At 27.6% G+C, this 72,089-nt stretch overlaps 1 long non-coding RNA gene across 1 annotated transcript; it reads right to left on the reverse strand.

Annotated features, from left to right (window-relative positions):
* Positions 1 to 10,142: 10,142 nt before the first annotated feature.
* LOC122269094 (uncharacterized) lies at positions 10,143 to 42,922 on the reverse strand. Its single transcript, XR_011638199.1, has 2 exons — positions 42,801 to 42,922; positions 10,143 to 11,316 (listed from the first exon to the last, which is right to left on the reverse strand). It is a non-coding gene; the product is annotated as an uncharacterized lncRNA (long non-coding RNA).
* Between the last annotated feature and the right edge of the window lie 29,167 nt (positions 42,923 to 72,089).

Genomic DNA, 72,089 nt, shown 5'->3' on the forward strand with positions numbered 1-72,089 from the left:
AGCATTTTTTTTTTTTTTATTAAATTAAAGAGTTAATGTTCATGGCTATAAAAATTAGGTTTCACTTCACATTGCAGTATATTTTGCTGAACTCAACTCAACACAAAACGTGTAATAGTTTTTGGTTTTTAAGAAATATAAATTAGAGTGTAGAAATTAATATCTATAGTGGTAATTTAAAGAGTTTTTTACTATTAATAGACATGTATTCACATTGAATTTAGTTACTATAAATAAATTGTTTTGTTTTCCACGAAAAAAGTGCCATATGAAGGCAGAAACTTTATGCTCACTAAGTTGCACCACTAAGCTATTTTGGTAATTTTTAAATGCATTCCTTAGCATTCTCCTCGTAAAAAAATAAAATTACAAAGAAATTTTGTTTTCAGCTTCAAAATTACTACGTATGTCTCTAATCAAACTAGTACATTATTTCTTAGCTATTTCATTATAAAATATAGAGCATTAGATACTTACAAGAGCTAACTCAGGAGTAAAAAAATATCCCTATCATACAAAACGTAGCTAAGCCTAACCATATAACTACTTTACCCACCTCAAAAAACAATTAATAATAAATAGAATTTTGAAATTTATTCTTAATTTTTTACGTATATTTGATCTTTAAATGTCTCTCTTCCATTTTGAACAAAAATTAAAAGTTTTTAATGCTACTAGAAAAAATTTCAACAAAAGCTTGAACTAAACATACTTTATAAGTTGATCATAGACAGATAGTTTGTACTGACTAAATTTTTTTATTAACTTCTAAAACTGAAATAAAAATAGTTGCCCCAATCCCAGTAAATGTCTCCAAAAATGTTAAATAAATTATCTCAACTTAAAAGGAGAAAATATATGTTTTTTAGCAGAAACCCACTTTCCCCATGAACCCACTTTCTCCCACATGATCCTTTAATAAAAATATTATGAAATTAAACTGTATCTTAATACGATTATTATAAATAAAATTTGTCTAGACTGAATCTTTAGTTAAGCGTTAATAGAAAGCAAATTTTGGTGTTGGTTCAGTAATGACGTTAAAGTAATATTTCATTCCAAGTGATAATTAGTGTAAGAAATATTCGAGATTTTTATGGTTTCATATAATAAAGCTAATAAAATACAAAATCGATCCAAAGAAACTTTATAAATTAAAAGTAAGATCTTGGTAAGGAATACTTCATACTTTTTCATTTAAATTCAGTTTACACACCTAAGTAATTACTTTAAAAAATATTTGATATAATGCTGAAAATTACTAAGCGCAAAATATTTAACATTAAAGTAATACTTTTCTTTTCTCTATCTTATTTTATTTTGTCAAATAAGACAACAGTTAGGAAATATTACTACTTTCTGAATTTTTGCATTGTTTCTAAGAATTTCTTATTTAAAAAGTGAATAAAAAAAACTATCGATAACAGTAAAGGAAAAGTTTCAATTTTCTTTTCATGGAACGTTTTCTTTGGAAGAAAACTGAATTTTAGGTTATACATTGTAATCTCCTTTGATGTGTATACACTAGTATGCAAGTACACAGTAAAAATAAATTTGTAAAAAGGCGGAAATTGGCCGGCAGCTAAGATTCCAGAATTTCTCAGTATCTTCTCGAAATATCTATATCGATTTTTTTCTTTTTCGCATCAAAAATGTTTTATAACCTTATAAAAATGTTTTTATCTGCAGTTTCAAAATTAAATATTCTATATTAAAATATTTGAAATAATAATTTTTTCCAATGAAATATCTACAGTTTAATATGAAAATAAAAATTTAACGCGGCGAAACAATTTATGCTATAAAATAATAGTTTATCTGATTTTAAAGCTAATAAAACTGTTAAAATATTCCTTTTATTTTTTTATCTTTAAAAAAGTGATTAATATAATTGTTAATTGTCCTATTACCAGTATATTACAGGGATATTATAATATTTATAGCAAATTATTGATGATAGGAGTCACTAACTTATCGCTATCACTTCTTATCGCTATCATTAGAAAACCGAAGTTCAAGAAAAAAATTGTTATAACAGTTAATTGAACATACTTGTATTCTTCAGAAAAATGCTTAAGCACACAAATTTAAATTTCTAGTTTTTCTATACCACCATTTGAATTAATAGCAGTAATTATTTTTATTTTTATTTATAATATTTTATTTTACTGAGAAGAAATGCTTTGTCAAAGCTACCAGAATGTGGTAAAACTTTTTTATCTTTAAAAAAGTGATTAATATAATTGTTAATTGTCCTATTACCAGTATATTACAGCAATATTATAATATTTATAGCAAATTATTGATGATAGGAATCACTAACTTATCGCTATCACTTCTTATTGCTCTCATTAAGAAACCGAAGTTTAAGAAAAAAAATTTATAACAGTTAATTGAACATATTTATATTCTTCAGAAAAATACTTAAACACACAAATTTAAATTCCTAGTTTTTTTATACCACCATTTGAATTAATAGCAGTAATTATTTTTATTTTTATTTGTAATATTTCATTTTACTGAGAGGAAATGCTTTGTCAAAGCTACCAGAATGTGGAGAAATTTACTGTGCTTCTGGTTCGATGGAAACAGTATAAATCTCCATAATTTTTACAAAGCGGTATGGTTATGATTTTAGAGAAATTAACAATAAAATAAAATTTCACAACATGTGATAAAATTTGGTAATTGTGGTAAAATTTGATAATTTTATCATCATACCTAAAAGCATAGCATAAAAACTGTTCATTTGGTAAAACTTACTTTTCAGTTTTGCATTTTCTTTTAAATGTTGGTAATAAGAACCAAATATTTGAAAACTTAAATATCCAGTAAACACTTGCCATAGGAGCAGAAAAATTACCTTTTGAATGGAAAAATTACCGAATGAATGGTTTTCTTACCGTAAATTTTAAATTACCGTAGAATTACCGTAAATACCGTAGAATTACCGTAAATATTTGAAAAATTACCGTAAATTTTTTTTATTAGTCAGAATTATGCTTTTTTTTATCGGAATACTTGTTGTTGAAAGTACGTTACATGAAGTCAGTAGGGTAATTTTACCATAATTTATTTTTTCTTTCCTCACCCGTCTTTATTGTTGCATTTTCTAATATAATCTTGTAATTATAATGAAATGGAAAAACCTCACACTAAAAATTGTTTCGTCTGCATTACTTTCTATATCCAAAGTATTATGCCTTTATATCTTTGCCATGATTACTAAAAATCCAAGTAACATTTAAAACATTTTGAATCCCTCCATAACTTTTTTTGTGAACAAAGAAGAATAAGTACTATACTCCAAGTTGAAAAAAATAGTTCTAATTGAGAAACTAGGAAAAAGGCATTACATTGAAACATTTTGTGAGCAAAATGTAAAAAATTTTATTGTAATTGCTTTTAAAAATTTTAAAATGCTTAGTATAAATGTAATTTTAGTAACTTTGAAAATTTGAAATTATAAATGTAACAGCGTTGGACTGGATTTGATATTGTCTGTATATGAATTTTTGCTAAGCAATCACTCTCAATATGCTAAAATATTATAATAACATAAAAATAGGGAAACTCTTTCTTTCGAATTGAAAAAGAAATAGATTAAAAGAAATGCCTTATGCTAATAATAAAGAAAAACTTCAAGCATTAAAGTCTATTAAAACCTGTCTACATTGTTTTTAGAGGTTTACACGTGATATATTTTGAAGTAAATTCTAAATTTTTCGTCCAAATTTTATGAATCTGCGTTTTTTATAGATTTTGCAGGTAGATAAAGATTAAATATATTAGCAGCTTAAAAGCCTGAGCTACACGGTGGAAAAAAATCAGTCAAAATGTTCATGCTTGAGTGGTCAAAACATTTCTGGTACAAAAAAATCTGCTAAATAAACCGAAATATACCATATTTAAACCATTCTTTATGGTAAAGGTTCAGCAGAAATTTTGGTTTTTAAAATTGTAGTTCTCATTACCACACATCTAATAAAAGTAAAAACCTAAAAAAAAATTAGGCCAAATGAATGGTTATTCTGACTTGCTCTATAGTAACACGATAAAATTACAAAAATGTTCTTCAGAACTGTCACTTATCTTAGCATTTATTTGTTAATTTTGCCTTGGTATCTATGGCTTTTACCAAATATAATGGTAATGTAGTGCTTACAATTCTATATTTTATTTTAAATGGCGGTCTATAAAAACTGTTGAAAGGAGTTAGATGACTGTTAAATATTTCTTTCCCTAACATGTTTCTTAATTATAACAAGGGGAAAAGAAACTTGAGTTATGGCTTCAAATGTTTAGTTAAAAGGTTTTAATATACTAAACTCAGATATATTAAACTATGGTGTCTATTTTATCCACCTTTAATGGGGATAGAAAGCCTTTATTTACCTACATATGTGGGTTTCTTCGTAAATACAAGGAGGGGCGTTAAATCCCTTTTCATAGTATAATAAGTGTATTACGTAGTATAATAATAAACAATTTGCACAATTCAGCAAAATACAGCAAGAATACCCCCTATCCTCTAAGAGTCCGAAGTCAAATTCCGTCAGAAAGAAGGTATGTTTATTCAAAGAAACTACGTTCTTATGTCTGATTTTGTAATTTAAAATACTATTTGTAATATTTAATTAGTGTATTTGAGGTCATCCCTTTGAACCATTAATATTAAGTCCTAGTACGCAAAAATCGTTTCATTAAATTAAAGGATATATAGTTGTTTTTCTATTGCTCAGTGTAAATTGTGTGTAATTTTATCAGCTTTTATGAACTATCTGTGGATAAAGAAAAATATTGAAAATATATAAATTCAAAAGAAACAACTATCTCAACTAATATGTGTGCCAGTATAAATAATAAAATATATACATGTATAATATTAGTCTTTTATTTCATAATATAAATTTAATTTATTGTGCTTTCTGATTAAATATCATAATCAGTGGTATTTTTATCTATTAAATCTGTATTTGCTTGGATTCAAGATTATAAACAATATTAATGCGAGCTATATTATGGTGTTAAAACATTATATATAATATTCTAAATATTTTTTAAAGGTTAGGTTATCCGTGTGTATGAAATATGCAAATAAAAAACTTTTCATCTTCAAATATCAATTATTTTTCATCCATGTTAAATAAAAAAAAATCGAAATATTCGCAAACATCATATCATTGTAATCACATATAAAATGACTGGGAAAAGTAGGAAATTAACACTCTTTCTAAAATTTAATATAACGGGATTATTAATGAAAGAAAGTTATAACATTCGTTTCAAGCCTTTACAATTTAGCACAGTTTTAATTTTTGTCAGAAAAATAACTTATGCTAGGAAGATAATTTTTAGCTTCATTTTGCAATCATCAAAAAATCCGATATCGACATCATGAGATAACTATATGGTAACTTATTCATTGGTGTTTGATGCAAAAGTAACATCGTGGTACAAAAGTAATAATCTAGAAATTAGAATTGGTCTGATGAATATGGTTTAATCTTTATAAAATATTTCTTGTTTTTAAGTTATATAAATGTATTTAGTTTTTGTCAAATTACTTAATACATTAAAGGAGTCAAGGGTAATCTATAGCAAAAAAATTTACAGAAAACATTTTAGCTAAAAAACCTGCTAAGAAAAAATAAAATAGCATTTTCTTTTTTCCTTTTTCCTATTTTTCATTCGCAGACAGTTATCGTGTTTTATCATAAAATTGCATGCGCTTTATAGAGTGGTATTAATATTGGAAAACATATAAAATGACTGGGAAAATTGTTTCATGAGAGAACTCTTATCAGTCTAGACATCAATATATCTCAATAAAAATAAACAAAGTTCAATAATTTGAGATTTTTCTCCAAGAGTATTGCACTCAATACTCCATGTATATTGATTTCTTCCAAGTATACGACAGTTTTTATGCAAATCTTCACGAGACAGTTTCTTTCGAAACTAAGTTTCAAATCATTATACTTACTAAAACATTGATAATTTTAAATTTTGCATTTAAATTCCTTTCGTTTCAGGTTTAAATAAATCACTGAATTTGATTTTTTAAAGGGATAATTTTGGGCACGAATTCTTAAAGCTTAGGTCAGTATTTTCATAACGTATGTAACTTTCAGCAAATTTTGAGCAGGTTATCTTATATCACGTATTTAGTAATTATGATATATAATTTATGTATTTATCCATATTTAAACGTGCACTGTCAAAACAATGCAGTAAAATCAATTAAACAGGCAACTGAGTTGGTTACGAAAAACCGCAAAACTTACAAAGTAAATTCTTAGCCACGAAGCCACGTAGTCTACGATATTTTTCCGTACATTTTCCCGTTAATCCGTAGACCTTATTTATAACGGCTCATTACAATACACTAACAATTTTCTTCGTAAAATTACGAACTTAAACTGATGATTTAAATCCATTTAGGATTAGATTGAAAAAACCTTTTGTCAGCGAAACAGCTTTGAAAGATCAAATTTAAGGAGAAAGTCCGGAGGGGAAATTCTAAAGATCAAAGAAAAACTGAGAATTACAAAACCAATTTAGAAATCCATTTTTCCATGGTTTGTTGAAATCCAGCATTTTTTTATAATTAAAATCATTTTTTCTGGTCTTCTTTTAACAAAAGAACAAGTCGTATACCACGTATATATCCAATATACCTTAAAAAAGATTCTCCTGATAAGATTAAAGTGTTTTTTACAAAGACAACTATTATAGGTAAAACATGTGCTAGTTTTTTTTGAAAGAATCCGTTGTATGTATACAGGCTAAAAATAAATTAACTTTATTTAGTTAAGATATTTTATTGTTCTCCATAATGCATAGCGTTAAAAACAATGGAGAAAAAATTCGTTTTAATATATTACAAAATTAAAAAAAAAATTTAGCTCAAAAACCATATTAAAAACGGTTATTATGCTCTAACGGATTCGGTGCGTTTATAGTGGTCGAATGCTTAAAAACTTCAAATGGCAACACCTCTTTCTTATTCCATCAAAGCTTAACGCTCATGGTAAAAAAACTGGATCATCATAAGTATTTTCAGGAAAAAAAAAGAACATTATACATAAGAAAATTTTATACACTGTAAAAAACTCCAGATCAAAGAACGATTTTAACTTCTGGTACTTCTGGGTACAATATCCATAAAATTAATTTTACCATAAAATCCAAGTTTACCACTAAATATTATAAAATAGCTTTTTCGGTAATATTTGTTCATATAAATTGATTTATTGATTTAGCTGCAATTAGTGCTGTAAAAAATAATTACGGTATATAATGTTTCTTGTTCCTTAATATGTTCCAGTAAAAACGGATTTTACGCAAGAAAGTAGCGACTCCCTGAGTGGCAGCACTTTTTTACCGTAATTTGATCCGAATTTCTTTACGGTGTATGTTTTTACTGAATCAACAAATCAGCTCAATTTAACGTGCTTCAATAACCACGAGAAGGAAAAAATAACTATGTTGCTATGTAAGTCTCTTCCAAGAGTCTGCCCTATTCATGCTAAACTATACTCAATTTCAAATTTTTTACTGTGTAGATCAAGTTTCATTGATAGATGATGCAACCGAATTATGATCTTTTTTATTAAATGTATGATGCAACCCTTAAAACCCAGTATGATACAATTTCAGAATTAGTCACTGTAACCGTAAGAAATGGTAAATCATTTTTAACACTTTTTCATGCCTTATAATACATTTATACAAAATTCTATTTTCTTGCATTCACTCTTTATTTCTTAAGAAAACTGAATTCGAAAATTTCTTAAGAATTAACTTTTAGAACTGAAAAAAATAAAACGAAATTTTATTTTTTAAGCTATTTTTTTAAAGCTGTGGATTCATTTCGAGAAAAACACAAAATCATGCATTATTAACATCCTTTTTTTATTTCCATTGCAAAATTTGTTTCTTTAAGTTAGCAAAGCAGGTGTATTTAACGATTTAAATTCAATGAAAGGAAAAACCTTTCTCACATTCAAAACATATTATTTCCCTTTTTTTTAAATATAAATTTAAGAATTTTTGTTAATTCTCTCTAAATATTTTCAAAATAAACTTCCCATTTAATATTTTAATGTACCATAGTTTCTCTTAAAATAACTTCACCGTCCTTTAAAGCGAAAAGCATTTCTAGATGGGAGACTAATTATCGGGACTAGCTTCGATTAAAGCTATTCACAGCCTCAAAAGGCCACAATGAATAAAGAGTTTTTGCCGTCCAAGTAAAGCCAAATCATTTGTTCAGATTTATTTGATCACGCCGGAAATTAAGCCATCACTCTAAACGAAAAAGTAAAGCATCTGAATTGAGAAGCGTTAATTTTATTACTCAGCAGGATATGAAAGACCGTGAAAGTTTTAATCTTCAAGAGGTGCCTTGGTTGCTTTGATTACTTTTCGGAGATGAGGTGGTTTTACTTAGAAGTTATCGATTAGTGAATGCGACGGAATATATTTTTTTTCTTCTGATACTCAATCCTGTCTTTCTTTGCAAAAAAAGCGTTGTTACGGAGTTGCAAAGGAAATACTTAAGAGAAAAGTCGGTTAAATTCTCTTGTTAAACCGACTAAAAGGAAATGCTTTTAATGATGACAAGAAAGTACATACAGCTAAAAGAACTGTTTCGCACTTGATTTAATCATTGTATTTTTGTTTTAAAAGCACTCTTTCCACTTCAGGGCTTAACCTTAAGTTCATACTCTGAAATAAACTTCTTCTTTTAAAGATAAATAATGTTTGGATGCTTACGTAATGATCTTTCAAACTATTTATTCATTGCCGTATTACAATATATTTTTTTGCTGATCAATAATGTTTGAAACATTGCGCAATTATTATTTAGACTGCTTATTCATACTCGCATTGCAATAATATTTCTGACATATTTAAATTTCAAATTTAAATTTTTGAAGATAAATAGTAGACCAAAGAAGGTTACGCAATACAAAATATTTATTTATTGCCTTTTTACAAAGCTTTTTCAGAAATATATCATTACAGAGATTAACATTAAGTTTATATACTAAAATAATGTATATTTTTAAAGAGAAAAAAGGCATATAAGCTTAAAAACAAATCCTTCAAAACTTTTAATACATTGTTGAATTATAATAATTATCTAATAGAGGTTAAATTCTCTTGTTAAGCCGACTAAAAGGAAATGCTTTTAATGATGACAAGAAAGTATATACAGCTAAAAGAACTGTTTCGCACTTGATTTAATCATTGTATTTTAGTTTCAAAAGCACTCTTTCCACTTCAGGGCTTAACCTTAAGTTCATACACTGAAATAAACTTCTTCTTCTGAAGATAAATAATGTTTGGATGCCTACGTAATGATCTTTCAAACTATTTATTCATTACCGTATTACAATATATTTTTTTGCTGATCAATAATGTTTGAAAGATTGCGCAATTATTATTTAAACTGCTTATTCATACTCGCATTGCAATAATATTTCTGACGTATTTAAATTTAAAATTTAAATTTTTGAAGATAAATAGTAAAGCAAAGAAGGTTAAGCAATACAAAATATTTATTTATTGTCTTTTTACAAATCTATTTCAGAAATATATCATTTCAGAGATTAACATTAAGTTTATATACTAAAATAATGTATATTTTTAAAGAGAAAAAAGGCATATAAGCTTAAAAACTAATCCTTCAAAACTTTTAATACATTGTTGAATTATAATAATTATCTAATAGAGGTTAAATTCTCTTGTTAAGCCGACTAAAAGGAAATGCTTTTAATGATGACAAGAAAGTACATACAGCTGAAAGAACTGTTTCGCACTTGATTTAATCATTGTATTTTAGTTTCAAAAGTACTCTTTCCACTTCAGGGCGTAACCTTAAGTTCATACACTGAAATAAACTTCTTCTTTTAAAGATAAATAATGTTTGGATGCTTACGTAATGATCTTTCAAGCTATTTATTCTTTACCGTTTTACAATATATTCTTTGATGATCAATAATGTTTGAAAGATTGCGCAATTATTATTTAGACTGCTTATTCATACTCGCATTACAATAATATTTCTGACATATTTAATTTTCAAATTTAAATTTTTGAAGATAAATAGTAAACGAAAGAAGGTTAAGCAATAACCATCCACAATATTTATTTATTGTCTTTTTACAAAACTATTTCAGAAATATATCATTTCAGACATTAACATTAAGTTTATATACTAAAATAATGTATATTTTCAAAGAAATAAAAGGCATATAAGCTTAAAAACTAATCCTTCAAAACTTTTAATACATTGTTGAATTATAATAATATATGATTAACATTAGTTGCTGACTTAATTTAATTTTACTTTGATCTTTACCTTAAGACAACTTCAGTTTCGAGATTTATTCATAGTGTTTGCAACACGTATATTTTTCTTAATATTTAAATAAAATCACATTCTCTTGAAAAAGAGAATATAAGTTTCTAATGCTCCTCCAACGATATGTTTCTCTATTACCATACGATATTCAATACAATATTGTATCAATTGTATACTGCAGAAAATATACGTAGAAACCTATTTTAGCAAAGTTTTCTTTATTTTTTTTTCATAATATAAATATATTCATGTTTGTTTATATCGTACTAATTCCGACTTTACTTAAGTTATAAAGGTAACTAAAATCATTTTACTAAGAAAATTTCAGAAGCTGATTTCAGCAATAATATTATAAGCAAACATATCTTTCATGCCATTTGTTCCATGTTTAAGTAAAGTTCGGCCTAACACTTTACTAGTGTGCGTTTTAAAGGTGACATAATAAATTTTCTACAATATAATTATAATGACATTATAAATTTAAATATAAATTTATATATTTCATAAATTCTTCATTACATGTTTCATAACCAAAATCGTATTTTTAAATTAAACTTCATATAAAAATTTTTACTCACACTTTCAAAAAATAAATTGACAGTTACTCTATTATATTTATATTTAAATTTTTTTCTGTGTTTCTAAATGGGCTAAACGATGTCTGTGTTTCTAAATGGTTGAAACGGACTGACTTGGTTTACTCTGATTTTCTTGCAATTGATGAAAGGAATTGGAGATCAAAGATAAATCGAAAGTCATTATGGAGAAATCTTCAGAGGAAGGCATTGGTTCACATTGGGCTATCTAGTCAACTATGATGACAATAATGATGATGTTTCTAAATCTATTGCTATGTCCTACATGAAGTAGCAAACGCTACCATATTTTTAAGCAAAATCAGTTTCTGCTACGACTTGCATTTTTTCTTGTTACAGCACAGCCTGCAATAAAGAATGAAAAACAGAAATTAATAATCTAACTTGTTAATTGAAATTGCTAACTGAACTTCATAACTGAACTGTTAATTGCAATTTTAACTGAACTTCAATCATTAAACTAATCGAAAACTTTAAGTATTATATAAATTTCCAAAAACTATAAAACGAAACCGCTTTCCAAATTTCAAAATTTGCTATCCTTCATAGAATTATATTTTATTGAAGCTCTATCCCTGATTAAACATGAGATTAATATTTGTTATAAATATATTTTATCTTTTAAGACATAACTAACTTTTTAAAGTGATGAAATAGTAATCAAAAATCATTAGCCTTTATTATACTGTTTTCCTTATATAAATATTAGGAAAATTTTCGTTCTTGAATTATTTAAAACTGATTTGGACACATATTTGAAATTCTGTGCATTATTATTGTTTAATAAGCTCCAAAATTTCCAACAAAGTAAATTTCACTAAAAGATAGCAAAATATGTTTCTAAAATATAATATGCTCATCTATAAACATGCTGCATTATTATAAAACATCATTATAATAGTTTCGTATACCAAAATAAATTCATAAATATTTTATGCTTGTATCAGAAATAAACTAAGCGTACCATCTAATATTTGTAATATTAATAAAGCTTTTCCTTTATTGGATATTAAGGTTCTCAGCATTCCTTTTTTTCGTAACACAGAAGAAATGAACTTTCTGCTTTACTCGTAGTATGCCGTTATTGATATGGCAGTGTCTTTGCATAATAAATAAACATTGTCAGCTTTCCCTATGCGTAATTCTATTCCACATTTACTTCTGTATCGTTATTAAATCCCAAAAGGAATAAAGAATTTCATTCAGTCTCACATAACAGAGAGTGTCGTAGCTGTTGTCATCATACGAGTAATATGTCTGGATAAATGTCAGATTTATTATATTCTTTCAATCCTTCACTGACTTAAAAGGAAAAAGAATATTGTGTTTCAGCTTTTTAGCTGTCGGTTATGAGTTTATTTTTCTACATTCTTTGAAAGTAACAATGTCATGTAATTTATTTCTTACACCAAATATATCGTAAAATTGATCTTGTTCCTGTGATAAAAAAAATTAAAAGAGCAGAAACGTACACATACGCAAACAAACGTGTAAAGTATATATATATGTGTCGTAGTATTATATAATACAAATTTGAAATTTGATGGAAACTTAAAAATGTAACGTTATTGTGCTAAATTGATACATACTTTGATGTGAAATAATACTTGCTACTCTCAAAAACATAATGCAGCATCATGACAGAAACATGGTTTCATTTAACACCTGACTAAGTTTGAGGCGATTTTACATTTCAAAGTCATGGTTCAAAATTTGCTCTGCACCTTTTGCACTGGTATTCCAAACAGTGTCAAAGACCAAAAATTTCATTATTTTCTATTATAATACTCTAAGTACATAAAATCTATTAAAATTTGTAGAATCTATTATTTTTTTGATGTTCAAAATAATAGATTTTGTTCAAAATGAAGATAAAACAAAGGAAAATTACTTACACAGTTTACTTGCAGAAGCTTATGCGCAATAAATGGAACTTATTGTTTTTTCTTAACTTTTTTCGTGTTTTCTTGTATTTATTTATTTTGCTATATATATATATATATATATATATATATNATATATATATATATATAAGATCATAGTTTCTGAAAACCCATGTTGGAACGGGAATTCTTTAATTCTTTAAATACATAACTGGCACTGTCATAAATATTTTCATTTTTGTGTAGTTCAAACATAATTTGTAACATCCGATTAGTGATGTATATTTTCAAATGATTTTTAGAATGACGCTTCTTCCTCCTAGTAATCAGCGTGATTTTTTGTAATTTTGCATGTAGTGAATCTCGCTCAGATCTGAAAGGACATAATATGGTTGCAGCTGCTTTGAATTAAATTATAGTTTAACTTGTTCCAAAATTTCTAACAAGATAGTATTGAGTCTAGATATAGGCTTCGAAATATTTACACATTCAGAGTATAGACTTAAATATATTTTAGACATATATAGACGTACCTTATGGTAAATATTTTTAAAATTAAATTTTAATTTCTTCATTTCTTTAAAAAAGTGTTTAATTGTAGAAAGAAAAATGTAGTATCAAAATGGCCAAATGCATTTATGTTTCAGATATTTAAAGTCCAGAAACTATTATGTAATGAAATAAAAAGAGTGATTTGCTGAGACGTCATGTTTGTAAAATGTGCAAGATCGAAAGTGGAACAAATTTTTTGGGGAGCAAAAAAAGAAATAAACAAGATATCTATCCAAGATATCAAGGAATTTGGATGAACAGTTACTATTAATAATGTATTTCATTACAAACAATCAATATTACAGTTTTTGACTCTACTTTACTTTTGTGTTAAAGCAATTTTTAAAGGGATAATTTTAGTGCTCATTCTATTAGAGAGAGTAAATTAAATTTATACCTTTTTAATTTATTTAAGCAAATTAGGATATTTTTTCAGAATTTTTAAATTATTCATGAAGGAAAAAAACATTATTTGAAAGATTTGTAAAAACAGGTGGATAGTATGTTGAATAAACCGAATCAAATGAGAAGGTTTAATGTAACATACAGCATTGATTTATGGCAGAGCAAAAATGTGACTGTACTCTTCTTCGTAACTTATTGGGTTTTGTTAGGATATCTTTTCGATATCGGATTACCTGGTAAGCTTTGATTCCATATTAGATAAAATGTCCTTAAGCAATTTTTTTTCCAAATGTTATACACTATTTTTAGTTTTATAACAAAAAACTCTAGTTCAAATAAATTTCAAATGCGAAAGAAATTTTATTTTCAAAAGGGATTTTAAAATACATATTGATCTAAGGGGAATAAACTTTTGATATTTTATATATATATATATATATATATATATATTATATAACTTTTTCTGATAAGAAATCTATTGTATATTTTTCCCTGAAAACGCTTGTTGCAACGATATTTCTTAAAATAGATTATCCTTAACTTGATGACGCATTAACTTGATAACAAAAGTATTCATCTGTTCAGTTAAATCCTAATTTGTAGCATCCATTCAATGTTATATCTTACGAAATAATTTTTAGCATGACGTACCTTTTTCCTAATAATTGGCATGATTTTTCGATAATTCTGCAGGTAATAAATCGCTCTCCGTTCTGAAAGATATTTCCGATATTCCTTAATAAAAATTTCATCTAACGAGGAATCGTGAGAATTTTTAGGCAACCGTGATCGGTTTTCTTTTAATACTCTTCTTATAAAGAATTATGAAGTTAAAAAATAGTTTTTATCAATTATTTATGATACAAAATCCATACATCTATCGAAATGTTATTAAGGATCTATCAGTTTCTTCTTATTACAATAATTACTAAACTAAAAATTGGATTTACCCCGACAGCCAATCTACGATCAATAATCATTATAAACACCGTAATTACAATTTATTTATCCACGATTTCGTATGTAAATAGACATTATATTCAAAACGAAGTGTTAAAAAAGTAAATAACAATATACATATTTATTCTCAAATAGATAAAAGATTATTATGAAAATCTTCTGTTACATAGCTTAATATCAAGAAGGTAATCTAAATGGTGTTATCATTGTTTGTTGTGGTAGGAGTAAGATATTACACATCTCATTTCTCACCGTTTGAAGTTGTTTTAGAAAAAAGAATCATGAGTATACTCTTTATAATCAAAATAAGCACCTCAAGTTATCACTATTTCCACACTCTATTCCTTTTCCCATATCCATTACCAAGGTTTCATCTTTTTTTTCTGCGAGGCAGTACGTTTTGGTAAGAAGTTTGAATATACCGACGTGATGAAAAGCAGGTTTTGCTGAAACCATAGTAACAGAGAATGGAAAAATGGAGAGACCGCGTCCCCTTCCGAAGTCTATTGTCACAAAATTTAGTTAGGAATTCAAAAAAAAAAATTCTTTCTAACACAGTGTATATCAATTTAACTTGAAGGTCATCAGTTGTAGATAACAGTGCCATGAGAGTTTCTGAAGTTTTCTAATAAGATTCCTTTAAGAATTTCTTGTAAGAAAAGCATGTGATTAAATATTCTTTTTCAAATAAAAATATTTGAGAAACCATACGAATTACAAATTTCAATTAGATTTAAGAATATAACATGTATAGAGAAAAGCTAAATTTTACTGGTAATGAGCTTAATGATCTAATATCTAATACTAACATTAGAAAATTAGACTACATTAGCTATATGTTAGATAATAATACTTTTTCATATTTAATGCATACTTGCCATTTAAATATTAAGTACGTGAAATGCTTCGTATATATTGAAATAGTAGTATGTTAGGTGTGGGATAGTCTTTAAAATTATAGCATGTCGCACTTACTTTAGATAATTCAATTTTTTCATATTACACATACACTGTAAAAAAACAGAGTTTCCATAAATTGAGCAAAAATGTGTCAACATATCTTCATAACAAATACAGTTGAATTTAAAAAACCTATGTACTCATTATTGAGTATGGTGACATGCTCAAATCAGTATTATTTATTTTTCGTTTAACTATATCTCGTCTCAGACTCATTTTCCCTTAAACTCTCGTTTAAACAGCGAATTACTCAAAATGAGAGAGCATAATGTGCCATTTTTGAGACTATACATATTGCTCAAAAATGCACGTAGAAAAAGTTCCTGATTATGAAAAAAATTTTTGAAAACATATTTTGGTTTAAGAAAAAAACAAATATACGGCTAGGCAATTTTTCCGTTCATATGGTAACGGTTTGCCATAAATACTGGTTTTCAAAATTATGTTTCTCAATACCACAAATTTGGTAAAAAAAAGAATAACCAAGCAGTAAACTTAGCTGAATATATTTTTTTTATGTTATCCTCTAAGGTTTCGTGACAAAATTACAAATATTTATCATATTTACTAAATTTTATCACATATTATAAAAACCATATATTATTGTTAATTTTACCAAAATCATTACCAAAGCACTTCAGTATAATTTAACGAGCTCTCTGGTGTTTCTAATGAGCCAAAAACACGATAAATTTTACCATATTCCGGTAGTTTTCACCATAATTTTTCTCTCAATGTGAGTATGTGCTTTAAGCATGTCACTCAATTATGAGTACATACGGTTTTTCTACTCAACTATGTTTGTTCCGGGACTGTTTTGACACATTTTTGCTTAATTTTGAAAATCTCTTTTTTACAGTGTATATTGAACATCAGAGCGATAGTATGTTATATGTATATTAGTCCTTAAACGGATGGTATGTTAGATATATTTGTATAAAACATTTAAACTAGAGTTTGTTGCATTTTGCTACCTATAAGATGTTTGAGACTTAAACTATAAGATGTTAAATGAAAATTTGACATTAAAATAATTATTCTGTAATATGTTTGAATAAATGTAGATCATATCCCAAGTTATATGTTTCAATTAAATTCTGAGCAAATCCGAAATGCAGCTTTTTTCTCTATTTTATTTTAAAATTTTAAGCATTAAAATTAATTTTAAAAAGTGTTGAATTTTCTACCTTCAAATTTTTCGACATAAATTAAACTAGGATAACATGCAAGTATTTTCCGAAAATATTGATGAACTTTTTTGCGTTGAATTTGTGATAAAATAAGTAATTTAATGCTAGACACTGTAATGATAAAAAAAACACTTTTATTTTTTCAAATGCTTATTTCTTTTTTTAAAAAAAATATTTAAAGACAAAACTGACCTTTGCCTATTTAAATGTTAATAACATTTTCATGTACGCACAGTAATTTTTTGATGCATGCATCACAAAAAGCTGTTGACTTATGGAAATTGAGAAGATAAATGTTTCTCTACTTTAAATTTTCATTTTTCGGATGTATGCAATTTGGTTTTTGGAATTGAAACTACTTATTTTTGCTACTTTGGAAAATACCCAAAGCAAAATTTTGAAGATTTAATATGAAAAAAAAAGTAAAAATTTATATTTTTTGCTAAAATTTTTAATTTTCTTCAGATATGTATTATTAAAAATATGCCTTTAACCTGTAAGATTTCAACAGTTTAAAATTAAAAGTGCAAATTTCAAAAAGTATTTTACTTATACAAGTTTAAAGAAAAGTAAATTAAAGAATTTTTAGAATTTTTGAATTGAATTATTTTAAATTCAATTACTCAAAATTATTTTAAAATATTTCAAGTTCTTAGAATATATTTTTTTTTAATTTGCTAAGCATAAGACTGAGAGTTAAAAGATATGTTATGATATAATTGTTAAAAGATAAGAAAACTTTTTTTTCCATTCCCTAAAAAAAGTATTAAAACCATTAAAACAAAAGTATATTTTTAAAAATTAGTAATTCTGAGAGTTGAGCAAGTAAAAATCATGTTTGGAAACTTTTTAAATGAAAAGTTTTGATTTTTACACAAATTATTTCATTTGTAAATAGAAAAATTCATAATTTTCAGTATCCTGTAAAAGTGCAACAAGATTGCATACATAAATATTGTAATCAGAATACATAAAGAATAAGGAAATAAAATAAAATGATTCATTATAGCAATAATACTTCATAATTTAATACTTTTAATAAAAATATTATTAATCATGAAAAATTACTAAATTTAAATTGCATATCGAACAAGAATTAAGTTTCAAACTTATAAATCAAATTTATAAATTTATAAAAATATCAGAAATCAAATTCATAAAAATTTATAAAAAAAATATGTTTCACGTCCACTGTAATTATCCATGTCAATAATTTTAATTGTGATTATCCATTCAAATAAAAAGGAACATAATACAGAATTTTATTTTAGAAAAAAATATTTGATAATATTACACTTTTTATTCAGATAGTATTACAAAATTATACAATTAGACAAATATTTTTTAAAGTAATTTGTCCACCTAACAGCTTCTGCATTAACCAACCTATAACAATGAAGAATAAAACAATATAATAAAGTATAATATTACAGAAATATCCTTGATAATATAATACTCTTTATTGAAATAACATTTATGCTTAAAAATGTTAATATAATACAAATATTGAATTAGAACACTATCTGAAATTACTTTATGAAGACTAATATTTTTCAATGAAAGTGACCACTTAACACGTTATATATTTACCAACGTAGGTACAACGATGAAGATTAAAGGAATATAAATTAATTTATGACAGAGAAATCCTTGATAATATTATGCTTTACTTTGAAATAACGTTTATGCTCAAAAATTATTAATATAAGATTAATATTGAATTCGAAAGTAATTTGAAACAATTTAAAAATAATTATTTTTAAAAAAATGTCAACTCAACAGCTTCTACATTTACCGTTATATTACAATAAAGAATAAAAGAAAATAATAAAGTGAATTATTTTAGAAAAATTCTTCATAATATAATACTTTTCATTGAAATAGCATTTATGATTAAAAAATATTAATACAAATGATATATAATGTTCGAACACAGTTTGAAATCAGTTAATAAAACAAGACTGATTTTTCTTAAGTTTCCCACTTAACTTCCACTATATTTACTAACATACTGTGTATGAGGTTATGACTATTATTTAAGTAATAGACCTATATTTTTTCGTCTAATGTCTACAAATAAAGGGATGTGCAATCCTTTTTAATACTTGGCATCCAACAGTGGTAACTGTCATTCTAAGACAATTTATTATTTGTCTCCAATTGGACATGTGTTTTTGGCAATAATAAATGCGAACTGTGTCATATCCTGTTATATGTATCCGTGAAATAAATACGTAATGCATTTATCATAACATTGTGATGACTTGGAGGAATGTTGACATCCACTTTGACATTTACCACATTTCTGTGTCAGTGTAGTTTAAAAATAGTTCTGGGAATCTAATCAATTGTAGCTATTATAAGCACAACTGCGCTTAAAACATTTAGAATGAGTAAAAATCTTAATTATTATAATATACAAGTTGTAGGTTAATAGAAAAATCCCACTTTTTACGAGTGTCTCCGTCAAAGTCCAGCCTTTTCCATTATATTTGATATTTCTCGAGCTAATTAAAATCAGCCTATATGTTTTTGGAAGAATTAAAGAATCTACTGAAATGTAATCAATCAACTTAAATTCGCTTAGATTTATTACAATAGTATAATTGCCGGCGATTTTAATAGATGAATGCAGTGAATCAGGCTAATTGAGCTATTTATAATGCGTTATCCAAAGATCTTGAAAGTGTTTCAGCTATTTGAAAACAACATGGAATAAATCAGGCGAATGATATTTTTCCTTATTAGCCTAAAAATGCTTGAAGTCATCAAAACTTGCCTAACAATATTAACCTAAAAAGACTCAAAAGCACTCACTGCAAACAATTCAAGATCATATTACGATATAAAGTGTCAGCACCTTGGGTGCATCATTCATAAAATCCATTTCTACAGTTAAATATTAGTTCACAACTTTTACAGTAAATATTCATTTAGTTCGAGTGATTCAGTGATTTTGTGTTAATTATTACTCGAAAAGTTACGTCATATGTTCCGGTAAAAATTAATTTAACGGTACAATGTATTAGCAACCTGTGTGCCAGTTCTTTTAACTTAAATTTGATCCGGAATTTTTACAGTGCAGACAATTTTTTTGCTAAGCATATTGTAACAAAAAGGCATTGTAGGCTTGCAAAGCACCGGGATTTTTAATTAGCCTACGAAACCTGCATCCTTATAAATTTACGCAGATATTCCGACTAAGGAAGTTCAATAGTTTGAAGCTCCTTTAAATTATGAATAAGCCTTCGTATCACCTTCAACTCGAGAAAAAATCTTTCTAAAAAATTTCTAATAGCCTTTTTAAAAAATTCTGAAGAATTTAAATGGGTAAGTTTCGCTAGCTTTTGTAGCAAAGCCATCATTCGAAATTTTGACAAACACAATAATACTTCACTTAAAAAAAACGAAATTAGTAGATTTTCTTTATGTTTTATTCGCTTTGTTTTATTTTATAGCCGGTCTTGAACAGCCGAGTCAATTCTTTGCTTACGACACTCAATGCTCGACTCCATAGCCTTATTATATTAAACCCGAACCAGAAGACAAGGGAACTGCTGCATCAAGCATTGGGAGAAATTTCCTTTAGTTAACAGTTTTTTTGACAGAAACGGATTGAACTTACTGAACTAACTGAATTTTGATTTAACTAACCAGCATGGATTGGAAAACCATGAAAATATCTCATGGTTAGCCAGATGACTTGGGGACTCTAACACGTGATCCCGTATACCACTGAGGATATTTTTACACCAGCCTTGCGGTAGATGTGATCTTGGTGCGTATTTCGACCAGCCATCGGTAGGATTTGAGCCCAGGTCACCTCATTGGGAGACAAGTGCTTTATTCCTTGAGCCTTCAAGGCTTCGCAGAGCATATTAAAAAAAATCAGAATTAGGAAAGTTGGATTTTAAGCATTCTTGAGATTCTTATCTTTTTGAAACATAAAATTTTTGCCTTTTTTGCGCTTATTTTTCTTTTTTTATAAAATAAACACAATTCAAGAACAAATATTCTTAAACTTTGCTCATGTGTTTTAAATTTAAGATCAGGAACAATATCACTTTTTAGATATTTGGTACGTTTACATAAATTATCAAGCTAAAACTGTTTTCTGAGTTTCATAATGCAAACATTTTAGTTTTCCGAAATTATTAGTTTGTTGTTTTGGTCTCAATTGTTAGACATCAGTGAATAAAAGGACCAAGAAACTTAAATATCTCATCATTAGATTAAACATTTAAACCTTCACAATCAAAAATATTCACCTTTGCAGATAAGATTTTAAAGATATGCCTAAAATTAAATTGTTATAGATCTAAGCATGCTTAAGATTAAGATAGATATGTGTTTTCTGTTAAATATGGCCCTGATGCTATTATCTAGACAAGTTCACTCCCCATAGCACATTTGGGCTGAAACATTTTGTTAGTTTGTAAAACAATAAGCCAATCAGTTTTCAAAACTATAAAATTTTGCTTAAGTAAAATTTCAAGCAATCAAAACATCACATATTTCCTTTTTACATATTTAAATGCGAATATAAACAATTTTGTAGTATAATGTAGCAAAAAAGTGAGCACACTGAATAACCTTTGATTTGATCGAATTTTCACGTTCTAACACACAATCTTATCTGTTCCAGAGCCTAACCTTACATACGCTAATGCAGTTGTGCAGATAACGAAACAGTTACGACTATTTACAGTTACTAAATAAGGCACCAAAAGCACTTTTTATAAATAAACGTTTTTTTTACTGATTCGCATTTTTGACCATTAGAATATGGTAGATAGTCGAATTTAAGAAATATAGCTTAAATAGTTTGGAAAGGGGAGCAATTGGAGGTTGAAAATTTGGATCCCTAATGCTAATTTCACTTTATGTATAATATCTCCAAATCTGAACTCCATTTAAATTCATGTTGCACTTTTTGATTTTATCTACATTTTGATCTACGTAGACAATGACAAAAACGAAAATTTGCATGGAATCAGTCATTTAGCTTTTGAGAAATAAAAATTTTAAAATACCACGAAATTTGAAAATAGTGAAATATGCATGTAGTGAAATTAACACAAAGGAGTCCAAATTTTCAACCGCTCTTTTGAACAAACAATTGAAACCTTATTTTCTAGATTGTGCTACCCCCCTCCCCACATGTTTCAAGTCATGAAATAAAATCTATAGGAAAAAAGTATGTTTATTCAGAGAATGTGCGTTTAGTGTCTAATTTCATACATAAAATATCTTTTACACTAAATGAATTAACACACTTAAGGTGAAACTCTCAATCCATTTAAATTTTAAATAGTATAATATTGGGTCCAAGTACGGAAACACTTAAAACTCGAAAATTAGATCAAAAGTTATTCAGGGTCGTCCTCTTAAGGGGAAGTGATAGCACCAATAATGCTTAAACTGACCTTTGATGTACCTCTTCTAAGAAACTACTTATAATTTAACTTTGACATATTTTGTGGATAATTGAGATTATATCAGTTGTATATTGTGATAATGTTGTAGCATTAAAAGGAAAATTTTTTGAGTTATGAACGATTTCAGATGAAACTTTTCGAGAAATTAAAAGTTCTCCGCTCATAATTTCTTAAAAAAATTTCTGCTAAAGATATGTATTAACAGTTATCGCAGTGTGAATGTGTAAATGAAAATATTTTTTTAAAAAAAACTGAAGCAATATCTTGTTTAGATGCTGAGCATTATTGATATATGCCCTACTGAATCTTCTTAATTCGCGCAGCGAACTGCTATATTATTCAAAAAGTAATTAAGCAATTTTAAGTTTTGTTTAGATGCATAATTGACAAATTATATTATCCATTTTTTGATAGAAAATAAAAATTGAAAATACAATAAATTGAATATAATCTGAAAAATAACAATAAGCATTCAAACCTCAGTAATTCATTCACTAAAATCTTCTTAAACTAGTTTTAAATAATTTCATATTCTAGTTAAATTATTACATCCTAAATTAAACATAATTAATTAATCTTAACTATGCTTTATTCAATTACATCCAATTGCAGCAGTACAATTTATAAATAATAAAAATATAAGAATTCGTTATTCTATGCTTATTTAAATTATTAATGCAGTCACAAATTTAATAAAGGCTTAAAGATCTTTATACTATAGAAACATTTAGAAATATTTCTTAGTGAATAATTAATTAATTTCTGAAAAAATATATCAAACGTAAGCAAACAATTTCCTAATAATCTGGAGATTAAAAAAAATCTTTCTTAGAACCGTTAAGTTAAATCTTCAAAACTTACTTTCTTCGAAAATTAGAGACAATGTGAAAAATCACTTTCTCTCCTTGAGACAGCTGTGCAATTTATTTAGAGAAACACGAAACATTATTCTACCAAAGGAAATTTATCAAATTTGCGTTGTTATACGTTTCACTAAGCTATGATGTGAAGTAAAACGACTTAATTACTTTAAGTGTAAAAAGTTACGAACCAGGAAATTCCCTTTTGTCTGCGTAATATAGAATATCATTAATAACGCTTCTTAGAACATGCTGGAAAAAATTAAATTATCTTTCAAAATTGATTTAAGCATGATTATTTATTGTGGTGTAAAAGAATCTGGTTTAGCTATAATAAGATCTAAAAAATGCATTATTTTTTAAATCTACGTATAAATTAGCAGTTGTTTAACGATTTTATGTAATTTGGAAGATATATCGTATAATATATCATAGATTCTTTTAGTTTCCTTTCTTTTAATTCTATACTATATTTTTTAAGACTAAGAAGTGGTTTTTATAAAAAATTGTTTTATCAACAAAAATTGCTAATAAACTTATTTTGAGCTAAGCTTGAGAACTGAGATAACTCGCGAGATATTCATTACTGGTCGTACCATATTACCCTGAGAAAAAAGTATAGTCAAATCTATAGTTACATTTACCAGAATATAGTAGCATTTACCGTCTTTCTGGCTCTAAGGGAAAACCAATTACCTTGGTTATTTGTACTGTCGCGCTTTGGTAAAAATTTTAGTAAAGAAAACCGTAAAATATAATGTTGTAATATGTGAAAAATTTAATACAAAATGGCAACTTTTGGCAACTTTATTATCATGATTTCTCAGAGCATGGCATGAAAACCATTTATTTGGTAAATTTTCTTTTCAGTTTTGTATTTTTTGCTAAATGTTTAGTAATAAAAGCAGCAATTTTTAAAACCAAAATTTCTGATAAACCCCTGTCATATGGACGGAAAAATTACTAAATGAATCGTTTATATATCTTAGATTTTTTACTAGAATTATGTTTTTTTTACTGGAAATATCATAACCATTCAATACGGTAATTTTACCAGAATTTTTTTCTCCGAGTATTGGCTCCTTGAATAGTATAGTAAGCTATACCCTATTTATTTGGTTTGAAAGGAAAAGTTCACCACAATTTTAACTATTGAATTACCAAGTTGAACTATGGTTTCGTGTAATCAAGTACAAGGAAGCCAAAGCTAGCACTGCAAGAGGGTTTCATTAAGCACATTACACTGTTAGAAATTTCTCGAAAAATGATTTAATAACAACTTATTTAATCGTTATTTGCCGCATTCAAATTAATAGTCAACTTACCAAAAATAAGATAGGTTAACTGTGAAAAAACCCGTTTATTTACCCCTTTCTCCTCATACGGATAAACAAAAAGGATTTTATTGCACCAACTAAGACCGCCTAATGAGGAAACTTAGTTCCTTTCTTTTACGTACATATTATAAACGAGAGGGTTAATCTGTCAGTTTCATGATCGACAGAACGCGGTTCGAGTCCCAACGCTGACACCACAATATTTAATTCATTCTCCTCAACACACGTTGAGTTTCCAGTGTGCAGCACTTCTTATTTTGTCCATTACCTAACGAAATGCCTATTTCCAATGTCTTTAATTTCTTTCTTATGCTTTTGAAACTATGATAGATGTTAATGGTTAAAAAACTATATTGTTTTTTATTCATGGTTTTTTTACCCTTATAAGTTGTAAACGGTTTCCGAACTATAAAGGTAAAGAAAATCTTAATTAAAATTTCAGATGCAAGTAGCGAAATCAAAAAAATAATTTAAAATTGCAGTTTAATTTTTAAAATACCAAATTAAATAAAAATGTGTTTATCAATTAAATATAAAACAGTACTTTTCCATTGCAAGTAAATTCAGATATTTTATTCATTTATTTTTCTGTTTATTTCTTATGTTTTTTTAAATTGCTGTCACCTAAAATATTAAGAGAAAAAATAAATAAATAAATAAAATATATAATTAAATAATTAACAGTTGAATTTATTTGTACTTGGTGACTTTGCATTTCGAATTTATCGGCTGCCCCGGCGAAATGGAAAAGTACCTATAAAGCATATTACAAATATTAAACCAATAAACTCATTTGAACAGCATTAATAATATCAGAAAAATTTCACATTTTTTTTTCAAATTACAGTAATCTGGTCTTTAAATGTATTATCTTATCAATATTACAAAAATAAGGGATAAAGTTGTTTAATTTATATAGATTCACTATGATTGAGATATAAAATTTGAGTACTCATAATATTGCATGTTAAATATTTTATTTTTAAAAAATATTCTTGATATTTCAAAATGGAACATGTTAATTTTATCAATTGGGAAAAGTTGAACAATCAAGTAGCGAGGTATATAAAATGAAAAAATAAGTATACATTTTACTGAATTAGTATGAAGATGTTCAAATTGTACTCAATTAGATTCTTTAATAATTTTATTAATGAGTAATAATGTTAATAACGAATCTTAAAAGAGGAAAATACTTGCCATAATTGTTAGTTTATTGAAATAGATACATTATTCCTTTATAAAATTAAATAAAGCATTTCAAAGTTTCAATACAGACTTTTCTAAGAACATTGCTTAAAAACTAAAAAGGCAAAATTCCATATAAGCAAACAAAATAAGGAGCAATTTAAAATATAACGGAACAATTATTTTTTCAACTTTCCTTAATTGAAAATTTTATCGTACTTCGTTTCGTTCGGAGTCAATTTATCTCTCCCAATTTTATGCTTTCATTGGGTTATGCTTTCCATTGTTTTTTATTGTGATCTCCAACAGTCTATTGACGTAATGTGAAGCCTAATTTTGACTTATTTGAACACCAAAATGCGCGACAACCTGTCATTATTAATTTAAAATACGAAACAAACAAAGTGAAAAGAAAAGCGAAAGCAGAAATGACAGATCGAGTGCAATGATACTTCACCGTTCAAACCAGTCAACAAAATGGCGACTGTTTAACTGTGTGATCTGTGACAACCAATCAAAATCGAAAGCGGCACAAAGGTTGCAAGGAAAAGAGTGACGCCGCTTTACAATGTAAGCTACTGCTTTAGGTTCACAGTGAGCAGTTGACTTGGTATTTGTGTCAGCGACATTGTCCTCCTCAAGCTGTTGATATCCAGTATCGATCACACACAAAGGGAGACTGTTCACACTCGACTGATAATTGCAACAAGGAACGACCACGCCAACTATAGTGATCCTAATGCAGCTCACACTACCAGCACTCAAAGTTCGGTGATCTTAATACAGCTCTAACGATATCTCCCAAAACAGCAATGAATCAACTAGTGGTATCTATTCATTTAATTTTGTCATTGATAAAATTTTCGTGGGGTAGTAAAGTAACTTAGATACCACTATATCTGAACTATATTATAACTGAACTACTTAAGTGGACGCTATATCGCGTTAGAATTTGGCACATTATTTTTTTTCTACATAAGTAATTTAAACTTTAAAGTTTAAAAAAATTCCGTTCAGTTAAATCTAGAGTTACCCATGAAGTTTCAAATGCTAAAAATGCTTTGCTTTTACAAACTCTCAAAATGCAGTCACATTACGGTACACTGTAAGAAAACTATCATTATTGTATAAAGTACCAGTACAAAAGTGGGTGTATCATCCGTAAAATCCATTTTTATCGAAAAATATTAGACCGTACTTTTTACAGTAGTATTTGTTTAATTAAACTGATTCGGTGATTTTACGATAACTACAAAAATTACATTTAATAAGATTACTTGCACCGTAACATGTTTCAGTAAAATTGAATTTTATGACAAATAATATCAGAAACCGGAGAGCCAGTATTTTTTACTGGAATTAGATCCGGATTTTCTTATAGTGTAGGATTACGTAATAGTTATCCTGCTTTAATTTGTTTAAATTTTGATATTTCACCCTTTCGGAATTCACCATTGTCATTTACTGTCATATATTCTATTATATAAAAACGACATAGAAAAAAATAATCGATAACTTTATTGGATGCAGCATAAAAATTTTAAATATACTAACTTATAACAATTATAATTAAACAATTATTAAATTAAATAATAAAATTATTACAATTATAATTAAACAATTGTTTAATTAAATAATAAAAATATGACAATTATATTAAACAATTATTTAATTGAAAAATAAAATTTTGACAATTATTAAATTAAACAATAAACTTTTACGCAATCATAATTAAACTATAAACTTATGCACAATTATCCATAAACAATAACTAAATGAAACAACAAACTTATAACAATTATAATTATGAAAATAATAAATTAAACAATAACTTATAACAATTATAATTATCATCCTACTAGATATTTTGTAACGGAAATATTCCAGCAACTAAACTGTCTATGTTTTTATAATCATGAAACTGCATTTTACAGTCTAAAAATAAGGCAGTATTTACTCTGCAGGAAATTTACATATAAAGTAACAGAAACTTATCATCTAGTCAAGAATTATATTAATTTTGCTGAGGATTTACTTTATAAAATTTTGATCCACAGAAATTTCATAAACTTCTTAAAAAATATTTTAACTTTTGAAATTCTCTTCTCCCCGAGGAAGAAAAAAATTCGTTCGGAAGCATGTTTTGCGAAAAGTTTTATTCTTTTTTAAATTTTTATTTTTATTATTCTTTTTAAAGCAGTGGTAGAAATGAGAAAAAAGTTTTTGAAGGAGAAAAGGTGAATGTGTGTGTGTTTCAATCTAACATTTTGAAAGAAGTTCTTTTCCTTTTTAGAATGCACTGCCACGGCAGGTTTTCCTCCCTGAAAATGTTGATATCTATGATTTGCTTCAAAATTAAGGAAAAAACTTTTTTTTTACATTAGAACGTATTTTTTTTCTTTTAGATAAGAAAATGATATTAACCAATTAGTGATCTTAATGGTCGCGGTCCATTTTTAGAAAGCTCAACTCTGTAAAATCCGATTTTTACCGTAAAATTTTGCGAAACAAAGCATCTGCTATATCGTTATTTTAAAAGTAATATTTACAATAAGATCACTGAATTATTGTAATTAAATAAATATTACTGCAAAAATAATGGTTTAAAAATTTAGGTTAAAAAAAATCTTTTTTCCGAAAAAATGGATTTTACTGTAAAATTGATTATACCGATGATGCACCTAGTGTGCTAATAATTTTTAACGGAATTTGATACGGAATCTCTAACAGTCAACTATCCGAAATAAAGCTCCCATTTTTATTGAATCAGCAATCCTTAAGCTATATTTAATTTTTTTTTGACAATCATTATTTTATGAAATCAGGAAATTTTTGACGAAAGAAAAGATTCTTAATATTTAACGACTGACTAACAGAGTATTCTGGGAGTTCTTCGGCATTTGTTTTGCCTGAATTTAGAGTCATTTACAACAGCGTGAGGAGATGGCGCAGGGACTAGTGAACTTACTTTTCTATCAGATTTTTAGTTCTCTAATCCCCGAAATGAGAATCCTTTAACTTAAATTCCTTTTATTTTATGTTATACTTCCAAATCAATTCTCTTAATTAAAACGTTGTATTACGCCAAAGACTGTGGACGTATCCAAACAGTCCAAACAAATATAGTAAGATTAAATCAGAGGAAACTGAGGCGGAACAATATATTTTATGATATAAAACTTTATTACCATCAAAATATGTGAAAATGGTACTAAAAATTGACATGAATGTAATGGATCATTACATTAACTGGCTATGCGATAATCTTATATAAATAAAAGAATACCCACGAATAAAAACGCCGCATTTTAAATCAATTTTAAAAAGAATTATATATCGGGAAAAAACACGTACTCATTAGTCGAAAAACTCAAAATTTAAAAGCAAATGCTATAAAAGTGTTTATACATTCACCATAAGTAATCTGCATTATCGAGAGAAATGTGTTAGGCCATTAGGCAAAAACATTTGCTGTTAGTCTTCCACTAAGCTTTTCTTCATTCTCTTATTCAAGTTTTTAAAGTTGCAATTTAAAAAATCTTTTCGTATTTTAGTAGACCTGAAAAAAAAAGATTGATCAGATAGTTTAGTTTATTCTTTAAGTTGAATCTTTTATCTTAAAGTATATATAAATGAAAGAAATAAATATTTCATGGATCACTAAACTAATACACAACTCATGATCGTGAAAATGTATTTTTGTAAATGGTTACCATTGCATAAATGGAGAAAAAGAGATCTAAGCGACAAAGAACGGAAATATGATCTAAGAAGCACTCTTTATTTTCTTTCAAAAGGAGCATTTTCTTTTGTATTTCTTGCGGCATTTGAAACTTTAACCTTCTATTGAAGATTTTGCTCTTTGAAATCGAATCTAAGTATTTTTACATTCGCTTTAATTTTAGGAATGTAAACAACTTTAAAATACAGTATTTTAGCACCATTAATGTCCTTTACGATCATGATTTTCATTTTTAATCAATTTATATATATATATATATATANAAGAAGATTTGTATGACCAATTAAAACATATAGACAAATCAAATGTTTCTCATCTTTTTGCAGAGTACAGCATCAAAAAAAATGGACTAGAATTACTTTCGATCTAATGATCTGATCTTCACTTTCAGGACTCAATCTTAATGGTTCTAGAGGGTTGCCTCAAAAATGCTAATTACTTAGTGCAGACGATATTTAAAGTTACGAAATCAGACACACAAACGTATTTCGTCTGAATGATGGGTTCGTATTTCTGGCTCTCGAAATATACAGGGTAGCCTCAATCTGGAAAGTATGGTCTCCATAGAGGACAGCGATCCACAGTTTGGACGCCTTATTGTTAATTTCACTTTTTGCGGATTTCCCTGATTCTCGGAAACTTTTATGTGAATTAATAGCTCTTGCGCACAATTCAGTGAAAACAATAAGTTTATGTGTCTGATTTTATAATTTAAATTATTATTCGCATTAATTGACTAACATAATTGAGGTCACCCCCTCGAACAATCAAGTTTGAGTCTTAGAACGTGAAGAACCACAAATTAGATAAAAAGTTATTTAGAATTTTTCATTTATTTATGTATTTATTTTAGCGCTCTGCATATAAAATGACATTTTTTTCTTATTCTTTTATAGATTTAAAACCCATGTAAATTACTCGCAATGCTTGTATTGTTTTTGCTTCTTTAAGAATTATAATTTCTGAAAAATATATCAAAATCCTGTCATTGTTATATACATCTCACCTCATTTATGCTTCAAATCATTGATTGAGTTTGAGTAGAATTTAAACACATGAAGCAGAATACTTAATGATAAGAAACAATAAAGCAACCCCCTATTGTTTTTTAAAATTTTTTTAATAATTTCCAATGCTTTTCAATTGAGCTTGCTTGATTTTATGACCGACTATTCACAATATAACCTGAATATCATCATTAACTTCAATCACTATTATAAAGACTATTGTCCAAAAGTAAGAGTAATAACGAGTAAATATTTTGTGCATTATTTGGTACGAATTGCTATATTTGTTTGAAATTACTTTAACTTAATTAAATTTTTAAAAACCGAAAAATCCAAAACCTTTATGTTCTTGAAGCGAAAGAACACTGCAGCAAATTTAGCTTGAAATAGACAATTAAAAGTAGTTTGAATCAATATTTTTTTTTCAAAGTATTATGTCCGAAAAGTATTAAATTGTGTTTTTTATTATTAAGAGATACGACTGTTTATATTAAATATAAGCATTGCAAAACTTTTTCAACGCTTCTGAACACACCGTTAGAAATTTTAGTTTACAAAAAAGATAATAATTCTGTAACTTTCATGCAGAAAATTTCTGTTTTCAAAAGCTACAGAAATTTACTGTTAAGCTACATCGTAATCTGTCAAAAGAGACATTTTGTCCGTTAACGATTAAAATCTGTGACTGATCCAGATTGTGCCTGTTGATTATAGATTTTTTCAGTTTTCAATATGAAAAACTCGAATCAAGGCGACAGCAAATAATTTGATGCATTGAAAACATTAGATTTTGATACATTTTCAAAATCACACTATGGCTCTTAATAATTTATATTACATAATACTAAGAATATACATAAATTATAATTAATGTTTATAAGTTGTTAGAGTTTATGAATACAAGTAATTTAGATGAGTTTAATCTTGGTAACGAGGAATCATGATTACGTGATCACAGATAATCTGAATTGCACGTAATCATTAACTGTATTGTCTCAAATCAAAATAAATGGTTTCCAGCAGAAATCATAGGATTTTAAAATTCGAAAGAAATTATACAGCACTGAGTGTCTGAAAAGCGTAGATATGGTACCATAATTGAAGAAATAAATATTAATCGTGGAACAATAATTGATTGAATAACCTCCAGAAATAATAAATTGGTGCCGCCAATTGAAAAAAAAAATATCTTGCAAAATACTGCTGCTAACTCTTTCACTTTTTATTACAATTTCTATAAATTTAGTAGTAAAATTGGAATGGAAGAACATTAATTTTTAAATTGAAAAAATACTAATAAAATCACCGTTTTGTCTAGTGTATATAAGATTGTGATCAAGTAATCATTATTAAAATTAATCACGATTTCTTGTCATCAGAAATTGGGATTCCTTTTAGTCAAAAATGCATGTAATCAGAATTGCCTATAATCATTATTTTTTGTACATTGAGAAAAAAAAGTCTAAGCAAAACTATCAGAATATGGTAAATTTTACCGTATGTCTGGTTCTATGAGATCACCAAATAGCTCGGTAATTTTTATCGACGTGCTTTGGGAATAATGTTGGTAAAATTATCAATAAAATATAGTATTATAATTTGTGTTTAGCAAATGAGATAAAATTTGATAACTTCATCATGATACCATAGAGAAGGGAAAAAATCATTTATTAGGTTAAATTTACTCTTCAGTTTCGTATTTTTCACTAAATGTGTGGTAAAATGAAATCTAATTTTGAGAACCAGAATTTCCGGTAAGTCGTTACCACATGAATAGAGAAATTACCTAATGAATAGTTTAAGTACTTCATATGTTAGATTGGTTAACCACAACTACGTTTTTTTAACCTAAAATTTCATGCTGTACGGTAATTTTACCAGAATTTTCCGAGTAGATATAAGCATAAAAGGAAATAATTACAAACAAACTATTTCTTACTGTCGTGGTTTATACAAAAGTGTAATTCGTGACAACAAAGATTATCTAAAATAAAGACACTTATTTTTATGGTCACAAAAGTAAATTGAAATAAGTACTAATGTTTTAATATTACTTGCAAGAATAAATTACTTGTAAATAAATTGATTAAAAATATAAATGCTTAGATTAAAAATATAATTACTGGCATGAAAAATTTCTTTTTTGACCGTCGAAATCAGTGTTTTCAGTTAAGATTATTTTTTTTACCATGAATTACAATTGTGCATAACCACAATGACAAGCAATGGATGGTTTGCAATCATTTCCTATTATTCAACTCTATCTACTTTCACAGATTAATGTATATATTGTCTGTGTTAAATAATGGAAGGTTCCATTACTTATTTCAAACATAAAAAAAGAAGATTTGTATGATTGATGAGGTATCTCTGTATGCGAATGTTGGGCAAATAACCATAGACCAAAAAGAGCTGTAGGTGAATTGATAGCCCTTCAAATCAGTAATTGAATTCCGTTCCTCTGCATATTAGAATTCACGAACATGTTATGAATGCTATCCAAAAGCAATTCGTGGAATAGACTCCTTGATACTTTTTATTCGAGGTGACAGAATGCCAGCAAAGATGTTATTGATTACCTACTGAAGCGGATAGCCTTTTAATAGTCACTAGTTTTCATCTAGGGATTCGAATACCGATAGTTGTTATATCATTTGGCGTTGAAATACTTTTTGTGTTTCGCCAATTACATTTAGTAGTTAGGCTTATTTTTTATTAATTATGTTATTTACAGGAATTAGAGAACATGATTTCAGTAACATTTAATCCTACGCTGATTGTTTTTTTTAAAATTATATTTCTCTATAACGCCACATTAATATAAAAAAACAAAATAAAACACAAGAGAAAGACTAAAATAAAATTTGTTTTTTTTTATTAATAAGAAAAAGTTATTGTTTAGTATTTTTTCTTTATGTCAAAAAATTGAATTCTCAGGCCTACAGAATTTATGCCCATTTTCCAATTTAATTCTCAGTACTTTATCTACAGCAATAATCTAAGATCACGGCAGTAATCTTAGAAATTTTCTTTCCTTAGTATTTTTTAAAGTAATTCATGTACAAATAATTAAAATTATTGAATTTTAAATTATAAGTTAATAAGTTGGTACATAATTTTAAGATTTATTTAAAGATGCATAGCTTCTTTTGAAGGAATTTCGAGTATTATATATATATANTATCAATATATATATATAAATATATATTCTATAATATATATATTATATTCTAAGATTGGAACAAATCCTTTAGAGCATTTGGGGCTGCATTGTTTTCATTTTTAAAAAATTGAATTATTTTGGTCTTAATACCCCCTAAATGGTGTGCGTTGATTTCACTAGAAAAAAATATCCTTTATTTTGGGATTTATAATTCTGCAGTCAAATTTTTCCTTCATGGAAATACTTTTTTAAGAAATTAAAGCTGATAACTATATGTTTTGAGTTCTAAGTAGTGCTAAAATTTAAAAAAATAAATATTGAAATTAACGGAACATAACTTTTTTGTTCAAAAAGTTCAAAATGATTATAATTTTCTCACATTTTTTTAACTAAATTTAAAATATTAAAGTGCAACTATTTATTTTTTTAATAAAAATATCTCATCTACTGAGTATAATTTAAAAAGTTATATTGTTTTTATCCAAGAAAAGTTTCATATATTTCTCTGATTGTTAATATGGATTTCTATTACATAGGGAAAATGGTCTTAAAAATTACTTGCTCTGTACGTAACAAAACTATATCCTTAAACTCTAAATACAGGGAAACAAAAAAAACTTGGGCGCGATTTAAAATCATATAATTTTCTCACAAAATGTTGCAATATTTTTTTTTGAAGATTTCATATTTCTCAGGTCAGAAAAGCTCATTAAAAAAAAGAAAGAACCAACCAACAGGATTCAGGAACAGGATAAAAGATTCTATAAAAATGGTGAAATGCACATTTTCCTGACCTTTAACTGCTTAAAAAAAGACCACTTTATTAAATGACCACCGTCTTAAATCTAATAGATTAGGGTCAATCTTGGAGACAAGAGTTTGTGGACTTGTTTTAGAGGACGAAAATTTTGTGTCACGGACAAAATATCTATAAATGAGATGCGACTCATAGCAATAAATCGTAATTTATTTTTACAACTCTGCATTCAAGCTAAAGGTGATCAATTTGAAGTTTTTCAAGTATGCTACACGTAAAAATATATGTCGGCAAAATTACCGTATTGTATGGTGATGTAATTTCTGGTAGAAGAAAATTCTTTAAGTTGGGTTAATAAACCCAAAACATATGCTATTTAAATCATTCTTTTGATAATATTTAAGTTCAAATGGTAACGGGAGCCGGAAATTCTAATTTTCAAATTATAGCTCTTATATCCTCTCAAATAGTAAAAAATACAAAACTAAAAAGTAAATTTAGAAGAATCGATAGATTTTATGCCATGAATTAAGGTATCATGCTAAAAATTATACAATTTACCGCAATTATCACTTTTTGTCTCATATTATAAAGATATATTTGATTATTAATGTTATCATAGCCAGAAACATGATGAATTGTACCATATTCTGGTAGTTTTGACCATTCCTTTTTTCTCAGTGGCATTACCGGCTTTCGTGTTTATTTAGAAATTTGGTTGTAATATTTTAAAAACCATTAAAATGATGTACATTATGTACCCAAGCTACTTTTTGTCTTGTAAATACATATAAATGATAAAATACAAATGACATATTTAAAATTAATATTTTTTTACAACTAAACGCCTTCAATTTCTCAAAAAAAGTTTTTCCGAAGAACATTTTTCATCAAATTAAAATGAATTATTCACCCATCTCAAATTCCCTAAATTACTTCGACAGCTTTTCTCGATATAATAAATTGTTTTATCTCCAGGCATCTCTTAATCGGTTATCATTACAGTAATTGGCAAACACTTGAAACACGTTTTATTGGCTTAATTTTGAAAAGAGCGTAGGACAATCAATATGGGTTTCCTTCGAGTTTTCATGCAATAGAAAAATCATTATTTGTTTCTCTTTTTAATCTTTCTCTAACAATCGGTTATTTTTCTACTACCGTAGAAATGATGTTTTAAGATAACTTAATGACAGTTTATCTTTTTATTTTTAATCAGTAGAGAAAAAACATTTTGCTTCATTAAATTTTCAATCTATACTTTCTCGAGCTCAGACTATAAACTACTTTTTGCAAGTATCACTAAATTATTTTTTTCTGTAAAATAAAGAATGCATAATTTATAATTTTAATGAGTGCAAATAATTTTGAAAATCGTTACATTATATACTAGAAGCACATTCTGACGATAGAGTTTAAATATGTCAATTAAACTGTTTAAATTACAAAAAAAAATCTGCATAACACACTTGGTTCCCGATTCAAGGAATACATCAGGACCGAACATCCAGATCCAAAATCTAATACAATTTAGGCTCTTATTTTATGAAACAGCTCAAATATACAGCTATACTTATATATAAATTGCACGCTTATTATTTAAAAAAATACTTTAATTTTAAAGCACTAATTCGTTGCACTTTTCAGCCAGGAAACTGTTTGAAAGCATATATGTGTTTTTAGAATGTCAAAGCTCGTAACAAAATATGCAATTATATTCAGAATATTTGTAGCATCTAAAAATTTGCTTCATTATGTTGCAATGCTATATTTTTTATGAGTAATTTTATGTTATTACTTTCAACAAAACAACAAGACGAAACAAAATCCTGATAAATTTACAGTACTATAGGGTAATAACATCATGTTAATAACCCAACCCCCTATTCTGATAATGAAATCAAAATATATGGTATTTGAACCATTCATTTGGAAATTTTCCCCTTCATATGGTAACGGTTTACCTGAAATTCTGATTTTCAAAATTATAGTTCTTATTATCACACATTTAGAAAAATATACAAGACTAAAAAGTAATTTTAAACAAATATAAGGTTTTCATGCCATGCTCTAAGGTATCATGATAAAATTATCAATTTTTACCAAATTTCATCGTATATTATGAAACCATATTCTATTGCTAATTTTACCGAAGCCACTACTAAAGCGCTACGGTAAAAATTATAGAGAATTTTTATTGTCCCCATAGAGCCAAAAAACACGATTAATTTTACTATATTCTGTTAGTTTTGACATTACTTTTTTCTCAGTGAAATAATACCAAAATCAAGAGACTGAAGCACACCGTTGTGCAATTCTTTAAATGACAAATTAGAGAATATGTGATGAATATATTAATAAAAAGCTGAAAAAAGCAAATTGCGGTGGAAAAAAATCGCGTTAAAGTATCAAATATTTGAAATACAAAACGTGATCAACACTCTTTCTGAAACACAAAATATCCGAAATCTTGAAAATAAAGCTATTTTTCTTCCGTGGCTATCACAGATAAACAATATATGGATTTCAAAACAGCTGTGACTAAATGTATTTTTTGTTGAAAATTGGAGATATTTGTTATACAGTATCGTTTTTATTCTTTCTCCGAAGCTTATCGGGGATGGTAAAAAAGTACGATATTAACTGTTTAGGCATAGTATTAGAAGTAATATCAAAATGAAGTATTTGTTTTAATGGTTACCTCACCTTTAATAGTATCAAACGTAAAATTATAGTAACCTAAATAGTAATATTCAATCTATAATTGAAATATTTCATTTGTAACCAATTCATAATTTTTTTTTAGAAAAAAAAATATTTTATGCGTCAATATTAATGTCTTGGAAGTAATTAAAAATTTCCTACTTAACACTAAACATACCAACACTTAATAAATAGCTATTTCTACCATAGCAGGTCAAATTACCTGATTGTATGAAATATGGATGTTAGGAATGAAATAAACTAAAAAAACTTTATTATAATTAAGCAAAATTGCATATTGCCAATTTTTATGTATTACAAGCACAAAGAATAAGAATTTTTCATTCATTGCGCAACGCATTTTTTTACATATGCAGCGTGCTTCCCTTGTACATTTACCACAAGCATATTTCTTCTAATTACTATTATTTCTATAATTCTTATAATTATAATAATACACAAGAATTATGATTATAACAAGATATAAGAATTATAATTCTCATACTTATTCTTAGAAAAAATAATATTAGTTATAAGAACTTGTGCTGTCTTGATTGCTTCGACATTTTTATGTGTAAAAACTAACAGTTAGTTAGAAGTGAAGTAAATCAATAACATATAAGCTACTTACCGAAACGTTTCGTTTTTATGACTTTTTCTTACACGAAAATTCCATTCTAAAATTTTAGGAAATTTGAGTTCACAGTTATTCTGATTGAACTAACTACGCAACAATCTTTGCAGAAATGTGTAACTAATCGAGTGCAATACGTTGAACACGCATTACATCGTAATTTCTGATCCGAAAACTTTATATAGTAATAAATTGCTCGGCCCGATCAAATGACCAGTTGTGGCAGAAATAGGTATACGACAAGTATTATTCGAAACAAGCAAAATACTGAAAAAGTAATTATAGAATATGAACAGTATATAATTGTTAGAAAAAGTCATGAAGTCAAATGTGTAAAAACGATAAGATGATAAGCGTATTTTCCATGCAAAAGTTCTTAAACGGTCACTTCACCGATTATGGTATGTTTAGTGTTAAGAATCCATAATGTTCAAACGTTGTAAAAATCATCTATTGAAAAAGTACCATGGGTACCACAAAATTAACCAAATAGGTTAAAAACTCTAACCATCCAACATAAATAAGTGTGACCAAATTTGAATTTTATCCATAAAACGAACTTGTTTAATTTTTACTTTTCAAATGATGATCCTTTACACATAATTATCGATTGGAAATAATTAAATACCCGAAATAAACTGTGAATGTCTGTTTGAGAATATTTCCTTCGATTTTTGAGGACGTTCGTGGTAACTTATTTTTGTAACCAGCACAAGTTACCCTTCTGTAAGTTATTCAGTTTTACAGATATAAATATATCGTTTGTATTAAATACGGGGATTATTCCTTTGAATCTCGAATATTATAAAACTTGACTTGTGAAATAGGGTTGAGTTCGCAGACACTTACTAATAAAATGATAAAAATAAAATGGGATATTTGATGATAATGCGATACGAAATAAAATAGGATATAGGATATTGATTTGATTCTATTTTTTAAAAACTAGAAAATAAAATCGTATCAAATATGTAATAAATATGTTTTAAATTGAAAGATATAGTTTCTGACAACTTACATCATTTTATAAACATTTATCAGATTTTTTTTTTAAATTTATCAAATTGTGGCGCATTTTTTATTGAATGGCATGGAAAGGAAAACTCGAAAATTCTTATGGTTTACCCGATATCAGTGGAATTCGGTCTCACTATCCGTTTAACACTTAAATATTTTGCATCAGCACTGTTGGCGTAGTATATTACGAATCCTTCAGGGCCGCCTAGTCAGGGGCAAACGTTTAACTGACTGAAGAATCTGAAATTCTGAGTAGCAGTTGATCTGTCACATTAAAAACTAACATTTTATTGCAACTTTCTTTAACTAAAAAGAAGTTCCTTAAATATGTAACTAAAAATTTCCATAAGAGGGGGGAGAGGACACTTTATAAAGATTAAAAATAGCAAAGCAACCTATGACAAGAGGTGTTATCGTACGCCACTGGCGCAGTTCCCTATCATGAGCTTTCTATTCCTTTAAACAGAAACTTTTATTTATCTAAGTTACCTTAATTTTATGTTTGTTTATTAATTATTGTCAAAACTTGAATTCAAATGCATCTAGAAATAGTTGTCTTTTCATAATTGAATGATATTTCAATCAACACATATCAGCCAAATGATTATAATATTATAAAACAGCTATTGCTGAGCTTATTTAGATATAATTTTTGACAATAATTATTGGAAAACATAAAACTAACAATCAGTTAAAATAATTTACGTAAATAAAAGTACCAGTTCAAAGTCGGATCTATCAGAAAGTTTCTAATCGGACTAATTCTAATACTAGTAATAAATAACTAATTCGCCCGTAGTGGCGTATGATGACAAAGTTTATAACCGTTATACTAAATCATATTAAATGCAATTCTGGTAAATCCTTCTAAAAATTCTTGATTATTTCATTTTAGATTCAAAAGAAAAATATATTTACACCATTTAATTAAAAACTAACTCCATAGACCGGTCTTTAAAATAAATATATTCAAACGAAAACTTTGAAATTGAATGTTATTTGTCATGTTATAAAGCATTCGATTCATTGTTAAAGGAGAAAAGGAAAACTATTATATTTAGAAGTGAAGCAGGTTTCTTAAAAAGTGGCTCAATTTACTTCCTTCTTGAACTACCAATTATATTTGTTTGCAATCCTTCTTCATTCTTTTAGCTTTCTTTGGAAATGTTAAGGAATCCTGATTTTCGATACTTTATTTGTATTACTCGAAAATGTTTCTGCATATAAATAAAGATCAATTCTATTGCATACAAAATAATGAAAAGCGGATTGAGCGAGAGAAAATGTTTCTAGATTAAATATATTCTGAGTTTGTATTTAAAGTAAAATAAATTACTCAAATAGATTTGCAGCTGTTAGTTTTACTCCTAAATGACTTTCGAAATCATGCTTGCTGGAAAATTTATAATATTTTTTCCTACTAAGAAAAAAATAGCGAATTTTGAACAAATTTGATTTCCATATAAAAATAATCACATAACTTGGTTTAAAACTTGTACACACTTCAATAATGTGCTATAATTTTTGAAAATACGCTATTGAAAACATTTTACTGTGTGCTATAATATGCTGTAAAAAATTCCTGAAAAATTACGGTAAAAAGTGTCAACTCTCTGGATGCCAGTACGTTTTACCGTAGAATTCATTTTTACCGTAAAACTTTATACTGTAATTTTTACAGTAGTATTTATTAAAATACCGGAATTCAGTAAATAGCTTTGCAGAAATCATTGTGTAATAGACATTTTATTCTGCAAATTTCATTGTGAAAATGAATTTGATGTTAACGATACGTACCCTAAATGCCGTTACTTTTCACCGTAATTTTCTCGGGAATTTTTTAGACGTGTAATTATTGTCTAAATACTTCAACTTTCGATAATGTTCAAATATTATACTCATGAATTTTATAATATCATACACTACTGTTCATTGATCATCATTTTTTAACTTTTCATCAAAAGCAAGCAAAATACATTACTTCAATGTGATAGTCACCTATCTGCTGCTTGCAAAACTACTTAATTCATTTTTGTATCAAATATTAACCGCATTAATGATGAAACTATATTTTAGCGCGTTTTAGAAAAATTTAAAAGTGCGCACTGTAAAAAATTCTGGTACGTAAGAGCTATTTTAAGAGATTTTGTACGCACCGTCTAACAAGAATAACATGCAAATGACACTATAAAAAATTTCGTTTATAGTTGCTATAATTTTTCATGTTGGGGTAAACTAAAATTTTTTGCACATGTATTAACTTTTTTTATATACTTTTATACTGTTATAGTTTAACTTATTTATTTATCCATTTTTATTGTTTGTTTACAGACAGCACAGAATTTGATGTGAATAAGAATCAATTTATGACATCATTGCAAGAAACATTTTGCATAAAAGAACAAACTTATTTTTAGTAATGTATGAGCACTAATTCTTTCAAATAATTGTTATTTGGAAAATTTGATATAACTAATTTCAATACAATAACAGTTCCATACTTAAAAGTATTTAGTTTTCCTCAACGCCAAAAGTGGAGGGAATTATTCACTATTTTTCACAGTGTGAAAAAGATTTGATCACTGCATTAAGTAAAATATACATGAAGTTGCATGAATCATTTAAGCGATTACATCAAATATATAAGTTTTATGAGCTAAAAATATCTGTTACAATTTATTGAGCGCAATTTGAAAGGTCAAGAGGGTTTCGCCCATAAAATGTTTTGATTTTTGAAAAAAAAATCTGTATGTTATAACGTGTTTTATTTCTAGTTATTTAACACCAAGAATAAGACAATACTTAAAAGAAATTTCCAAAATGACAGCAAAATTTCTGAAACCCACTCACTAAGACCGGAAAATAACACACATATTTTCTAAACCAGAATCGTCTATGAATTCTAGTATTTTGATGAAAAAAATATTTATTCAAAGTCGTGTCTTTAAATATATCTTTCTTAATTAAATTTTTTTCAAAATGAGTGCAAGAATTCCCGACATCTAATAAACCTAATAAGCTAGAACTTGGTAATTGGTTTGAGGATAGCATGCCCTGTAAATTCATACTAATATTCGAATATTTGTGAATATTACACATTATTTTTTGGTGAAAATTTATTTTTGTTTAAAAAATTTTAAATTTTGCTTTAAAAAAGTTTTTTTTAATTTTTATTTTTCAATTTCTGTGAGCCAGATTGCTTTTGCAAAAAACATATTTGACTGCCCACTAAAAGTTGTTTCTAGCTCATAACATGATTTTTATGTTCTTAATCACGCTTACAAGATGACCTAGCATCTTCTTTTCTTCAAACTTTAACACTGAAGAAAATTAAATTATAATTATTCTTTATATTGTTTAAAAAACGTGTTTGCATTTTTTGTTTTATTTTTGCTGAATTTTGTTTTTTTATCTATCTGACGGACTACACGGATAATCTATATAATTCATTACATTGTGTGATGATAGTTTATATTAAGTAAAGAAAAAACAAAAGAAAAAATTTCATTTAGTATTAACTTAATGGCAATCTTGATGTAGTATTTTTGGATCATCACTTGTTTAAGAAGAACAAAAAAGTGAAAATTAATTAGTGGTGAATTGCTAATAAAGATTAAAAAGAAATAATAGTTAAAATCTCTCTAATTACTATTTATTCTTACTTAAAAGTGTGTCGCGGAAAATACTTATTTCAAAGATACTTTTGATAAAAATATTATTTGAATTTTAACTAGACAAAATGCAATTAAAATACAATCTAAACTATAGAAACTTACGGATTAAATATGCTTCTAATTACCTTTAAAAAAGAATTATTTTGATTCATAAATTAAAAAAAACATTACTAGTAAAAGCAACCTCCTAACTAACACAAAAATCAAGATTAAACCTGTTTTAAATAGCTTAAAATATATTTAATTCTGCTGAAGTAGTAATTTCAAGCCAGTTCTTGATCACTTAAAATTTGTAGCAGAAACAACTGAAAATTAATCTAAGTTGCTAGACTAAGCGTATGATTAAAACACTGGCTTACGAAAAGGCTCTTCTAGGTTTACTTGATCTTCATTATAAATTCGCCTAGCGGGGAAGTGCTTCAAATTTAAATAATAACAAGTTGTTTGCTTAGCAAAATTTTGATGCCAGAGGCACCTGGTGAAAAGGATAAAGGTAATCTTCTTAAATATAGATAGCACGTATTATTATTCTGTCAACATATCAATTTTGGAAGCAACTTTTGTAGAAAAAAGAATTAAAAATGTTAAAGACGCAAGAAATGAAGAATGTATTCTCATTTAATATATTATTCGTAATGTGCGCATCTAAAATTTATGTTTTGATTAAATAACATATGTTCCTTTGATATATAATTTAATTTACTTTAAAATATTTTTACGGAATCTATACTTTTTTTGTACCGATTAATCTGTTTTTTAAGATTGCTATCGATTAAAAAAGCCTTTGTTAAAATTTTATAAAAATGAATATTCGTATTAAATTTACAAGAGGCGAAATATGCCACTTGCAACACTATATATCGATCGTAAGATGACGTTGTTTACATATCACTTCATTAAAAGTGCAGTCTTTGACTAAATTATTAGACGCACTATAAGATTGTATCTAAAATCGTAAAATTTTAATTATCAATATACTATACAGCTTTATTGTTTTTACTCAGCTGAAGCCGGCTTGCACTTGTTTACGTTCATGCATCAATTGGTTAATATTATAATGAAATACGTTAAAATAGATACAAATGGGAAGTATATAAAAATCTCCTGAATAAAAACCTATTACACGTATGTTTAAATGTAAAAGCATAGCATATAAACTCGTGCAACACTTGTAATTATTAAAAAAAACTGCAGTGGGTCTAATAATTTGGTCCAATTATTATAATCTAGTAATATAATATAATAAATATTATATATATTTATAGTCGATATAATAAATAGTCTAATTTATGTAATATATCGTTTAATTTATCCAATCGTCGAATTTGTATTATATACTGTCGAATTTAACCAATTGATACACGAAAGTAAACAAGTGCAAACCGGTTTCAATCTCGTGAAAACAATAAAGCTGTATAGTATCACCTGATAGTTAGATTTTAAACAGAATCTCGTAGTGCGTCTAACAGTTCGGCCAGAGACTGTATTTAGAGCTGTGGTCGAAAGTGGCTCTCTACAAGTAGTGAAACTACTGTAGTCGCTACATTTTTTTCTTTTTGTATTTTGTACTGTAGTGTGCTACTTTTTTTTAAAAAAAATAGTGCAGTGAGTAGAGAATAGTATAGTAGAATCTCTACAAACTATAAGCGAATTGCAGTTTACAGTGATTCCAGGCTACTACTTATAACGTTAGTTTAGATGGGAAACATGGCTTTAACACAACTAAATTTTTGAATTTTAGAGATGCAAATCTTTGCGAATCCGCCAATGGAGGAAATAAAAATGACCCTGTAGCTGTTGCTGAGCATTAAGAGAAATTACACATTTAAAATTACGTATAGATAATATTTAGATTAGCCGATATGAAAAATAAATAATTAATCATTTGGGTCACTCTATCACATTCGAATCCACATTCGTGAAACATTGATGTTATTTATAAGGAAGGGAACGTATTTTCGATGAACNTAGTAGAATCTTTACCAACTACAAAAGAATTGTAGTTTGTAGCGATTCCAGGCAACTACTTTTAACGTTAGTTTAGATGGGAAACATGGCTTTAACACAACTAAATTTTTGAATTTTAGAGATACAAATCTTTGCGAATCCGCCAATGGATGAAATAATAAATGACCCTGTAGCTGTTGCTGAGCATTAAAAGAAATTACACATTTAAAATTACGTATAGATAATATTTAAATAAGCCAATATGAAAAATAAATAATTAATCACTTTAGTCAGTCTTTCACATGCGAATCCACATTGATGTTATTTAAAAGGAAGGGATCGTATTTTCGATGAACTTAATTTTATAGAGGCAATAAAAGAATATTAAACAATTAAAAAATTGCAAGCATTTACTATTTTCGCATTTCTTAAATTAAATAAAGGTATAAGGAAAATGTATAAGAAGTTGAAGGTTAAATGAACAAATTCGAAAAAAGTGTAAACATGAATAAATATCTTTTAATTATTCCCTTATGTAAGCCAATATCTTATTCAAATCCATTTTGAGCATAGGTGTAAATTACGTTCCTCAGTTCGCTCTTCTCCTTAGAATAGTGAAGTAGATAATACAATTCCAAAGCTGTTTGTAACTACTACATTTAAAAAAAAATTAGTTGCAGTTAACTGCATTTGTAACAATGTAGTAGTAGTTGGAGTATACTACAAAAATGATGTAGTTTTTCCGACCACTAATTTAGAGCGTATCAAAAGTCAAGGATACGCTGTGAAAATATTAGTTTATTGTCCAACATTTTTTTAATTATTTTTTTCATCATTAGAGTAATATTGATTTATTTTAAATACGCGAACGTAAGTCATCAGATAATGTCTTTTACTGTTCTGTTCTTTTAACTGTTAAATCCCATTTTACCAGAGCATGTTACGGAGTTATTGTTGTAAGAATATCAGATGTTCATCTGATATTCTTACAACAATAATTACGCATATTAACACATCATCGTAAAATCACTAAATCACTCCAATTAAATAAGTATGACTGTAAAACTATGACGTAAAATTTTACGGTAAAAATGGATTTAACAGTTAAATGGATTTTACGATAAAATGGATTTTATGGATGATGCACAAAAAAGGCCGGTACTTCATATTGTAATTTTATCCGGAATTTTTTATACTGTTATGTTGCGAAACGTTAAATGTTCTTGAAGAACCAAAATCGAGTCTTTTTATTTGTCTGTCAATTATTAATAATAATAATAATAATAATAATAACAGAGCCTTTATTTCTTTACTACAAGCCCTTTATTACAAGCCCTTTTGGCTTTTGGTTTTACAATTTACTTGATTTTATTGTTTTCTTACATTTATCTATCTCACCACCTTTTAACTCTTTTTTTCTCGTTTTTAAAATCATATTTCATACTTGGTTCCCTTATACTGGTGTATTATCCCCTTGCATGATTTTACTTTTCAACGGTTTGTTTACTACCGATTTATTTTGGAGTATCTGGTTTTTCGAGTAACTTGTAATTTGGAATATCTTGTGAACTTATTATTGTGTAACTTGTTTGCTTGTACCATTGCTTATTTGATGTAATTTGTTTGTATCATTGCCCATTATGTTGCGAAATTTAATCCTTCGTAAATTGTGAATTTAAAAAATTACTCCGTATGCACTATTTAAGACAGATCGGTTATTTTTCTTATTTATTAATAATAATAATAAAAGGGCCTTTATTTCCTGCCAACTATTCGCATTCACACCCGGGGCATTTTAAGTGACTTGCAAAGGAAGAGTTTTTCTAAGATTATCCGCTCATTCATTATCTCGAAATGAACTTGAACTTTTCTTCCACTCCAAAAACACTCAATGATTATCTCTTAATATCTTCATCTAATGTGTTTTCCGAAGTTAAATGACTTGGCAAAATAGGATATTGATGTATAGTTAACTAAGACTGAAATAGGATCAATTCTTAAGAAATCTTATTTTTTCTTTTCAAAAATGCCATGCGCAATTTTCTTCCATTTAGTTTTCAAATGTAAGGGCAGGAAATAAATTTCTTAAAATATACTGAATTTCCGTTTATTGGAAATACAAAAGATCCATACCATTTTAGCGATTTTTTCTAGCAATTTATCATGGAACATTTCTGAAAATAGAATTCTTTTACAATCTAACCGAAAAAGTAATAATCAAATAAAACAATTTCATATACTTGCATAGTGGTAAAAAATTCAAATTCAGTATTGAATTATTTGCCAAGAATAGAATATTCTATAGAAAGAAAATTATTTTAACCCGAACATTACTTATTTCTGTCTCACACAGTCCTCGAAAATCATTCATTTCAATTCGAACGTTTTATTTTTTATTTTTCATTTTTTTTTATCTTTTTATCGATTTCTTTCATACGAAAAGATAAGTAAATACTCCTAAGCAAGGATTTTAGAAAGTTTCCTATTTTACTCTTCACAAGCTTTCGACAGTTTTGAAAAGAAAAGAAAAATCTTTGTATTTAGATATGCCTTCAAAACATTCAAACTATATTAGCTTTTTAAAACCGGAAATGAGACTGCATTCACATGAGGGAGCTTGGCAAAGAGAAATGGAAAACAACTTAAACAACTTAAGGAAATCGAGAGTATCATCTTGCAGCGATGTTCAATATTTACGTAAAACATCTTTGTTAGTTCTGTGGTAGTAAACATTTCTCCATTACTGCATTTAAAAAATAACCGCTGCAAAAAAAAATATTCTTTATCTCCTTAAAAGCATAATTTTAACAAATTATTCTAATTATTCCATTTATTTCTCTAATTTGCAAACATATACTTCAATATTAATATAATCATAATATATGCCATCATTGCAAAAAGGAAATTTTTCTTTTCTTTTTTTTTCAATTAAATATTTACTTAAAAATTAGCTAGACTTAATTATTTAAATAATGAACTAAACCTATAATAAAAATTACGGGGAAAAAATCTGGTAAAATTAACGTACTGCATGGTAATGACATTTCTGATAAAAGAAATAACATAATTCTGATAAATAAAACCAAAGTATACAGGGTTTCAACCATTCATTATATAGTTTTTCCGATAATTCGGTAACGGTTTACAGGAAATTCTAGTTTTCAAATCACAGTTTTTATTTCTACACAGTATTCTACACATTTAGCAGAAAATACAAAATGAAAAGTAAATTCAGCCGAATGTATGTTTTTCATGCCTTGCTCAAAGGTATCGTGATAAAATTACCAAACTTTGCCACCTTTGTCAAATTTTATCACATACTATAAAACCATATTTTCTTGTTATTTTTATCAAAATAATTAGTAAAGCGTTTCGGTGAAATTTATCAAGTTTTTGGTGTGCCCATAGAACCAGAAACATATTAAATCTTACCTTATTCTTGTAGTTTTGACCATACTTTTTTCTCACAGCGATTATTTTGAAAATATATTCAACATAAGCGAAAAATGATAGAAATCTTCTGTTTTTCTTATCGTTTCTTATCGTTCTGTTTTTCCTATCTGTTTTTCTTATCTTCTGTTTTTCAATCGACTTCATCATAAGAAAAGATAAATAAATACTTTCAAGTAAGGATTTAAGAAAGTTTTCTACTTTACTCTTTACAAACTTTCGACAGTTTTGAAAAGAAAAGAAAAATCTTTGCATTTAAATATGCCTTCAAAAAATTCAAAGTATATAAGCTTCTTAAAACCAGAAATGAGACTTACAATCTCACGAGGGAGCATGGCGAAGAAAAATTTTTGAATGAAAAGCAACTTGAACAACTTAAGATATCGTGAGTGTCATCTTGCAGTGATGATCAGTGTTTACGTAAAGCATCTTTGTTAATTCAGTGGTAGTAAACATTTCGCCATTACTGCATTTAAAAAAGAAAAACACTGTAAAAAATAACTCGTTAACTCCCTTAAAGCGTAAATTTAAGAAATTATTCTAATTATTCCATTGAATTTTCTAATTTACAAACACAAAATTTAAAATTAATATTATCTAAAAAATCATTAAAGTAAAAGGAAAATTAACTAATTTAATTAATTAATTAATTTTTATTAATTATTAATTAATTATTTTTTTAATTAAATATTTATTTATAAATTGGTCAGACTTAGTGATTTAAGCAATGAACAAAGATTTCCAAAAATATCCACTCGGTAAAAAAATTCCGGTAAAATTACCGTATTAGCATTTCTAATAACATTTTCTAATAACAAACAAAAACATAATTTTGCTTAATGGTAAATGCTAACATAATGCAGTATTTGAACCATTCAATTGGCAATTTTTTGATTCATATGATAACGTTTAAGTAGCTAGAATTTTTTTCCGCGTCAACAAAACACTACTTATGAAGAAAACACTACTTGCATCTGGGTACCTGTTATTGCCGAGAGGGTTAATCTGTCAATTTCATGGCCATCAGAACAGGGTTTCGAATCGCAGCAATTTATCACAATATTTCTTTAACACACGAAGCGTTTCTTGCATTTCTCGATTCCTACTCTCCAATGTCCAGTCAAATTTCCTTTTTCTGTTTTGAAACCATGCCTGTTGTAAATGGTTGCATACCTGTATAGTTTTATATTCACTATTTTTTAATCTAGCCGATTGCAAATGTTTTCAAAACCATTAAGAAACGCTCCTAGCCGTAAACTTTATTGTTAATAGAATCGGCAGACTGCTATCAGTTATTTTTCTGCAAATTTAGAATGAACATTTTAACTGAGTTTGAGAATGCTCTTTTTCATTATTTGGTGTAAAGTAGTTGGGTTTTTTTTCATATTCAAAATCACTATAATTTATAATTACAGTAAGATATGTGGCACATAAAAGCAAGTAAACTTATTTTTACGATATAATAGAAAATAAGAATCATTAGTTTAGAAAGCATGTTTGAAATATTTCTTAAAATTAAATTAATTTGTTAATCAAACATACACAAAGAAAAGCGAGAATTCGAGCAAGCCTTAAAAAACCGAATCGAATGAAAATTAAATATAATAAAATTATTTTATGTAAATCTTCTTACGAGTAAATAATTATTTCAAATAAACACCTAAAACTATACTAGCCTTATTTTAGCAGGATATCCATTTCTGAGATTAGTTCAGCATCGTACTTGACAAGATGAAACTTACACCTTTTTCTGCTCGCTTGCAAACACAGAGTATCATTTATCTGACAGTTTTTAAATGTAAGCAAAATTTGGAAAAATGCATCATGAATGGAGTTACGGCATCATTTGAATTTCGTTATTGGTGTTAAGATTTATCTGCACTCTTTAAATTGTGTAGAACTAAAATTGTGATTCTTAAAAACTGAGCATTAATAAAACGTTATGTTTAACAAATACGATTGGTTTAAAGACCACCAATTCATTTTTCATCCGTCAAAAGTTCCAAAAGGATTTCTTTAAATAAATCATTTTTATATATCTTGTGTTTTAGAAAGAATTAGAATTTACGATTTAATCTTTGCGTTTCCCCCTGCAATTTTTCAATTGAAGAGCCGCAAGGAAATTTAAAGAATCACTTTTTAAGTTTACCGTGCAAACAAATTATTTTAATTAAGCAATCCGCTTCAGTATTTTCAAATAAAGAATCGATTTGTATCTAATAATCTCCAATCAATTAGTTCCTTAAAAAAGCACTTAGTAAGACAAACATTCTATAAATAGACATTTAAATTAAGTGAAATGTTAATAGAATGCTTTATTATAAACTGAAAAATTTGTTCGGTATGCTAAGTTTATTAATGGAACCCATTTAAGCAAATCTCCGAATACTGCTTTTTTTCCTTGATTTAACAAATCATTTCTTTGCATGCGAAATAAACCTTTTCTCCATTCATTAAAGTTTACGTGCGAATTATTCCAAAGTAATGTTCTCTTCAATATAATCTTTTCATGCTCTGTCATGCAATGAAGAGAATGGATTCACATTATAACTATCTTCTCTAATACATGCTATCCCAACAAAACCAATTCCTTTTGTGCACGCTTTTAGAGATTTTGCTGAAATTGTGACTTGGAAGTGGATTTATTCGTTGCGTAGCAACCACATCCTCTTTTGAATCCAGGTATATCACCGTTTGTTGTTTACAGTGAATATTTAATCAATTGGGACAGCGAAAGCAAAATTATTTCGCATACAATACGACCAGCTTTAATTGCCTTTTTTTATACCTAAGTTTATCTCTCTGTGAATCTTTTATTAAGCATTCATTACATAACTTAGCTAGTTTCATCTGAAATACTTAAAAGATTTATTGATTTTCTTTTATATTCTACTTATATACATGCAATAAAACTAATTTATAAGATTAACAGTCAGAATGTATTTTGTAAATTATTTTATGCAAGTAGAAATAAAATAAATTCCTTAATAATTAAACATGACGTTGTATAAATATTTTTTTTTAAAAATACTCAAACTAAATGTATTTTGTACTTGTACTTTTAAAATTAATGCATATAGATTTATAAAATGCAAGGAGATTTGAAATCAATACAGTTTTAAAGGAAATATAACCATATTTATAAAATGCATATATATATTTAAATTAAGGCATGCAGATTTATGAATAACAAATAGATTTGAAAGAACAGCATGCAGATTTATACATCACAAGTAGATTTAAAAGAAATGCATGTAAATTTACAAATGCTAGTAGATTTAAAATAAGTGCTTGTAGATTAGAAAAAAAAATACATTTAGATTTATGAACAAAAGAAGTAGATTTTAAAGAAATATTAAAACGATACTGGAATAAATGTAATAAAAATAAAAGAAAATAAAATTATAAAAAATTGGGTGGAAAAGATTTATAACACCTTCATTCTTCATAAAAACTCCAAGGGTACGATAGCGGTTAGTTTTAGGCTATGCTTAAATATAACCAAGCAACGTGAAATGACAGTATGTAGAAATTTGATGTCTATGTTTCGATATCTTCAAGGTTCTTCCTTGAAGAACAAAAATTATATATATTTATTTGTCTTTATATGTGCATTTTTCATATTGACTAGCTTTATAGTGACAAAGAAGATTTTTGTGTTTATTTTTAATATTATCTTCCTTTTAAATCCTTGCTGTGTTTTTCTTATAACGCTAAATAATATTTTATGAGTGTTTGCACTCTTTCGTATTTTAATTTTATACAAAACTGTACACGAGAAACAAACTTTGAGCTTTAAAAAAATAATTGCGGCAACAGAATAGTATTTAACCCTTAAATGCATAGCGATAAAGATCTACATAGTATATTTAAAACCTCTTATTTTTTAATGCAGCAAATTTTGCATAGTATTTTTCTTTTATTTTAATGTTATCAAAACTATTTTATCATTCCGAACGACAAAACATTTCTTTTCTATATCTGTTTAAATTTTTATAGTTAGCGAGCTATCTGAGTACAATTTTATTTCGGTAGATGTTACGGATTGCATTATTTATACGAAAAATAATTATATTTGAAAAAGATTGTATGTATATCAAAATTTATGTTTCGAATAATTTATTTTTGTTAAAATTGTAAAACTCAAGGATTCAATTGCTAAAGATATTGAAAGAATACATCAGTATGCTTCTCTTTTTCTTTTTTTTTTCTTGAAATAACAAAACTTTTCGTACCCATTCTTATACCCATTAACTACGCCCATTACCTGGCTGATTTCAAACATTATTTATTAAAAATAAAAATTGATACTTTTAAGAAAAATCAGACTATGGCAAAATTACTATTTGGGTCGTATGGCTTAAACTGCAGAAGCATATGTAATCAAACAATTTCTCATATAATTATTTTATTTCGCCCGTTGTATTGAAGAACTGCTTATTTTGCAATTAAATTAGTAAAGCCGATGTATTCATATTAATTAATCTATTCTTAAATTAATTTTTATAAGCCTGGGTATTGGTTACCAAACAATTCTCTTGAGAAGAGCCGAAAACGATATTTAAAGCATAAAAAATTTCCAGAAAATAGAAAAATTCGCAAATCTAAACAAGATTTTCTGAAATGCTGTTTCTTTCCTAAATTTCCTGTCCAAATTTGCGTTAAATTGTTAATTAAAAACGACGTGCAATTTTCCGTTAAAATGGAAATTAATAGTAAATGGGGAAGAATTACGTATAAAAAAGAAACATTACAGAAGATAATACACTAAACAAAAAAAGAAAGGATGGTCAAAACTTGTAGAGTAAGGCTACATTTACCATATTTCTGGCTCTATGGAAATACCAAAAAGCATGGTAATTTTGACTAAAGCGTTTTGGTAATAATTTCGGTAAAACTAAAAATAAAATATGGTTTTTAATATGTGTTAATTTGGTAAATGTGGTAGAATTTAGTAATTTTCCATGATACTTTAGAATATGGCATGAAAAGCATTTATTTTGATAAATTTAATTTTCAGTCTTTTATTTTCAGTAAATGTGTGGTAATAAGAAATATAATTTTGAGCACCAAAATTTCGGATTAACCGTAAACATATAAATGGAAATCATTACCATATGAATGTTTTAAATATTGGTTTTATTACAAAAGTTATGTTTCTTTCACCACAAATATCTTTACGATATAGTACTGTAATTTTACCATATTTTTTCTCAGTGCAAGAGTTATAATGTAAAAAGCAAAAATAATCGAAAAATTGACACAATATTAAAAGTTCAGAGATGTAAAAATGTCCTGAAATGTTAAATGTAATATGCTACGAAAATTATTCTAAAATGTAAAAAAAATGCAGTGGAGGGGAAAAATCCCGAAATCTCAAAAATTGATCTTAAAAATATCACACAACGCCATAAAAGAGAAAAATAACTCAATATGGAAAAAAGAGCGAAGATCATTTTAATCCAGGCCTTACTTACGTCTATAAGAAAAACCCTTTTTTGATGTAAATTGGATGATTTTATGGTATGTGCAAATTAAAATATTAGTTCAATGCATTTTGCGATGAAACCAGGACTAAATACTTAAAATATGAGACAGTAGAAAAAATTATTTGTTCCGCAAAAATATATCTTTAAGATAAATAACATTAAAACAGTGAAAGGGGAAAGAAAAAAATCCTGTAATTTGCTTATTTGGCAGGATTACAAATGGTAAATTGCAATTACCTTCACAATCCTTTAATAACAATTGGCTTTATCTTAAATAAATTATCAGACTTATATTGACTTACTTTTATCTTACTATTTCGTAAAAAAAAACAAGGACTTTTCGAAGGTAAAGATAGAGTTGAGATTCTTATTTTCTTCAAGGATTTCAAACTCTAAAATTCTTGTTTTTAAGTTCAGCGCGCAGTAGCATGATTATAAGCATTATAAAAATGTTATTATTTTTATCACTCCATGAAGATTAAGAAATAATCATAAAATAAAAAAAATTAATAAGATTCACAATTTATCATCCTATTTTTAGTTTTTAAGGATATTTATTGATAAATTTTTGGTTCTCACATAAAGTACCAATATAACCGTAAAACTCAATCCTCTTAAACTTCATTTATTGAGGAAATGTGCCAAATATACAATAGATTCCTAACATGGGATCAGTTAAAAGACTCAGCCAAAAGTTATAAAAATTAAAATTTGTAGATTATGGGAAGACGGTAGGGAGAAAACAGAAATCTCCTATTGGCTGTAGTGCTAACATAATGAAACTTTTACCCTCACTGAGTTAATTCAACAAGTTCATTATTTAAGTGTTTTAATTTTTTAGCTAAAATATAGTGAATACTTTGTTATAATTTCTACATTCGGTTTTGTCATAAAATTGTCCACCAATAACCATGTCTCAGGATTATTAACAATTACAACATACCAATTTAACATATTTAGTTAATATCCCGTAAAAAACAACTTTTCGAACCTTTGGGAAATTTGTAAAAATTTTTAATATTTAAGATATCGTGACGATGTTTTTCAGCTTTCTGAATTTCACTGATCTCTAATAATTTTCAGTGGCATATGTACAGTTCTCAAAATGAAAAAAAAAAAAAAAACTTGATATAAGGATTGGATTTTTCAAGTACTTATGGTTAAGATGTACTAAAAAAAAATAACCCAGCGTTAAGGGATTCAAATTTTCGACTGCTCCACTAGCTTAAGTATTAGGACCATACTTTCTAGATTGTGGCTAATCCCCCTCTGATTTTGAGGGTCAAAGATTCTAAGTCGTTGAAGAAAGTTATCTTTATTCAAAAAAGGTACGCTTTTGTGTCTGATTTCATGACTTGAAATATCATTTGCACTTATTAATTAGAACATTTAAAGTTGAAGCCCTTGAACCATTACGATTGAGTGTTAGTGCGTGCAAATTTAATCATTAGATCAAAAGTTATTCAGTGCTTCGCGCACTCCACATTAGATGTAACATTGATAATCATCGTTATTATTATGCTTCCTAATTTTAAATTGATCGTTTCATATTTGGTGCCTTTCCCATTCTAGATTTGCGCGATATAATGTATAATTCAGTGAGAAATTTCGATCCTCTTAAACTTCGCGATATCTATATAGATATACAATGGCGTGCAAAAGTCTCCGGCTACTACATCGTTATTTTAATTTGATTATAATAAAAAAAATATAGTGGAATTTGTCTTTTAATACAGCGCATTTTCTATATGCATCTTTTAAAAGATTTGTGTATCTTTTTAAAGTTACATGTGTAAACAGCCAAAAGCCGAAAGACATGAGTACTTACTAGTCGGTGAATTTTGCACGCCACTGTACATGTGTTTGTAAGTTAATTTTATGTTTTACATAAAATATCAAATCGACGATAATTATCTGAAACAATAAATGACATATAATGATAATACGACAATATTACTTGTACTATTGTTTATCCCAACCATTATCATATTTTATCATAAACTACGATATCGTTTATCATAAAATAAGATATTATAGTGAGTATTGATATATGTCATTATCAATTAGGATAACCAGAATTTAGTTCGAAGTAAAAAGAAAAAGAAAAATAGCTAATTTTTTCTCTTAAAATATCGATATATTTTGGCAATATCTTGCCTTTTAGAAATATCGAAATATTCCAGCACTTTCGGTTACACTGTAAAAAATTCCAGATCAAATTAGAGTAAAAAATACCTGAACTCATGGTGCCGGTATTTTCTACAGTAAAATCCATTTTTACCGGAGCATGTTACGGAACAAAAAAAATCTAATGTATCGTAATTTTTAAAGTAATAATTACCGTAAAATCACTAAATCACTCTAATTAAATAAAATATTACTGAAAAAAATACGGTTTAGTATTTTACTGTAGAAATGGATTTTAAAGTAAAAGGGATTTTACGGGTGATACATAAAAAGGGCTGATACCTTATACCGTAATTTGAATATTTTACAGTTTATCTGAATAAAATACCACATTGGACCTAATAGTTTATTAAAATTGAAGAAAATTTGCTTGGATTGTTCGAAAACCCCTTATAAGTGCTCGACATTGAAGCATTTCTCAAAAAAGGTGTGTGTGTATACATTATAATAACGTTGCTGATTTCATATTCATCACCAGTCTTAAGAGCAGCTAATTTATCTACTAAACTCAGCGGCGAGACAGCCCATAGAGGGCCAATGCCTACTGTGCCCATCTCAATTTTCTTGATCTTGGGCTCTGGTGTGCAGGAGCAGATGTTCCGGTCAGGTGGTCAGCCGAACGCGGAACCCCCAGTGTTTAGTTCCCAAGCATGCTTGGTACTCATTTATCGACCCATTGAAGGGATGAAAGGCTGAGTCCACCTTGCCCGGTCCGAGGATCGAACCAGGGACCTGTGACACGACAGCTCTACCGCTCAGCCACCGGGCGTAATTTATCTACTGTCAATCCTGAAATTTGATTTATTAAAAATTGCTTTATAAATCCATCTCAAATGCAGGGGAATCATTGAACCTTTGACACTCTTTTTACAAAAATATTTTTCTAATATTATTCTTTTTTTTAACATAATAAGACTTTAAAGTTCTTTTATTCAATTATTTAGTATATTTTTCACCTGTGTATATTATTACGCTTCGACTGTCATTAGGGTTCAACATTGAATCGATGTTTTGAGGGATTATTATTTATTTTTGACAGAAAGATGAAAAGGAATCTCAATATAGACAACAAAAAAATGGAAATCCAATAACATGCGTGTTAAATAAAAAGAAACATAGTGAATCACTTGCACGATAAACAAACCGTTCACTTTCAGTAAACTAAAAATGTATTGTGTTGTTTCCATTTTGGTATTTTCAAAAGAAAATTAATTGGAAAGTGTCACCTTTTTAAAAAAAAATATTTATATGAAATGATATACAAAACTAGAATGTTTGTTTAAAAATTGTCACAAAAGTGAAATCAATATCGAGATTTTGTTTTGTTCTTTTTTCATTTATTTATTATTTTATTCGACTTTTCTTCCTTTTTTATGGTGCATTTTATTGATTTTTTTGGAAAAAGTGAATTTCTAAGGAGAATAAAATGTAAGAAGAGATTATTTTTTTTATATTCTTTATGCTTTGCTTTTCACAAAAATTTTATTCACTCTTACCGAGATCCTCATATGTTATATATTTTTATCTCTGTATTTACGGGGGTTATCGTGTTATCTGATGCTTTCGCCCAATACATTTTTATTTTCATATTTTTAGAGCCAAGTGCATCGGAAAATATTGATTTAAGAAAGTGAATGTAAATACATACATATTTGGAAAAAAATAGCTGTGATGTTTAAAAATAAACTATGACGAAATCTTAAAAACTTTTTTATGAATTGTTATTAATTAGAGAATGAAAAAATTAAAAAATTAAATAAATAAGCAATGCAATTAATTTTAATATGCTTAAAACGAATTTTAATACTTTATTTTAATTTGACCTCCGTAACGTAATCAAAGAGTCTGCCCTTTTTTGCACATATTAAATGCAATCTTTATAAGAAAAGCCACTAAAACAATTTCTTTTCCATATAAAAATGTTATTTTCAGTTTTCTCCCTTAAATAATTTAAAGTTAATGTCAAAGTTAAAGTTTAATGTTTCCCTCCTTCAATAAATTAAAAAGTCTCTTCCAATATGAAATTAAAAGAACTTTATATAGTTCGAAAAAGATTATTCTTAAACAATATAAACCACTGTAGGAGTTGTATGAAGCAAGCACATGTAAACACTAGCATGTGTGATAATTTTGTTATTGACAATATTTTCGTTAATTATGCCACCTATACTGAGAAAGAATTTATGGTCAAAGCTACCAGAATATGGTAAGATTTACCATGTTTCTGGCTCTGTGGAAGCACCAAAAAGCTCGGTAATATTTACCGAAGAGCTTGATTTTGGTAAAATTAACAAAAAATATGGTTTTGTAATATGCGATAAAATTTGGTAAGTGTAGTTAAATTTTGTAATTTTATCATTATAACCTTAGGAAATGGCATAAAAACCAATTCTTTGGTAAAATTTACTTTTCAGTTTTGTACTTTTGTGTGGTAAAGGAAATTTTAATTTTGAAAACCAAAATTTCCGGTAAATCGTTAAAACATAAATGGATAAAATAGCAAATAAATGGTTTTATTTGGTAATATTTCTGTTTTTAATACCAGAAAGAACCGTATATTTTGGTTTTTAATACCAGAATTAAGATTTTTTACCAGCAATATTTTTACTCTACAATATGGAAATTTTACCAGAAATTATTTCTCCTTGTTGGTTTGAATTACCGCTTATAGTTGGCTAATTTATTTACAGCATTCCACTAGCGCCGACTACTAACTGGAAATTCTTTTCGCGACGAAAAATATATTCATTTGTCGATGGATAGTGGTTAAAGTGCCATTGCCACAGTTTTTCTCTTCGTGCACAGCAAATGTGGGTAAATTCCATTTAAGAAAGTCCAAATTCTCCCCAATATTTTTTTTCCAGTACTTCGCGTATTTTCTAGATTAGGGGAAATTTACATGGCTACGGAATTTTAACATACATATAACCACACATTCAATGTGGATTGGCTGCTCAATTCCAATGGTTAAAGAAATTACTTTAACCCTTTATAAAGTCATGGTAATTATTCTTGACACAAACTTCACTAATCTTTAAATGCCGATAGGACGCTATGTTTCCACCTATAATCTGTAAGGCCATCTGCTGAGAATCAGAAAAATACAATGAATATAATAAATGTGGAAACAGTAAAGGTATGTGGAGAGTCAAGGAGAAAGGCTAACACTTTGGAGATATTTCATCTTGAGCGTTCCTTCATTTGGTATTTTTCCATAAGAGCAGAACTTCAAGCTTATAGCCAATTCTTTGAAATAGGTAAAATTTTTAAAATCCCATCCATCACCCCTCCAAACAAAAAGTATTCTTGATAATAAAATTAATTTTAGGCAATAAGCTAAATGAATTTGTTTCAATGAATTAATCTCAATGCAAAACATATTTTTTTAAGAAAATAACATTTCCAGAAGGAAATGGCCTTATAAAGGATAAAAGCTTAATTTTCATATAACGAATCAGCAGTCTTCTTCGTTTGACAGCATTATCAGGGATATTCAAAAAATTATTACTAGCTATAAGTCAAATTATAAACTACATATTGCTTTGATAAAGGAAATAAATCGATGAGTTGGAAAATATAAAATCTCCTTAAAACAAATTTTGCAGAAAAGTCAAACAAATTAATAATTAAATAATCGTATGACATATTGGGCATTTTTAGTACGAACACTTGACATTCTTGTTATAATAGGTCTGGATGTGAAAAATTATCATTTGTTTTACTAATTTTATAAACTTCTTAATACCTTTGTGTTAATATTAAAATTTTCACAGAGGAGAATACTTTTAACCATGTATTAAATTTGCTGACGAAATTCAAAGCATGCAACGGCAGCATATGTTATGGAGATTTCCGATTTCAGCAATGCCAACAAGTTAATTAAAATACTATTGCAAAGCTCATAGTTTAATACGTTTCTGGAATAATGCAAATTGGATAGTATTTGGCTAATAATTGAACTAATAATCTTCAAACTAAGGTAATTCTATGAAATCATCCAAAACTCTTCTGCAATAGTTAGAACATTGAACAGAATATCACACGTTTAACACTATGCTTATTAACAATTGTTTTACGATTTTAACTGAAAGTTACACAAATCAATTAATATAGATAAACAACTATTTCATGTCTCAGTTATTGAATCTTAAAAACAAATAAGAAATGAGTGAAAAAGAGCTGGGTTTATGATGCAAATACTTTTATAATATCATTATCAAAATAATGTTTTCTAAAATAGAGTTTTTAAAAGAAAAATTATAGTCAATCATAAATATGGGAGAGGGTTTTACCTTGGGCCAGTTTTAGATTTTTATTTTTCGTGAAAAAGTGTTAATTCTAATAACCTAGAAATTCTGTTGGAAATACATGATACGTTTAAATCAAATAAATAATCTCAATAAACAGAAGCGGTAAGATATTACTTGATTACAAACTTTATTCCCTTGAAAAATATACAAAATAGAAATAATGGTTGACATGTTTCCTCGCTCAAAAATATACGCACATTTTCAAAACTTGCCAGACGTGAAAGAGAAGGGAAAAAAGTGATTTGAAATGGAAAATGTAAAAGTTGCCAACAAAAAATGGAAAAATAAACATGAAAAACAAAACTGGAAAAACCACAGTTGCCGTAAGAGAAAAAAGATGTAAAAAGGACAAATCAAAGTAAAATGCATTTCTACCTGATAAGGAGAGGCGGTGAGGAACTAATGACGTTAACAAGGGATTCAACACTCATGCAATGAATACAGCAAGATTCCAGGACATCAAGATGAGCTGATGAAACTGGGATGGATATAATTGCAGCATTGTTGAAATAGAGTTTATGCCCAATGAGCAATTTCTAAAAATGGGTGCCTATTTTTGAGCTCTTGAAACATGTTGGCTTTTCGATTTCTGTTTGGTATATTTTTGAAGGGAATGAATTTTCTAATCAATTAACACAATAAGTTTGCCTATTAATGTAATTTTTTTTCGATAATGCTTTTTGGCAAGCACTTTAAAAACACGAAAAAAAGTTCTTGGCCAGTTTAGGAAAAGTACATAAAATAAATGTGGAATTGATACGAAGAATTGTTTCACATTGAATTTCCATTTGAATAAGAAGTTTTAAATATGACGTACATTATTTTACTAAACAAAGAAAAAGAGTTAAGTAAATAAAAGAATTACAATCAGCTTTACTTTTAAAACTAAATTTCATTTTTTTACATTTTTAAGAATTGACATGGATATTTTATTTATTTATTTATTTATTTTTGCAAATTTTCTAGTTTTATCATTTTTAAAGTTAGACTTTGACTGCAAAGAATTTGTTCACATTGAATTCGCATTTAAATACGAAGTTTTAAATATAATGTACATGATTTTATAAATAAAGAGAAAGAGTTAACTACATAGAAGTATTACAATCAACATTGGATTTAAAACTGAAATTTATTTTTATAACATTTTGAGGAATTGAATGCATATTTTAAATATTTATTTTTACAAATTATCTATTTTCGTCATTTTAAAAGTCTTGTACAGTAAACAGTAACACTAATTTCAAATAAACTAGAAATGTATACTGAAAATAAAATTTAGATTAGGTCAATAGCTTCATTGCTCAGAACGCGCGTTTTGAAGTTTATACATTACAGAACAAATAAAAATTGATAGGCACAATCACAATTGTGAAACATTAAGATAAGCAGATGTTTCGAAGTTACAATGGGAATTCTTTCAGACTTAATGCGTGTTAGATTACAGTGTTGAAGAAGTTCTTTTAGCATCTGAAACAGCTGTTCGCTATATTTTCCTTAACGCTGTTTCGAACTCTTTTGTATTTCTTTCTTAGTAACGCTGAAGCAAAAGCTTTCTGATTCCTGTATTGTATTTTGTTAAATGAGCCTTGAATGCAACTTTCACTATTGAACATGAGTATAACGAATCTATCATTGAAATTTTGAAAAAAGTTTTTTTTTTCAATTCCCACTTCATGATTGACATTCGACATTAAATGATCAGTAGAGCAAATTTGCTGGCCACTCTCTCAGGGGCAATATAATAAATGAATGGCACCATATCAATGAAAGAGCATCCATTTCTTGTCCGGGATTCGAACCCAGGACCTTTCTAATGTGAGGTCAGCTCCCTGGCCACAACACAGTCAGTCAGCATTTTTAGAAAAATGTAGATTAAGAGATATAAAGTATGCTGAAGTAATGATAGTAAATAAATTAAAATATATTATATTATCGAAACAACCTCAGTTGAAATTAAATCTTGCGTTTCTAGTTTGGGTATGCTCGTTTTTAATTATTTTCAAAATAACTTCGTAAATAAGTAAATACCATATGAATATAGTACGCAATAAATCCATGTAAAAAGATTTCCTTTTCGTAAAACTCTTACGAAACTATTACGAAACAATTGAAGATACAATAGTTAACAAAAAAATGCTTCCCTTATTGTTTGGTTGAGTAACTTAACAGGGTTAGAAAATACACAGTTAAAAACCTGTCAATGATTTTATGGTACATAAAAAATTGTCCTTTTGCTTATATTTTATGTAAATTAAAAGTTGCTTGAATGTTTTTGAAATTATTCAAATTAAGTATAATCAGATTAATATCCTTCCCTGCGAAACTATAAAATTCCTCCTGCTTGGACACCACTGGACAAGCGTGAGCGAATTATTTAAAACAACTTAAACAATTAAAATAAATTATATACATTTATATAATACATTTTATTTTATTCATGATAAGTTGAAAAAAATTAAAAACTTACGCATAATTTTTACTATCATTATAAGTAGTGATTAAGAAAACAAAGAAAACCCTATAAGAACAGAATGAATAAATCAAAAGTAAGCAATATTTTTTTGAGATTTGTCCTGAGAAGATAAAGATTATCAAAGCTATACCTGACTTAAAGAAAGCATTTGTTTTCTTTGTGTTTTCTGATCATTATATTAACAATGTCAGAGCAGTCAAGCTTAATTACAGTGAACAAACATTAATGAGAAACAATGATTTTATCTCCAAAAATTGAATATCAACAATATGATTATTCAACAACACAAATTATGTTAGATAAATAAAATTTACCATTTATTAAACATAGCACAAGGATTTGTTAAACCATGTGTAAATTGACATACTTTTATCAGAAGAAACAGCCATTTTTGGTTAAAATTGTACACAAAAGTTCTTTTTAAAAATAGAATTATCAAATGTAATTGTTAATGTTTATTTGATTAGGTGTGTATTTTATGAACAATTTTAAAATAAGTTTTCTGCGATTCAATTTTTTGTTTTTGACAGTATTTAAGATACTTTAAAATATATTTGGGATGAATTAAATTGTGTTTATTTAACCCTTTGAACCAACTTTTGTATGATTAAAATTTAAATATTAAAGGTGTTTTATTTATTGTTTGCAAGCTTAAGGAATGCCGTGAAAGGGAATGAAATCGATTTTCTAGTTCACACACTGTAAATTATTCCGGATCAAATTCCGGTAAAAAGTGCCGTCACTCTGGGTGGGAATGCATTTTTGCGGTAAGATCTTATGAAACAAAAAATCTGTTATACCGTAATATCTGTATTAATCTTTACTGTAAAACCACTGAACCACTGCAATTAAATAAATATTACTGTAAAAATTATTGTATAAAATGTTACGATACTAATGAATTTTACGTTAAAATGGGATTTACCGTAATTTATTTTGATTTATATTTAATTCAATTTTGACGTATACAATGCTTTAACGTAAACAATTTCAATTTTTCAGAAATTTTTAAAGTTATTGTTTTCTGGCAATCAATCAAATTATTCAGGCAAACAAATTAAATTGGTAAAGTAAATTTGATTGCCTGATGTAACTGGAGTGTGTTTCTAATAAAGGCTTTTTAACTACCCACAGTTTCTACAGGCAATCAATTAGGTTTTGATATTTTTAGTCTCACTTTCCTCAAATTTGATTTGTTGAAATTTGCTAAAGTTATTGTTTTCTCATGACTTTTATATAAATTTCCAAATCATTTTTAAGGAAGATTCTAAGAATATACATAAAGGCCGGCTACTAAAGAACATTCTGAATGAAACAAATAATGCACTTTTGTCTTGTTTAGAGAGAGTATGTATATAACTTTGAATTAATAAATGCTGTAAAACTTCCATTACTGATAATTGAAAACAATCATTATTTACAAAGTGTATAAGGATTATTTATTATCTTCAAAAAAATTTATTGAAATTTCAAACAAAGATACAATCGTTACATTTACATCTTCAATGATTGACAATTGGCATCTTCATTTATCTACAAATTAACTTCTTACAGATTAAATAAAACTTTTTTCCTACCTGAAACACTTTTATAGAAGGTGTTTCATAAAATATAACATCTAAGAAAGGTTTACATCTAATATCACTTTCTTACTTATAGCCTCAGTTATTATTATATTATGTTGCAGTGAGAAACAAAAAAATGTAACTTGACCACTTCTTCTGACAAGATCAATTTCATATGAAGATCACGTAATGCATTATGAGACAGTTGATAAAAAATAACTCACTTTTATCGTAATGGAAAGAAAAATGATCATATTTCTTTTCTGAGTTGTACCGCATCATATGTACAAAAATGTAAAAAATACGTTACAAGCCCATATAAATTATAATATAAACTAAGAATAATTAGTAATTAACAACAACTAATATTATTCACCAATGGGTAATTTATTAAAAATAAATATACCAGAGCAGAGGTTGCCAACCGTTTCAGATGTTTGCATTCAATTATTCAATTTCATAAAAAATTCAGGTCGACTAACTACTAAGTATGAAAGTAAAAATCGAATGGCAATTAGACATCTGTTGTCAGGGCCGGATTAAGCACACGCGGGGCCCTAGGCCATTCAAAGTTTTGGGGCCCTTAGATTAATTTTTTTTCTAGTATATTTCCTATTTATTCAAATATAAATGTATTTATGCATCTTTTCATTTAAGAAAGAAAATTTAAAATAAAAATTAATAATAATAAATTGAATTTTACTTTATTTTGTTAAATTGGAACTTAAAAAATTATCGTATTTTATTAATATATATTTCAATTGATTTTTTTAAACATTGTTTTTCTTAATTTTTCTAAATGTATATTCAAAAAGTTTTTTTAAAAGGGCCCTTAATCATTGGGGGCCCCAGGCCATGGCCTAGTCTTGCCTAATGGGTAATCCAGCCCTGTCTGTTGTGTAGCTATGACACCGGTGACTCTATATAATGGTGCAATATATCTATCTATNAATTTTGCAATAACAGAAATAGTATAGCAAAGGCAAATATATATATATATATATATATATATATATTGCTTGATCCTTCTGTGTGCATTTGTTTGATCCTTCCCTGTTACGTGGCAAAACTACCTTAAAAACTAAAGAAAAAAACTTTGACTATCACAAGATATCTTTATTTCAGATGTACGAAGTATCACGTGATAACTATTTTTTTCTCCTAAAATTGTTTCGTCACGTCACCCTGCAGTAAATCACGAACAAATGCGATTTAAGCATTCCTTTCTATATCATCAATGTTCAAAAGAAATTTATTTGTATTTAATCCATGAAACTCGACAACTTTGTAATTCATTTTTTTCCTTTGCTTCAAAGTGTTTTTGAGACAGAACGAACAAAATTTCGCATTTTTTTCTTTCTGGATATCACTGTAAATGGTCTCTTTTAAAACATGGTCACTGAACTATACCTAGACACCCTTTTATAACTACTGCTGCAGCCATTTGAAAGTTAAAGAGATGGATAAGGACTTTTTTAGAAACTAAACTATGCGATTTTTTTTTTGATAGTCTGACAGCCGGCAGCAAAAGTACAAAAACAAACATTTTAAAATCATTTTAGAGGATGGTAGACCAAATTCAAATTATAATAAGTCCCTTAAAACAAACTGGTTCCTAAGTTCTACAATGCAGGATTTCTACGGTCCTTAAAAACTTTAAAAATGTGTTAGCAAAAGTAAGAGAATAAGATGTGTTTTAGTTGGTTCGTATTCACCACTACGCTTAATATTTCCAAAATAATGTGTATAGTTGTGAAATCAAAGGTTTGGAATGAATTTTTAATGTTAAAGTTAATAAAAGGTCAGTAATCTTTGTCTAATCTTTGTAAGTAAAGGTCTAATCTTTGTAAATCAGTAATTTTTATTACAATAGTGACATCATTTTCCAAGCTTTTTAAGAACCATATACTGTAAAATATTTCTGGTTAAATTACGGTTCAAAGTAACGACAATTTGGGTGCATCATCCATGAAATCCAATTGTACCGTAAATGAGTAAGTGCTATTTATTTAATTAGAATGACATAACTGCTTTACGGTAATTATTATTGTAAAAATTACGGTATCAGAGATTTTTTTGCTACATAACATATTCTGGGAAAAATGAATTTTACTGTAAAAATGTACCAGTACCCTGAATGTTGGTACTTTTTACCATAATTTCATTCTGAGTTTTTTGCAGTTAATGTATAGTCTTATAGTTTAAGTATATTCCCTGTCTATAACGTACTCTGAATCTATAGGTGAATCTTGCAGTTTAACCGTTTGAACTCCGAATTAAGAAAGGATTACCCAAATAATTTGAAGTTTAATAAGTTCACTTCTAAGTTAAGACAATAAAATAAAAAATTTGGGTGAAAAAAAATTAATACGTTTTTAGCGATGTTCAATTTTTAGAACATTAGTGTTTGACAGAAGCTTTTCCGCTGAAGGTGATTACGATAGCTTTTGCTGCCTTATTATACATACCTTCGATAGCTATAAAATTGTCTCCATATATAAACACAAAAAATTTTAAAATTTCGATTTCAGAGATGTATCTATAGTTTACTTTAATGGATAAACTTAAAATTATCATATATTGAAGATAAAGACTGCATATCCGCCAGGAGTGGTTCACAAAATATATAAATCGGGGTACAATTTATGAGTTTATGACATTTTTTCAAAATCGTTTCAAAGTTTTCAAATTCCTTTAATTTATCAAATTTTAATTTCCTGTTCGACTTTTTAGACAATGTATAAATTTTTTGTTATTTACACTTGCATCTGAAATTTAATTTTTCCCTTCCTTTCCACTAATATTATATCCAAAAACGTTATCCACAATGCCACAGACACAGTTCAGAATATTTTCCAAAATATTTTCTCCAATTCCATCATTATGAGTTAAATCTCCTGGTTCGCCATGTTGTGGCATACAAATCTCTAAATCTCCCAATTCAAAACTGAAAATAGTTCCTCAGAAGGCTTCTTGTATTGTTATGTATCTCTTACGCATGGCGCCAAGAACGAGCATTATTTATCAATGAGATAAGTCAAAAAGTATCCATTATTCCTTAACTTATTTAACTTATAGCAGCAAACATATCTTGAAAATAATATCAATCACAGGAATCGGAATGGGAAAACTATCAATCTCAGGAATATATTCAATACCATGTTTGGGGCACATTGAAACACTTGGAAAAACCTCTTTGATGTTTAATTCCAACTCTATTATGGTCATATAACATCAGAAAAGGTATAACACTCCTAAAAGCCATCTCATTATTAGAAACAATTTATTTTCCAATCGTTCAAATTTCAACAAAAAAGAAAAATACTGATTATGAATGAATGCATACATTCTAAGTATTACGATAATATCTGCTACTGTCAATCTGTTATTAGTCAGAAGCAAATTCAGCAAAGTTTGTACCCAGACACATTTATTCACATTTTACTATATCAACACCATTGTTTTTCTCGAATAAGTGTCATAATAGCAATTGAATGAAATGCACACAACATAACTCAATGAATCATACAGAATTGTTGGTTTTTGTTGTTTCTAATGCCACTTGCCATACTAGCAAGCCTGCTTGGTGAAACCGAGCAAATTCAAACAGAGTGTGCGTTTCTTGTTTTTCAGCGGCGCCATCTTTGGCCAAGAATTCGACTTCTGCCACACCATACGTCACACCCGTTTATAGGTTGGACCCTTCATACACTACCGGTCAAAAGTTTGCGAAAATTTTGAAATCTGCAAAGAAAAGGTCTAAATTCAAATGTTNAAGCTGGATTCAGTTCGCAAAAAACAAAGTATTGCAATTTGATCATATGTAACTAACTGTAGAGGGTTCACTTTAGAACATATCAAATTTTCATGCAATTTGAATGATTTTTCGCTGTTCTACGAACATTTGAATTTAGAACTTTTTTTTGTAGATTTTAAAATTTTCGCAAACTTTTGACCGGTAGTGTACATCCATTCATTCATCTACAGATCGTAATTTTGTCCTGAATCAGAGAACGATCGATCTCCAATCCAGTAACCCCAGAGGTATTGATTTGTTTTGGGAACATGGAGGACTTTCGCGACTCGACAGATTTAACTTGCATCAGTCACTTTACTACACGGAGAGTCTTCGGCTGGCCGGGTTCGAACCCACGAACTCTCGGACATTGTCCCAGCGCCCAATTGACCAGGCTATCCCGGCCATCATAAAGAATTTAAAAACGTAACTCTTAAAATGCCAATATTCCAAAAAAAAACATTTGGTTTTGAACTAATATTTAAATTATAAATTTCAAGTAAAAATTTGAATTTGATGCCTAAGACACGGTGATCTTCTCCTCTTAAGAGTTTGTAAATATTGTAGTCATTTTATAAAAATTGTATTATAGGATATTACAAGTGAGAGAAAATTTAGCAAATTATATCAAACTTAAAAAATTCCTTAAAAAAACATTATATAATTATGGAAACGGAATCTAACTAAAAGAAATACTTCATAATGAAAAAAAAATCAAACTTTAATTGTTCGGTATATTCATACTCAAAATCCATGTTTCACTGATGGAACATTACCAGGAATATTATTTATTTTTAGACTCCAGTATTAAATTGTGAGCAGTGATGGTAAAAACACAAAGATGCCATTGTGAAGAACTACGATTTATACTCAGTGGTTGCTTGAATCCAGCCCAACTTCAAATGGATGGGTACAAATTAGTATGATAAGTAAACGTGGTTGGTGCGCATTCCTGACCACATTTCCAGAATCATACCATTTCTCACAAAAGTATGGTGTCTTTACCTCCATAATTTCTGTTGTGCAGAGTTAATTCTTTCATTAAAGCTTTACTTTTTTGGAGTTAGAATGCACCCCGTCGAATGAACAGCAGGCCAAATTCTTATCATTTATTTTTTTTCGTAAAATTTGTACTTACTTTGCAATTTTGAATCTTAAAGACTTCTAATTTAGACTCCTAATGCCCCACAGTATGGCTCCAAGCGTATGACATTTGACGTTTTGTTTTGGACTGATTGTCTGCTGATTATATTGGACTGACTATCTGCTGCTTTACAAAGCATTTTTAAATATTAAAATTACTAGAATACTAGAATTTTGAATCTACTAATTATTACTAAATATCCTAATTATCCACTGAATTATCGAATGAATTTTGAATGTACTAATTATTACTAAATATCCTAATTATCCTAAATATACTAATTATCCATTAAAAATTACTAGAATTTTGAATCTTAAGGACTCCTAATGCCTCATAGTATGGCTCTAAGCGTATGACCTTAGACGTTTTGATTTGGACTGATTGTCTGCTGATTATATTGGACTGACTATCTGCTGCTTTACAAAGCATTTTTAAATATTAAAATTACTAAAATACTAGAATTTTGAATCTACTAATTATTACTAAATATCCTAATTATCCACTGAATTATCGAATGAATTTTGAATCTACTAATTATTACTAAATGTCCTAAATATCCTAAATATACTAATTATCCACTAAAAATTACTAAAATTTTAAATCTTAAAGACTCCTAATTTAGACTCCTAATGCCTCACAGTATGGCTCTAAGCGTATGACCTTAGACGTTTTGTTTTTGCTGATTATCTGCTGATTATATTGAATTGACTGTCTGCTGCTTTACAAAGCATTTTTAAGTATTAAAATTACTAGAATATTGTGACGTTATTTGTTTAATTAAAGTAAATAATGAAGCTAAAATGCATAAAAGTTCGACAGATTGTTGCAGAACGTTTTGAAAATAAATTAGAAGATTATAACTGCTTCCAAGTTAAATAAAGTTTTGAAAATTTAACTAAGTGTTGAAGACAACTAAATATTTGCCGTACATCTTAAGATGATAAAATGAAAACTATGCTCGATAAATGAGAAGCTTAGGGCATTATCGTGACAAGCCATACTTTTTTAAAGATGATTTCTTTACATAACAGTATTTCGTATTATATTATATATATAAAAAAATGCACAGAAATACATATCATTAACTGCATGAAAATCGTTCTATTGTATGGGGGGTTTTTTTCAACAAAAATACTTTCAAAATACACTTTTCTGCATAATTCGAAATTGTGGCTTGGTAAAATAATGCCCATAATATTAGCAAGAATAAAATAGTTTAATAAGCAACAACTAGAATGAATAAAGCTTAACACCGTGATGAATCTTCTTCAGTGTCGAAACACAGAGATGTGGAAGAAATTACAAATAAGTTACATCATGGAGAAAAGAGGATTGACGAATGGGGGATGGGAATCATTAACGAACAAGATAATCAGAAAAAAGTAGGGAGAAAAGAAAAAAAGGTAAGGTCAGGAGCAGAAGTCCGGAGATATGTTACAAGAAAGAAATCCAGATGCTTCAAGATTGTAAAACTTAGATTTGAAAAAAATCTAATAATTTAGTTCTTCCATACCTTTATTATATCTTACCATCCCTAATAACGTCTAAGTTTTATCTATCCCTTTCTTTTTTAAAAACTCTGGAAACCTTTTTTTTAAATTTCTTTAGGGAGTCCTTTACACTTATCTCTCATTACATCATTTTTTGTCATTGACCTACTTTCGTTGGATTATCTTTTTTTGTTGGATTATCTTGTTATCTTCATTATCTTGATACTCCGCTATACTATAAAAAATTCCGTATCAAATTACGGCAAAAATTACTGGCACCCTGAGTGCATTTATAAAATCCATTTCACCGTAATCCATTTTTACAGTGAAATTTTATATCAAAACTTTCACTGGAATCCAGTAGTTTTAACTTAAATATTACTGTAACGATTACGATTTATCAGATTATTAGATCCGCAAAATGTTGCGTTACGATAGATATTACCGAAAAAAAGTACTAGCAGCCTGAGTGTCAGCACTTTTTGCTGATTCAGGGTGCCAGTATTTTTCCTAATTTGATCCGCATTTTTTACAATGCACCCTTTTGGTCTATCTCCTTTCTTTGCAATTGTAGCTTATTTGTAATTTTTTTCTTCATCCCTGTGTTTTTCTTTTTCAATCAGTGAAAAATAAAAAAACTGTTCGTTATAAAAATGATTGTAAATCTGTTTGCACTACACTTTTAAAAAAACGTTCCCGCAACAGCAGGTTGTCAAGCAAGGAAGGTTAAATCTCCACAAATTAGTGACCATCGGCATGATTGTGACAGTGGGGTCAGCCTTTCGCACAGGCCACCTTTACTTTCCAGATATGTAGATACCCACTGAACTAAAACCGGATGGACTTTAAGATGCCACTGGTGATCGAACCCCGGTTTTTCACACTGACATTTCAGTACCTTATCCACTATGTCATCGAGTCTCGTTTTCTGTAGCATTTTTCGTGATATTTTCACGTTCTTTAGCCTTATAGATGCACAAAGTTTGCCCTTGGTTTACTTGAAAAAATTTACTTTTAAATAAATATTGAAATGAATTAAAATTTTCTTAAAGAAAATGTCGAGTTTTTACAGCTTGAAAAGAATTTACATTTATTGAATTAATAAGGTATATTTATTTTCTTTTTCTGGTATTACAAAAATCAAATAAAATGAGGAAAATATTAAATAAATAGGTATCTGTAAAAAAAGAAAGAAACCATAAGTTTTATGACAACACTTTAAGCATTTCTTTTCTTACGTCTCGTATGTCTTATATATTCTTTCTTTTTGTCAGTTTTTTGCAAACATATTTCTAAACTGACAATAATTACGGAATATATTTAAATACTCCCGCCAAGTGTCTTAGTTAATCACCATTAAAATCATCCAAAAAGAAAAGAAAATCAATATTTTTTTTTAAAATGAACATTAGGATTAACAAAGCAATTAAGAAAGGAATTTCTTAAAAGCTTCCAATAAATAATTAGAAAGCTTGGTGTCATAGATAAAGAAAGTGAGTTTTAAAAAATATTTCTGAAGGCGTTGAATCTAATGTGTGTTATTTTTTATTTTTATTTTTACAACTAATGAAGTGTTAACGTCAAAGAAATTCTTTAAACTGACACGGCCATTGTTGCTAGTGGATCGAAATTAGTGTTTTTAAAAGCTAAGCGCAAGGAAAAAGATTTGTGAGTTATTACTTCAGGCGTTTAGGCGATAAACTTTTATTTAGAACTTAAAACTTAATCTATGCAAATATCAGCTAAACAGAAAATGGTAGAATTTTTATTGAAAATTTTATCTAATTATGTCATCCA

The sequence above is a fragment of the Parasteatoda tepidariorum genome, chromosome X1 (assembly GCF_043381705.1).
Source record: "Parasteatoda tepidariorum isolate YZ-2023 chromosome X1, CAS_Ptep_4.0, whole genome shotgun sequence".
Classification (NCBI taxonomy): Eukaryota; Metazoa; Arthropoda; class Arachnida; order Araneae; family Theridiidae; genus Parasteatoda; species Parasteatoda tepidariorum.